The following is a 72,089-nucleotide window of genomic DNA, read 5'->3' as shown; positions in this document are numbered from 1 at the left end:
GCCACACCTGGAATCAGCTCCAAACCTTCTACCTGCTTAATTGATGATGGATTAATGAGGGGATAGCCCATTAAAGAGCTTTGAGATAATTGTCCAACTACTTTTTGTTTTTTGAAAAAGAGGTAGCTGCATATTAACCCCTTCATCCTCCAAGCCTGTTTTCACCTTCATGACCAGGCCAAATTTTGCAATTCTGGCCAGTGTCAGGCCGGGTTCACATTAGCGTATGTGTGCATAGAGTACTGATCCGCATGTGTCTTGCATACATATATTTAACACTGCGTATGCAGGGACATGCATTTGCATGCAGATGCGTACGCGGTGTGTGGCGAACGCTACATGTTGCATTTTTTGAGGCGTCAATTTAGCGCAGACATACGCATGCAGATGTGTGCGTCAAAACAACGCATTACTGTCTATGGGAACGCATTGGTAAGCAAGGACATGCAAACGCATGCGTTCTTCACACTAATCATGTCCAGGAAATGATTTCACAACCTGCAAAATTCGACCGCATGCGCTGAAAAACACAAACGCATGCAAAAACGTATACAAAAGCATGCACACGCAGTGGTTTTTTTTTTGCGTCATGCGTAAGCTGATGCGGATAAAAAAACTCAGCATAACCATGCGTTTAAATGCGTTTTGGCATGCGTTTGCGCATGCAGATGATATACTGGGCACAGACGCTAATGTGAATGTAGCCTCACTATATGTAGTAATAACAGATCCACTGATTCTGAGATTTGTTTTTTCATGACACATTGTACTTCATGTAAGGCTGGTTTCACATTAGCGCTTTTTAAGCGCACGCACGGCCGGGGGTAGCTCCGCCCCCGAGCCGGCTCTCTGCCCGGCGTGCCCGCCCCTTGCTTGTAGCGCCGCCTCCTAGCGCACAGCGGCGCCTGCGATCGGCGCACCCTATCTTTAGCATAGGGTGCGCAGATCGTGTGCAGGCCGTGCGCTAGTTGCGCTTTGACCTGCGCTGCGCGCTTTTGACGGTGCGCCGTGCGCACCAAAATCCGTCAGAAGTGCGCCGCTGTGTGCTAGGAGGCGGCGCTACAAGCAAGGGGCGGGCACGCCGGGCAGAGAGCCGGCTCGGGGGCGGAGCTACCCCCGGCCGTGCGTGCGCTTAAAAAGCGCTAATGTGAAACCAGCCTTAGTGGCAAAATTTCTTCGATTTGACTTGCGTTTATGAAAAAAATGCAAATTTCACAAATTTAGAAAATTTTGCAATTTTCAAACTTTTAATTTTCATCCCCTTAAATTAGTCATGTCACACAAAACAGTTCATAAATAACATTTCCCACATGTTTACTTTACATCAGCACAATTTTTGAAATATATTTTTTTTGCTGTTGTTAGGAAGTTAGAAGGGTTAAAAGATGACCAGCGATTTTCTAATTTTTCCAACAAAATTTAGAAAACCATTTTTTTTTTATGGAACACATCATATTTGAAGTGACTTTAGGGGCCTATATGACAGAATACCCAAAAGTGACACTATTCTAAAAACTACACCCCTCAAAGTCCTTAAAACCACATTCAAGTTTATTTACTCTTCAGTTGCTTCACAGGAATGGAAAAAAATGAACATTTTAACTTTTTTTAACAAGAAATTTATTTTAGACCAAATTTTTTTTATTTTACAAGGGTAAAAGAATAAAATGGACCCCAAAATTTGTTGTGCAATTTCTCCTGAGTGAGCAGATACCCCACATGTGGTTGAAAACCACTGTTTGGGCCTACGGCAGAGCCCTGAAAGGAAGCACAGGTTGGCCTTTTTAACTCACAACCCCACCACTACCACCACCACCAACAGTGACCCCATTTTGGAAACTAGACCCCGCAAGGAATTTATCTAGCTGTGTGGTGAGCACTATGAACCCCCAAGTTGTCACAGAAAATTATAACCTTGAGTCGTGAAAATAAAAAAATAAGTTTTTCCATAAAAATGATCTTTTAGCCCCCAATTTTTTTAATTTTCACAAGGGTAATAGTAGAAAATGGACGGCCAAATGTTTTGTGCAATTTCTCATGAGTATGCTGATATCTCATTTGTTGGAAAAATACACTATTTGGGGGCACATCAGGGCTTGGAAGGGATTAAGTGATGTTTTAGAATGGTCTGTGGGCGTCAAGTCGTGTTTGGAGAGCCCCCGATGTGCCTAAATAGTAGCAACCCACCACAAGTGACCCTATATTGGAATTGATCTATTGTTTTCCTGGTATGTGAAAATTTTAATGTGGTGGCATATACTTAAATTGTGTATAGTGCATCTGGTTGGCATAAGTGAGTTGTGTAGTGTTTGTCAGGTTGGCATACATGAGTTATGTAAGTCAGAAAGGAACTTAGTAGTCCATGAGTGTGTGGTACAGTTTGAAGAATTCTTTTATACACAGGCCAGGTTTGTCAGGGCAGGGGTCGCATTGATAAATGGTGCCTTTGCGTATTCCCTTTTGTAACACACTCTGCACCGCTTTTGCGATCTTCCTTTTTTTGTGCCTAGAGGGACCTCCCCAAGGGAACTGTTGGCCTGGTACGATACAAGCACCTTCAGTTCCAGAAGTACTGGGGTCTGCTCCTTCCTGATCTCCAAACATTAGGGCCTTGATTACTACCTCCTGGAACTGAAGATATGTACTGGTCTGGTCAGTACATTGTGATAGCATGAAAGAGTTGTACATTGCCATCTGTGCATGTCCAGCTTCTTGTACCACACCTTGGTTTTACTAATGGCACTGTACGGCTGGAGGACTTGATCAGAGAGATCAACTCCCCCCATGTTATTGTTATAGCCCAGTACACCGTCTGATTGCCCACACCTGTCCATGAAATAGCCTTGGAGTCAATTGTCCAATTACTTTTGGTCCCTTTAAAAACAGGGTGGCACATGTTAAGGAGCTGAAACTCCTAAACCCTTCATCCAATTTTAATGTGGATACCCTCAAATGAAAGCTGAAAGTCTGAACTTCAACTGCATCTGAATTGTTTTGTTCAAAATTCATTGTGGTAATGTCTAGAACCAAAATTAGAAAAATGTTGTCTCTGTCCAAATATATATGGACCTAACTGTACCTCGTATAGCGGTAGGGGTGTTGCCATCATTAAATATAGTGGTCAAGAAAAGGACATCCCTCTTGACCTTGTACTTGACCATCATTATGTTGTTGCCACTTTTGTCTAATTAGCGTCTTACAGAGGCCTCTCTGATTTTTGCGGACATTACTGCAGGCTGTGGTAGCTCGCGCAGAGAGCGACTTGAAGAGTGGGATGTTGGTGTGGTAGGGGCCGGGATTGGGGGGTTGTCCACTGCTTACCACGACCGGACGCGGCAAAGATGAGACGGAGGCAGAAGTCAGTTGTAACAGATACGGGTTTATTGGCCGCCCTCCTGACGACCTTAGCCATGCACCGCAGTTCCTTTACAGCTCTCCGTTTCCAGGCCCGGGTTCCTTTCACCTTTCCTTTAGACGGGATGTCGTCCCTCGCGGATCTTTCACTGGGGCTGTCCTAGACCAATCTACCGCCAGCGCTTCACCTGCCCGAGGTCTTCGTCCAACCGGTACCCCCGGGGCCTCGTCTGTCCTGCGGTACGTCATGTCAGGGCCACCCCCCTGACTGTCTTCTCCTGTCAGTCCCCTGGTCGAGCTCTTCACCGTTCTCAGTCTTCTGTCCTGAGTCTTCCTCTGCTGAGCTCCTCCCAGGATTAGCCTCTCTGGAACCCCAACCAGTCCTATTTATCCCCTCTCTCACTGTGAATTCCTGTCCTGGGTTCCTATCTCCCCGCCCCCATGACTGAGCAGTTTCTATAGCCGTAAGCTGATGTTAAGTCCTGAACTACACTCCCCCCTGCTATCTTGTGGTCAAATTTCGGTACTGCACTCCCTTTTCTGTCTTTCCCTGCTGTTACCTTTCTGTTGTTGCCAATCTCTGTCTGTAGTGCACAAATCATCCCCTCCTACTTCCAGTCAAGTCTGTCCGTCAAGTCACCTTCCCCACACTCCCCCTTCCTTTGTCCATTGTCATCCCGACAATCATACTCCCTACCTACGTCGTCCTAAAGCTTGTCCACAGTCTGTTGTCGGACCGGTCGTTGGGCCAACCCGCTGCCCACGGGGGCCAAACCAAACCGGGAGCACCATGCTCCGAGCAGCCTACTGCTACCCGCCGGCACGCACGCCACGTGACAACTTCTTTCAGGTTGGCGAGGGCCTCCCGGACTACTCTATGGCGTGTACCTCCCACTGCTCTCCCCTTCTACTACCTTCAGCTGTCCGGAACACCATGACCGAGGCCTTTTGCCTACCGGGTTATCATTGGCGCCCGCCCGTCCTTTGGGGTGTCCGTGGTGTCGGGGACCTGACTGATGGACCACTGTCTGGTTCGATATCTCTCCTCTTTTCGTCCTTCACTTAAGAGTCATGGTCGGCGTCTTTGTTACATCTACCTCGTACCCGGGACCTGTTACACACACGATTTTTTTTTGGTTACACACACTACTCATTAAATCAACTTTTAACATACCGTATATATAATTACCATTACTTTAATAACAATAGGAGTTACTCAACCGGAGTAACCCACCTTTTTTGTTTGCTTGTTTTTTTCCGTTTTTTTCTTCTCTTTCAACATAACATTTTCCCACAGCATCTTTAAAACAGAATATAACTACTCCCCCTTCCTTTAGCATTAGTACTTCCTCCTTCGCACCCCCACTATATCAGGAGAAAACAATAACCAATAAAACATTTTCCTTAACTTGGACGCATAACTGTCCTTTTAGGCCTGCACAACGGTGCAGCGATATCCCGGTAGTCCGGGCCATCTCCTGACGGCCGATGTTACACCAATTCAGCAGGGAACTCCACAGCCGTGGAGCTCCCAGGATGCAGGGAATGTCTCTAGGGGTCCTTTTTACGGGGGCTCGTGACCTTCGGGTTCAGCGATTTAGGCTACCGCGTAGTAGCTGCGGGGACAGTACTCCTTGTTGTACGACACCAAGTCCCCCTCCCGCAAATCCCGGCCGTGACGGATGGAAGTCAAGTTGATGTATACCTTCTGGCCGGTTGCGAGGTCCCGAATGAACCCGTATCCCTTCTCCAGGATGGTGTACACGAGCCGCCCCGTGGATTGGGAAGCCGCCATGCCAGCCTCCCCTCTCTCGTGGAGCAGGTTCCAGACCTCCCGCTCCCTGGCCTTTTTCTTCTGTATGACCTCCGTGACCCAGACGGAGGGTCCGGTGTAGGCCTCGGAGTCCGGTGGGCGGGACACGGCCGGGGTTGAGAGAGGGGCAGAGGCGGCCGCAGATTCCGGCGGCCCAGCAGATGCTGGGGCCGGGCGGTGAGCAGGGGCGGCCACGGGTCCTGGCGGGTAGGCCGCAGAGCCCGACAAGCAGGCCGCAACCGACTCCGGGGATGACATAGATGCGGCCGCGGAGCAGGCCACAACCGGAGTTGCAGATGGGACCGGAGCGGCGGCAGGTTGCGGTGGATAGGCCGCCGCCGCAAGATGGAATGCAGCAGGAACGGTCACCGGTGGGTTCCGCACTGGCAACACCGGACGTGGTGCCGCCGGGCAGGGTGGTTCGGGGACGTGAACAGAGGCGCCGCTCAGCCCGGTGGAGGCCGCAGAGCCCTCTGTAGCCGGGCCCACAGGAACGCAGGAGGCCGCGCGGGGAGGCCGGGTGGAGGGGGCCGGTCGCAGAGCCGCCGGCTGAGCCAGGGGACCTCTCACCTTCCCCGGCGCCGCGGCCTCCGACAGGCCACCCCACGACTCCTCCCGCAACCTCCGGTCTTCACCCCGCCATCCGGCAGGGCTAGCCTCCAGGCTCGTGGGTCCCGCAGAGAGGCTCCCAGATGATGTCTTCAGCAACTGCTCCCATAGGGCCCGTCATCACTCCTCCTCTCCGCTCGATGTCCAGGGGGCTGTCAATGGCTCCAGAAAGCAGGTCTCCCAGCGAGACTCGACCTCTTGACGCCACTGCCATTCCAGGCGTCCGAGGCCACGGCAGCTGCAGCGTCGCATCCCGTCCGGTGTACAGCAGTCGAATGGCGCCAAGCAGCCGGCCTTCCCACCTGTGCCACTCCTGCTCCTGGGTGGGGCGATGGTCGGCTTTTCCACCCATCTTCCCGTGTCCAGTATGAGGGGGTGGCGGTCTCCAGACATACACCGCTCCCCCAGGGGTAAATTGGAGACGGTCCCAGTCCGTCCAGAGCAGCTACAAACACCCGGGCCTGTTCCCGGCGATGAAGTACCATGGCCATGTTGTCCGGCTTCTGGTACCACCCCGGATCTCCCAATGATAGCCCAGGATCCGGAACCGAGTCTCAAATTTGTAATCCACAGGCGGGTAAATTTGTAGTCCACAGGAGGGCAGCTCAAGTCCTTTTAAGTTCTCCTGGCGCAGGCCTGCCGCGGAAGGTGTGGTATTAGCGGCGGCGTATCCTGCCGACTATGCCAAATGTGGTAGGGGCCGGGATTGGGGGTTGTCCACTGCTTACTACGACCGGACGCGGCAAAGACGAGATGGAGGCAGAAGTCAGTTGTAACAGATCCGGGTTTATTGGCCGTCCTCCTGACGACCTTAGCCATGCACCGCAGTTCCTTTACAGCTCTCCGTTTCCAGGCCCGGGTACCTTTCACCTTTCCTTTAGTCGTGATGACGTTTCTCACGGATCTTTCACTGGGGCTGTCCTAGACCAATCTACCACCAGTGCTTCACCTGCCCGAGGTCGTCGTCCAACCGGTACCCCCGGGGCCTCGTCTGACCTGCGGTACGTCGTGTCAGGGCCACCCCCGACTGTCTTCTCCTGTCAGTCCCCTGGTCGAGCTCTTCACCGTTCTCCGTCTTCTGTCCTGAGTCTTCCTCTGCTGAGCTCCTCCCGGGATTAGCCTCTCTGGAACCCCAACCAGTCCTATTTATCCCCTCTCTCACTGGGAATTCCCCTCCTGGGTTCCTATCTCCCCGCCCCCCCATGACTAAGCAGTTTCTATAGCCGTAAGCTGATGTTAAGTCCTGAACTACACTCCCCATTGCCATATTGTGGTTGAATTTCGGTACTGCACTCCCTTTTCTGTCTTACCCTGCTGTTACTTTTCTGTCATTGCCAATCTCCGTGTGTAGTGCACAAATCGTCCCCTCCTACTTCCAGTCAAGTTTGTCCGTCAAGTCACCTTCTCCACACTGGTATAAAAGTTATCAATATAGAGGTGATAACCTTGATCCAGCAGTGCACCAAAACCCACACAATTTTCCCACTCACTCCCAGGACAGGGGTGCACCCCAAGGTACTCTCACTCAGTTTGTACAGCGCAATTGAGCCTTTCTTTGAAATGGATTAGGGATTCATCCACGCAAATGTCCCTGTGGGGCATGTACACCTCACCAAACTTTTTGCTGAAGTGTTCAATGACCAGCCAAACTTTGAAAAGTCGGTCAAAATTGGGGTGATCTCTGGGAAGACATTGTGCATTATCATTATAATGCAAGAATTTGTGGATTGCCTCAATTCATTTATGGGTCATAGCCATGCGGAACACTGGAGTGTTATACAAAACATCAACACTCCAATATTGACAAAGCACTGGCTTCTTCACTATCCCCATGTGAAGGACCAGGCCCCAAAGTGTCATAATTTCTAATGCATCTACAGGGGTTGTTTTGTTCCAGAAATTGCTGGGCGTGTAAATTTGTTTGAGCCATCATGAGGTTTACAAAATTCTCAGAGAAAAGACTTTGAAAAAGTCCATTACTGTGAGGCCAATAGTAGTGTCAAATTGGATTCCTGATTGCACCAAAAAATCAGGAATCAGTGGCTCATAATCTTCGGGGGCGGGGGGTCCATACAGGGTCAGTAACGGTGGTCACTGGTTTAGTTTCTGCCCTTAGGTGCCTGTGTGGTGATTCAGCATCACTTGAGGAAGAGTAAGATGAAAAATAAAGAAAGGTGGCATCTTCTCCCTCACAGTCAGTGTCTGAGGCAAGGAATGTGTATGCCACCTCCACTGAAAACCGTGTTTGGGACGAGCAGGATGACTTAGTTGTGTATGTTTTTGGTGTAAAACTTTTTTTTTTTTTTTTTTTTAGTTTTTTAGAACAGACGTAGGAAGTATGCACAGATGTGTTTCTTTTTTCCCACTCTGACACTGACTCAATTCAGTATAAAAATACTATAGTAAACGACAATTACTACTGTATATTTTTACTGTCCCTAATCTAATCCTATCAACTAATCTACCGTAAATGATTTTTTTACTTAATTTTTAATTTACAAAAAAACAAAAACAAACTGAGGCCTGTCTGTGATCTTCGTCACTGACCAGCACTCGACGACTGTATGTCGCACACACGGATGTGTTGCAAAAATGGGAATAAAAAAAGCCCTTTGGAAAACAGCGAGCATGAATGAAAATCAGTGATTTTCATCACTGATCAATGTTCAGCGGCTGCAGGACACATGCATGGAGGGACAGGCACAAAAAAAAAGTCTTGGATAACAGCAAGTATGGACGTTGATCAGTGATTTGCATCACTGATCAACACTCTGCGGCTGCAGGACACACAAACAAAAATAAACTGCCAAAAATGGAGCAATCAAGTACTGATCAGTGCTTGGAGTCAGAAGGGGAGTGGGGATGGGGGGGAGGAGGGAAAGGTGCAAGGATTGGGGTGGGCTAGGAAAGATCAGGAAAGCAGCAGGGAGGAATTAGGGACTCTTCTTTCTTCAGCAGAATCAACAGGCGCACAGGCAGGCAGCAGCAAGAACTGCAATGTCACAGGCTTCTGGGGCATCACAAGGCCCAGCATGGTGCACAGAGGGACAGAGTGACCACCCTGTTCAAATACGCACCTAGAATGAGGAAGTAAAGGGTGGTCAATGCCGGGTCACACCACGTCTGTGGCTTCTAATTGCCTGAAACGCTGTTTGAAACTGAACAGTCAATTACAGCCCTTGTAGTTGCGGGAGATGGTGGGAAATGCCTCCCCCGGGGAGAAGACAAATCCATGTGCCCAGCTCCAAGATAGCAACAGAATTTTAATTCTAGCACTGCAACTACTGTGCCGCATTAAAGATATGACCTGGCCATACTTCAAAAGTCGGTAAGTACCATCCGACCATGACGTTTGGATACGTCCAATGTCGGGAAGGGGTTAAAGAGCTTTAACTCATAAAATCTTCAATTAGAATGTGAATAATCTCAAATTATCGTTGAGACTGCACATTAAGCCCATATTGATTATATGACTTTATCCGGAAAATTATTTGGTAAACATCTAGTGTGCAAAAAGTTGTCACTGCCCAAATATTTCTAAACCTAACTAATTTGTTCTGTTTTGAAAAATGTCAGAGCCCATTTTTTTGTATAAACAAAAGCAAAAGTTACCACAAAGGTAACCGTGTTTCTGAAAATTGTCGGATTTTGGTCCATGCTATTATCCGTAGCTACCTGGAATGACCTACCTGAACCATTGGGAGAGGCATTATTTGCAATACTTATCTATGTGTGTCTGTGCCGTAGCTTAATAGGTAATTGCTTCGGATAACATTTTATATTCACTTATTTGCAAGTAGTTTTCTGTGTGTATATTTACCAGCGATCGCAAGAACAAACAAATCAATTTTAGAACAAATCAAGCCAGATATGTCACTCGGAACAAGGATCACCAAGCTACGACTTGTCTATTTTGGACACATCATAAAAATAGAGCAATCACCAGAGAAGGCCATCATGGTCGGACGAATAGCAGGAACAAGGTGAAGAGGAAGACCAGCAACTAGTAATGAGCAAGTATGCTCGTTACTCGAGATTTCCGAGCATGCTCGGGTGTTATCCGAGTATTTTGGCGTGCTTGGAGATTTAGTTTGTGTAGCCGCAGCTGCATAATCTGCGGCTGCTAGACAGCCTGAATACATGTGGCAATTTTCTAACAAACAGGCAATCCCCACATGTATAGCAGCCGCAAATCATGCAGATGCTGCGACACAAACTAAATCTCCGAGCACGCTCAGCAATCTCGAGTAATGAGCATACTCGCTCATCACTACCAGCAACCAGATGGCTTGATCTTATCAAGATAACGGCAGAGAAGACCCTGGGGGACCTATCTAGGCTTACACAAGATCGATCTTCCTATAGAGTGTTCATCCATCAAGTCACCATGGCTCGAATGCAGCTTTATAATATTAATAAACCAAAAAGTGACACTTTGGAATGTTAGCCCCATACGAGTCTATGGATACTGAGTATTACACCACAGGATGCTTATACAGAAGAAATAAACTCCAAATAAAAATGTGTTAATTATTAATTAATCATTCCATGTAGCTCTTGTAGTAGATTCTGGAGCCAAATTACTGTATATGAAGTTGAATATGTAATGAGTTAAATGGCATTGTAAATCCCAGTGCGATGTACTGTAATCAGTAAGTCTGCCAACATTACCCAGGTCTTTGCTTACCTTAGAAGATGTGCTACTCAATAATGCCTGTGGTCTAACACTTTTGTTTATTTCTGCAATAAAACATATTTATAGATTTTACAGCCAATTTAATGTCAGGTACCGCTACTGCCCCCTGGGGGCTGAACATCAGACAAAGAACTGATCGAACACAAGATGGAAAGTCTGCTTCCACCTATTTCCTTTTCCACTGTGATCAAGTTTTGGATTAGTTCCATATAAATTGTTACAAACTATACAGTTGGAAGCAGTGATTTATGTATGGTGAATTGCTCACCTCACAGATACCAAGAATTTAGCACTGTGAGACCTTTTTATGCTGACAGACACCATAAGTAGTATACAATCATCTTGAATTCAGACACAAAGGCAAAAAAAAGTTTGCTAGAGAACAATCATATAAAAAAGGTAAGCGCTTCTTTGAGAATGTGCTGTACTTTGCTAATATTAGAATTCCCAGTTCTCTGCATATAATATTTCTGCTCACATGTTTGGCCATTGCTGAAAAACTTCACGCCTCGGAAGAAAAACAATGTCATTTTAATTAAAGGATATGGACTTTTTTTCTTAAAATGCAATTGTTTTGAGCTACAAAGCGTCCTTGTGATAGGGTTTGATTAAATTATTTGCTTCTACTGGCTCTGGGTATCGCTGTACATAGCTGGTTTCAGAATGAATTAACAGTAAATCAGTCAGTGATCTAATTCCGACAGTGTCTGCAGGGTCGGACTGAGCCACCAGAGGATTCTCCGGTGGGCCTCGCCCCAAGCCCCTACCTCCTTCAATAGTTCCTGCCCTGCCTGCATGTCAATAGTGCCTAAAATTGACCGGCCATGTTGTGTGCAGATGTCAGGCGCATCGGCGACTGGGCACAACTCCTAGACTATGCGCAAACTCCCCTCATCCAGCTGAGAGTACTGTGCCAGCCATTTCCACATCATCCTATAAATCCCAGCAATGACGTCGCTGGGCTGCTCTGTGTGCACAAAACCTGTGATGAGGTCATAGGAGGGGAGGAGTCTTTAGTCACATGATCAGGGGCCTCTGTGTATGCAGGAGAGGAGGGGTTTACAGGGTGAATGTAGCAGAGCTGTATGTGTACAAGGTGTACGGAGCGGACCAGTGTGTGTGTGTGTGTGTGTGTGTGTGTGTGTGTGTGTGTGTGTGTGTGTGTGTGTGTGTGTACGAGGTGTACAGAGCAGAGCCACATGAGTATGGGGTGTACGAAGTGGAGCCACGTGTGTATGGGGTGTGCGGAGCGGAGTCATGTGTGTAGGAGTACAGAGCGGAGCCATGTGTGTAAGAGGTGTACGGGGTGTACAAAACAGCCCTGTGTGTACGAAGTGTGCGGAGCTGAGCCGTGTGTGTACGGATTGGAGCAGAGCCATGTGTATATGAGGTTTACGGAGTGGAGCCATGTGTGTGCGAGGCAAAGCGGAACCGTGTTTGTAAGAGGTGTGCGGAGCCGTGCGTGTACAAGGTGTATGGTGGGGAGCATTCATACCTCCCAACTGTCCCAGATCTAGTGGGACTGTCCCGATCTTGAGAGTCTGCCCCACTGTCCCAGCCGGGAGCTTACTTTTCCTGCAGACACAGGAGTACAAGGCGGAGCCCTGGGGAGCATTTTAAGGCTATGTGCACACGTAGCGGAACTCTCGCGGAAGTTACCGTGAGAATTCCGGAATTCCATTCCGCTGGAAATTCGCATTTTAAATTCCTGCGATTTTTCCCGTGGAAAAACTAGCGATTTGCAAGCATAATTAGCTTGCAGAATGCTAGCGTTTTCCAAGCGATCTGTAGCATCGCTTGGAGAACTGATTGACAGGTTGGTCAAACTCGTCAAACGTAGTGTTTGACGAGTGTGACCAACTTTTTACTATTGAGGCTGCCTATGCGGCATCAATAGTAAAAGATATAATGTTAAAAAAAAAATTTTTTTTAAAAATGGTGTTATATTCATCTTCCGGCGTCCTGCGCAGCCTTCTCGGGCCTCAGCGACGCTTCCGTTCCCAGTAATGCCTTGAGAGACCTTTGATGACGTTGCGGTCTCGCGATAATATAGCGGTTTCGCGAGGAATAGGGACCGCTACATTATCGCGAGACCGCGAATTCATCAAAAGTCTCGCAAGGCATTACTGGGAACGGAAGCGTAGCTGAGGCCCGGGAAGGCTGCGTGGGATGCCGGAAGGTGAATATAACACCATTTTTTATTCTATTTTTTACAGGCAAATGTTCTGCTTACTTTTCGTACGGTGGGCACAGCCACATGCTGGAAGTAAGCGGAACAATGCAATTCTATGGGTGCGGGATCACCGCAATTCCGCAAAATGAGCATGCTGGGTATTTTTCCATGATGCGATTCCGCCGCGGGAAAATCCGCAGCATTAGCACAGCATTGCAGAATCCCATAGGATTGCATGGGATGCTGTCGCAGCAAAATCGCACGTTAAACGCTGCAAAAACGCAAAAAACCCGCACGTGACGTTCCACCGGATGTGACGTGCTGGAAGCTGGAAATGAGGTAATTTCGGGAGGAGATTGTGACGGAACCATGGAGGCACTTCAGGGAATGCTTCAGATCCATCACACTGTCCTCCTCCGACAGCGCGGACAGCGGGATCGCCTTGGAATCGGGGATGTCGGCCATGTGAGCGGATCATGATATGTCCTGCACTGGGAGGCTCAGGTGGGCATTACAATGGGAGCCGGGCTGCTATAGTATCTTTCTCTCTCTATTCTTTCCTTCCCTCTCTAATCTTTCTCTTTCTCTCTCTGTTCGTTTTTTCCTCTCTAATCTTTCTCTCTGTTTCTTTCTTTCCCTCTCTAATCTTTCTTTCTTTCTGTTTCTTTCTGTCTCTGTTTCTTCCTTCACCTCTCTAATCTTTCTCTCTCTGTTCTTTCCCTCTCTAATCTTTCTTTCGCTCTCTGTTCTTTCTTTCCCTCTCTCTTTCTTTCTCTCTGTTTCTTTCTTTCCCTCTCTAATCTTTCTTTCTGTTTCTTTTTTCCCTCTCTAATCTTTCTTTCGCTCTCTGTTCTCTTTCCCTCTCTAATCTTTCTTTTCCTCTCTAATCTTTCCGTTCTTTCTTTCTTGCTCTCTGTTCTCTTTCTTTCTTTTTTCTCTATGTTCTTTCTTTCCCCTCTTTCTTTCTCTCTGTGTTCTTTCCCCTCTTTCTTTCTTTCTATCTGTGTTCTTCCTTTTTCTCTCTCTGTTCTTTCTCTCTCTAATCTTTCTCTCTCTCTGTTCTCTTTCTCTCTGTTCTTTCTCTGTTCTTTTTCTTCCCCTCTTTCTCTCTCTGTTCTTTCTTTCCCTCTCTACTCTTTGTTTCTTTTTTCTCTTTTCTTTCTTTCCCTCTCATCTTTCTTTCTCTGTTCTTTCTTCCCATCTTTTTTCTTTCTCCTCTTTATTTCTCTCTATTTGTTCATCCTCTCTCTCTGTTCTTTCTTTCCCCTCTTTTTTTCTTTCTCTCTCTCTCTCCTTTCTTTTTTCTCTTTCTGTTCTTTTCCTCAGTACCAGTCAGAGTGCCCACAGTACTAGCCACTGACTGTGCCCATAATGCCAGCCACTGTGCCCTCAGTGCCAGTCAGTGTGATCAGCAGTGCTAAATAGGTGTGGTTGGGGCGTGGCCATGGGTGTGACTAGCTGTGAAATGGGTGTGGTCGGGGTGTGACCTAAAACTTGCCGCAGCACCCCAAAACCTTTGTCCCCCTTTCCCTTCTTCAAAAGTTGGGAGGTATGATGGTGGGCTCCAAGAATGATTTTTCTCTGGTGGGCCCAAGGTACTCCAGTCCGATGCTGAGTGTCTGTAACACTTAGCAATTTGTTTCTGAATGATTTTCTAAACTAATTTATTACCAGTTGAAAAATTAACTTTGATTTGTTTTTAAAGGGAACTTACTGACAAATGCACTCATTCTGCAGCCAGCAATTGTACAGTGATACAGAGCGGCTGTAGAAACCAAACAGTGCACAATTTTAAACCATCCAATTCTGAAAATAGGTGCATTTACTACTACATAGGAAACTGAATTGGGCCTTTAATTAGTTTTATTTTAATTGCAGATGAATATGGATGTCAAACACTGACATGAACATTTATATGGGTTAAAAAGCTTCCACTGCACCGAGCCTGTATGGTTGTGTATAGCATCTGTCCTCTATTGGACTCTGTGCGTGGAGTTATTCTCTCATGGATGCATTGCTCTTAGGCAGTTTTTTATGGACTGAATTTTCTACATATATATGGCTTAGACTACCTATATGTCTGAGCTATCTGACTTTAGGCTGAGTTCAGACTAGCGGTTGAAAAATCATCCTATTTTCATCCATATTGTCATTAAAGTCCATATTATTCAACCTTGTGACAACTGTGTCTTCATATTTTACGTCCGTGTGACATCCATTAGTGATACATCAACATATCGAAATGTACATGATCAAATACAGCTTCCTGTGTTAATAATGGTACTTTATCGGTAAAAATTGAATGTAATACTGATGTTCCTTATTTGCTCCAATTTTGCATACCCATAGACTTAAAGCAAAACCAAAAGAAATGAACTGGAGGATAAGTTGGTAAGTTGGTATACATGCAATGTGTAGGAGGAGCATGTTCACACTGGCCATTAAATAGACAAAACCTAAGACAGTAACAAAATGAAAATATATGTACCCTGCTGCAAGTAAAAATCAATAGTGCATATAAATAACATAGGGTACTTAGTAAACACTGTTTTGATAAAAAAAAAAAAAGTAAAAGTCATCCCACCAAAGCCAAGGTGTATCCAGTCATTTTGTTTCTATCTTAGGTTTTGTTTGTACCCATAGACCTACAGTGTATTTGATACAATAGTACAATAGTAAAACAGAGCTTAATATTTGGCAAATAAACCTTTGTTTGCAATTACAGTACAGAGGTCAGATGTTTCCTGTCGTTTTTGACAAAGTTTGCTCACACTGCTGCAGGGATTGTTGCTCACTTCTCCAGATCTTTCAGATTTCGGGACTGTCACTGGGCAACATTGAGTTTCAGCTCCCTTCAATGATTTTCTATGGGGTTTAGGTTCGGAGACTTGCTAGGCCACTCCAAGACCTTGAAATGCTTCATACGGTGCCACTCCATAGTTGCCCTGGCTATGTGTTCCGGCTCATTGTCATGCTGCAAGACCCATCTTCAATGCTCTTACTCTGAGGGAAGGAGTTTGTTGGCTAAAATCTCATGATACATGACCTATCCTCCCTTTAATATGGTGCAGTCATCCTGTTCCCTTTGCAGAAAAGCACCCTCAAAGTATGACATTTTACCCACCATGCTTCACTGTTGGGACGGTGTTCTTGGGGTTGTACTCATCCTTCTTCTTCCTCCCAAATACGAACTTCAAACGGGCCTGGACATGTGCTGGCATGAGCAGGGGGACCTTACGTGCCCTGCAGGATTTTAATCCATGACAGCGTAGTGTGCTACTAACGGTAATGTTTGAGACGGTGATCCCAGCTCTCTTCAGGTCATTGACCAGGTCCTCTTGTAGTTCTGGGCTGATTCCTGGCCTTTCTTAGATTCTTTACCCCATGAGGTGAGATACTGCATGGAAACCCAGACTGAGGAAGATTGACAGTCATCTTGTTTCTTCGATTTTCTAATAATTGCGCCAATAGTTGTTGCCTTCTCACCAAGCTGCTTGCCTATTGTCTTGTAGCCCATCCCAGCCTTGTGCATGTCTACAATTTTGTCCCAGGTGTCCTTATACAACTCTTTGGTTTTGGCCATGGGGGAGAGGTTGGAGCGTGATTGAGTACAAGTGCAATTAATACAGATAATGAGGGCAGAGCAGGAGGGCTTCTTAAAGAAAAACTAACAGGTCTGTGAGAGCCAGAATTCTTGCTGGTTGGTAGGTGAGCAAATACTTATGTCATACTTTAAAATTCAAACTAATTATTTCAAAATCATACAATGTGATTTTCTTGGATTTTTGTTTAACCTACAATAAAAATTACAGACCTCTCCATTCTTTGTCATGTCCTGAGCTGACCTCTGATTAATTAAAAAAAAAGCACTCTGCCTCTAAACTGTGTAAACTTGATTTAAACCTTCCCCAGCAGCATGCAGATTTCACAGGCGTATATTTTCAGTGGCTCTGCTAGTGACATCCCTATTATGAATTGAAAGCTATGAAAATAACCGAGAGCGAGTGAGCTCTGGAATTTCTTCACAATGTTCATATCATAACAATTTATACAAAGGAGTTTGTTTAAAGAGGATCAGTCAGCAGGAACTTGCTGCCCTGTCTGAGAGCAGCCCCAAAAACCCTGAAACTATCGGTGGGTCACTTACTGGCGTTCTTGCTGTAGTTTTGATATAACATGTTAAAAAAACAAACAAAAACCTCGCCAACCACAGTGATGCATCTAAAATAATAGATGGGCCATAGACCGCTGCGATCGCCTTCTTATACCCAGTACAGGCAGGACCCAAAGTGAGAGACACCTGCTATGTGCAGCCTGCGCTGGATCCACAAGGGTGACAGTGGGCAAGTATCTATGGATCGCCTTATTTAAAAAATCCCTGCAGTTGGCTAGTTTTTTTCAGATATTGTGCAACCTGTTACGCGTATTTTGGAGTAAAAATAAAGTATGTATACTAATTTTTTATGCATGAGATAATAAAACCAGCTGTATGTAATACACAACCAATTGGTCACTTTAATAAATCATTTAGGCACTGGGTATAGAAACATTTGATGTTAACATGTTTTACTAAGATATACTCTTATTTTATTACAAAACTAGTAATCTTGGAAAAAACCAGCCCATGGTATAGCACAGGTACATAAAGAAGGCACTTCCGTATGTATTGGTAGAAGAGAAGAGATGAAGTGCCGCAACTGAACACTAGAGGGTGGTAGTAATCTGTGACTACAACAGAGATGGCGCCGAGTCTCCACTTGTCAGTGTGTTGGATCATAAATTATAAAACATGTGCTGTTCTCTAAATACATTGTGTTTGCAATACGAGGACGCAAAACATTAAGATGTTTTTGTAAATTATAAAGACTATTCCACAATAATATTGCATTGAACTGTTATTGATACCACATACTTTTTTTTACATTGTATCAACAGGGTATTTGTTTATTTTACTCGCTTATATAGCGCCATTAATTCTAAATTCCCTATCAGTAGGTTTTTGGAATGTGGGAGGAAACCGGAGTACCCAGAGGAAACCCACGCAGACACGGGGAGAACATAAAAACTCCTTGCAGATGTTGTCCTTGGTGGGATTTGAACCCAGGACTCCAGCGCTGTTAACAGTGGCGTAACTACAAAGTTATGGGCCCCGGTGCGAACTTTCAAATGGGGCCCCCCCCATGCCAAAATACACACACATCTCCGCTCCGTACACCTCGTACCCACGCGGCTCCGCTCCGTACACCTCGTACCCACACGGCTCTGCTCCATACACCTCGTACCCACACGGCTCCGCTCCGTACACACACGGCTCTGCTCCGCACACCCCGTACACACACAGCTCCGTTCCACACACTCCGTACACACACAGCTTCACTACGTACACCCCGTACACACACGGCTCCGCTCCGTACACCTTGTACACACACGGCTCCACACACCTCGTACACACACGGCTCTGCTCCGTACACCTCGTACACACATGGCTCCGCTCCGCACACCCCGAACACACACAGCTTCACTACGTACACCCCGTACACACACGGCTCCACTCCGTACACCCCGTACACACACGGCTCCGCTCCGCACACCTTGTACACACACGGCTCTGCTCCGTACACCTCGTACACACATGGCTCCGCTCCGCACACCCCGTACACACACAGCTCCGCTCCACACACTCCGTACACACACAGCTTCACTACGTACACCCCGTACACACAGGGCTCCGCTCCGTACATCTCGTACACACACGGCTCTGCTCCGTACACCTCGTACACACACGGCTCCGCTCCATACACACACGGCTCCGCTCCGCACACCCCGTACACACACAGCTCCGCTCCACACACTCCGTACACACACAGCTTCACTACGTACACCCCGTACACACACGGCTCCACACACCTCGTACACACACGGCTCCGCTCCGTACACCTCGTACACACACGGCTCCGCTCCGCACACCCCGTACACACACAGCTCCGCTCCATACACCTCGTACACACACAGCTCTGCTACATCCACCCTGTAACCCCCCCCCACTGACCCCACACAGAAACTTTACCTCATTCAGCATCATGACAACCTGCACAGCAGAGTCCTGCAGACAGCAAGGCTCCTGATCATGTGAGCCCTGACTCCTCCCCTCCTGTGACCTCATCACAGGTCCTGTGCGCACAGAAAAGGACTTCATTGCAGGCTGTAGGGGGCTGGCTGCAGTGTGTCTATATGGGAGGGTTGAGGATGGGGTGCATGGGGGGGTGGCAAAAACGGGACTATCCCGCGAAAATCGGCACGGTTGGGAGATATCACGGTCTGACCTGCTGAGCCCCTGACTCCCCCCGGGCGCTGCGACCGTGGTAGTTACGCCCCTGGCTGTAAGGTAACAGTGCTAACCACTGAGTCACTTTGTATCCAAATGATTCAGAATAATCCCTAAACTGATTGGATTACAGAACTAGTGTAGCATTATTAGTGGGTGTCATGAAAAATAGAAATAAAAAACCCTGGGACCGCTGTCATGTGTGGTAGGCAGCTAGTGGGCTTGGTGAGAGGCTTTCATTGAAGGCAATCTAAGATTTCTTTTAAGGAGAACATTTACTATATCACCAGTTTTTTGCTATCTGATCTGAGAGCAGTATAATGTAGGTGCAGAGACCCTGATTCCAGCGATGTATCACTTACTAGGCTGCTTGCTGTTCGTTCTGACAAACAAATATTAGACAGATACATGTGAAAAACAAACATTTTCATGGCATCAATAGCAGGCAGCTCCTTCACCCTACGACTATGCAGACAAGAACATGTAGTCAGTCAAGTCTGCAGTTTACGGATGTAACTGGCCCAAATTTTACTGTGAACCAGGCGAATAACTGATTTAAAAAAATACAAGTGTGATTTAAGTGTAAGACCATGTTTCCATGTGAAAAAATGCTGGTTTGTATCCTACAATTTTGTTCTGCATCATAATATGCAATAGCAATCTTCTCTGCTTTTCAAGTTTTTTTTATGTGTTTTTGATGCATTTTTGTTTAGGACAGAAACATTGGGATTCTGCACTTAAAAAAAGAACTCATTTTCTCTGGCTCAATACAGAATACAGGGGGGAAAATGTACCAACATAAGCAAAGTTTAATAAAAAACAAAAATACAAGTCTGGTATCACCATAACCATGCTGACCTGAAAAATCATATTGCTAGGTCAATACTACACTGAACATCGTAATAACAAAACCCAAAAAACAATAGTGAAATAACTTTTTTTTTTCTTTTCCTAGTTCAGTGCAATTGGAATTATTTTCCATTATGTTTTGTGGTAAAATGAATATTGCAATTCAAAATTACAACTTATCCCAGAAAAAAAACCTCTCATGTGGCTGTATAGAAATAAAAATAAAAAAGCTATGACTCTTGGAAGAAAAGTGAGCAAAGAAAAAAAACGAAAGTGCAAACTTTTAAACTGACAGTGGCAGTAAGGGGTTAATTACTTTATCTAGGTCAGAACTGGGCAAAGTGTGGCCCCTGGACAACATCCAGCCCTCTCACTGTTCCAGTTTAGTCCACAAACTGAGCAAGCTGAAGGGCTGAAAACTCTGTCCCACAGGCCATCTTGTGGACTGATGAGACCAAGATAGAGCTTTTTGGTAAAGCACCTGATTCTATTGTTTACCAAAAATGGAATAACGCCTACAAAGAACACAGCACCTACAGTAAAATATGGTGTAGGTTCACAGATATTTTGGGGTTGTTCTGCTTCCTTTGGCACTGGGTGCCTTGAATGTGTGCAAGGTATCGTGAAAGCTGTATATTACTAAAGGATTTTTGGCCGCAATGTAGTGCACAGTGTCAGAAAGCCAAGTTTGCTTTCTAGGTCATGGGTCTTCCAGCAGAACAATGACCCCAAACTTGAAGAAGTACCTAGAAATGAATGGCAACATTCACTGGAGAGTTCTGAAGTGACCAGCAATGAGTCTGGAGCTAAATCCCATTTGTGGAGAAATGGGTCAGAGGTTGCTCTAGTCGCCATGGACCAGGGATCAGCCTACTGAACGCCCGCTCTCCTTTTACCATAGGCATAATACTACTCAGACAACACAGGGTGAGGATAAAACGGTGTGGCAATAATTTATTTAATCACCAACAAACAATAACATATAGAGCAGTCCCAGCAAATACCCAAGATGGCGCAAATAACAGTGTCGGTCCTTCCACTGACTCGCCAGGATTAGAGCTGCTTCCAGGGCTGACTACCCCCACAAGTGGCACCCTGCTTTTGGCAGGCAACCACAGAGAGTGGCCAGGTGACCTTATTGTCCCAACCTGGATTCTTCAAGCTGTCTCTGATGAGGATTTATATGGTCAATGGGACAGATCTGTGTTCTTCCAGCTGGGGCCATGGTCCCCACAGCTGACATCCTGTAGATTCTTAATGGCTGTGGTTTTGTAAAGTGTCTGGTTCTTTCTATCTCTGGATGTCCTGTTATTGAGGCATATCCCCTTTTTAAAGTTCACAACTATTGTCCTTCAAGCCGTCACCCACAGGTCAAGGTGAATGGATGATGAAGTTAACCTGCATTTTAATTCATAGTTTATCCTTCAATATTTGCAAGTCATCAAACTACATGGCCTGGTATAATTTATAATCAACATATCAGCAAACATCATTGTTCAGTGACCCTGCATCCCTGTTTTGCAAAGAGAACAGTACAATAAACTGTAAGAGCTGATATAAGAGGTAAATAACAACCATTCATCAATTTACAAATATCAATTCAATCTACAAGAAGAGTCAACAAAAAGATAAGTCTATGCCTCCTGGCTTACTGAAAACAGATGTCTGGATAATTAAGATTAAATGCTGTGTTGTCACACGTTTGATCACCTGTGGAGAGATCTTAAAATTGCGGATGAGAGAAGGCACCCTTCAAATATGAGAGACCTGGAGCAGTTTGCAAAAGAGAGGTCCAAAATTCCAGTTGAGAGGTGTAAGAAGCTTGCTGATGGTTATAGGCAGCAAATTATTGCAGTTATTTATTTCAAAGGGTGTGCAACTAAATATTAATTTGAGGGTGTCAACAATTTTGTCCTGACCATTTTGGAGGTTTTGTGTGAAATTATGTCCAATTTGCCTTTTTCTCCTGTTTTTTTTTTGTTTTTTCCAATACACGCAAAGGAAATAAATGTGTGCATAACAAAGCATATGTAATTGCAGTAATTTTCTGGAAGAAATACTTCATTTTCTGGGACAATTTCAAGGGTGCCAATAATTTTGGCCATGATTGTGCCTCTGGGCAAGGTAAAGGATGCAATGAGCTTCATTTATCAAAATGGTTTCTGTTGATCATGGCAACCAAGTAGTACTAGTACTGCACATGTCGCTTATCTCCCTTTGATGTGGGCTCCGGCGGTGGGCATATGCCAGGAACGGCTGGGGGTGGAATCGCAATGCACCCGCGGCTATTAATCCGTTAAATGCCGCTGTCAAACTCTGACAGCGGCATTTACCGTGCGTTTCCGGCCATCGGACCAGAAATCCGCCCATCAGTGACCCCCGTCATGTGATCATGGGTCACCGGTGGGTTGGCATGACAACCAGAGGTCTCTCGGAGACCTCAATGGTTGTCACTACCGGCTTGCTGTGAGAACCGCCCAGTGTTCAGCGCACATAGCAAGTGAGTAATTCTGCTACATACAGGTGATCTGATCATCGCCTGTATGTAGCAGAGCCGATCGGATTATAGCAGCTTCTACTCTCCCATGGAGACTATTGAAGCTTGCAAAAGTAAAAAAAAAAATTTTTTTTAAAAAAGTTCAAATCACCCCCCTTCGCCCCATTCAAAATAAAACAATAAAAAAAAGGTTAAACATACACATATTTGGTACCGCCGTGTTCAGAATCGCCGGATCTATCAACAAAAAAGAACCCAATCGCTAAACGACGTAGCGAGAAAAAAAGTAAAAACACCAGAATTATGTTTTTTTTGGTTGCCACGACATTGCAAAAGAAAGCATCTGCACTAAAATGGTAAAATGTCAGCTCGGTGTGCAAAAAATAAGCCCTCACCCAATCCGAGATCACGAAAAATGGAGACGCTATGGGTCTCGGAAAATGCCGCAATTATTTTATTTTTAACAAACTTTGGAATTTTTTTTTCCCACCACTTAAATAAAAAAAGAACCTAGACATGTTTGGTGTCTATGAACTCGTGATGACCTGGAGAATCATAAAGGCAGGTCAGTTTTAGCATTTGGTGAACATGGTAATAAAAAAAATTATGGAATCGCACTTTTTTTTGCAATTTCACCGCACTTGGAATTTTTTCCCATTTTTGAGTGCAAGATATGGTAAAACCAATGGTGTTGTTCAAAAGTACAACTCGTCCCATAAAAAAACAAGCCCTCACATGGCCATATTGAAGGAAAATAAAAAAGTTATGGCTCTGGGAAGAAGGGGAGCGAAAAACAGACGCAAAAACGAAAAAGGGCTTCGTCTCAAAGGGGTTAATAAATCAGGCTTAGGCCAGGGTCACACTGCATTTTAGGCAGTCCATTGATGGACTGCGCTACACTGCGGTGTAACGCAGTCCGTTAACGCCGCCATTGAGCCCCATTGTCGGGCGCATCGCGACGCATGCCGTAAAGCGGCACGCATTCGCGATGTGCCGTCATTCGCTGACGGAGCCTCGGATGCGGACTGCAGCGTCTGAGGCTCCGTCACCGCTAGCGCAGATGATTCATCTGCGCTAGCTGGTATAGCATAACGCGATCGCGTTATGCTATACCGTTAGCAGCCCGTCAACGCTATGCGTTGAATGGGCTGCTAAAACGTTATGTGAACCCAGCCTTAGTGTATTTACAAAGGTATGTCTTTACAGTGCCCTATACTTGTATGTGGCTTCTACAAGGAGAAGCTACAACTCTGCTCAATCCACCACACGAAGGACATCAGAGGCACTAGATCTATCCCATTGATCTATGAAGGGAAACATCAGGTTCCGTCAAGGTTTAGCTAAATTTCACACAAATTTTTTTACAGAGATAACACAAAGCTACTGAAATTGGAATAATAAGGGTCCATGAAGCCTCTCATGGTACTATCACAGGGCCTCCATCAGGGCATTACTGCCCTTACTGGTGCACGGGGCCCAGTGAACATAAGTTAGTTCAGGGCCCCCCTCTTTTGCTTCTGCTCACCAGGCCCCAGAGTATAATAATACAATGTGCGCCACCCGGTGCACAGCCGCGGTGAAGCACATCTCTGTGCTGGGAGCTTTCCTGGAGCTCCACGGCAGTCAAAACAGAATGGCCACGCAGTTCCAGTTCCCTCCTCCTCTTCTGTGACATGCTGGTGATGACGGCTACATGATGATGTACTCATGCCAGCATACCAGTCCAGAAGTGGAGCTGCAGGGGATCTTATAAGAGGTAAGTATGAAAAACTTTTTTAAATTAAATGGGTATGGGGAGAGCAGATAATGATGAATTGATGGTGGGGGACAGCGAATGATGATGTATTGAGGTGAGTGAGCGCAAATAATGATGAATTGGGGGTGGGCGAGAGCAATTGATGAATTGAAGGTGAGGGACAACAAATGATGAATTGAGGGTGGAGGATGGGGGACAACAAATAATGAATTGAAGGTGGGGGGCGAGGGACAGCAAATGATATATTGAAGGTGGGGGAGAGCAAATGATTTACTGAAGGTGGAGGTCGGAGGATAGCAAATGATGAATTGAGGGAGGGGGAAGAGTCAGGGGAAGAGTCTTGAGGAGATCATTTGCATATTCCCAGTGCCTTCTGGGATAAGTGAAGAGTCTCCACGAGCTCAACGATCACTGGGTTTTGGCCGTTGCAGCTGAAAAGAGGAAATCGGAATTGGCTCATCTTTCATCGTTTCTAAGAAATCTCAAGATGGAAGAGGCCAGGAGCCATTTGGTGAGCTGCATTTCTTGCTACATGTTCACAGATTTACCAGTGGAAAAGCCAAACTTCACATGCCACAAATGCAAGCTTGTGTCCCTGTTGGAGGAAAAGTTGCAAAATCTCGAAGAGAGGTTAGCTACATTGAAGATCATTAAGGAAGGTGAAGAGTTCTTAGACAGAGCAGAATTATCTCTTCATGTTACAGAAAGAGAAGAAATTCAAAGTGCACCTGAAGAAACAGAGGAATGGAGACATGTGACCCAGAGAAGCAGGAGGATCAGGAGGCAGTCAGCACCCATACTGCTCAGAAACCAGTACCAGGCTCTCACGCAGGAAAACGATGAAGAAATACATCAGGATAAGACTTTGCCAACAAACAGCAACCTTGTACGCCTTCAGAGTCCTCCCGGATGGAGAAAGAAAAATGTTGTGAAGAAGAAACGGAGAGTGGTGGTCATGGGGGATTTCCTGTTGAGAGGAACAGAGGCCGTTATCTGCAGACCGGATATAACTTCAAGAGAAATGTGCTGTCTTCCAGGTGCAAAAATTAAAGATGTGTCTGACAGGATATCAGGACTCTTCAGACCTACAGATGACTACCCATTCCTGCTACTACACGTGGGGACAAATGACACCGCAAGAAACGACCTGGAAACCATCTGCAGAGACTTTGAAGACTTAGGCAAGAAAGTGAAAGAACTGGGAGCGCAGGTGGTCTTCTCTTCCATCCTCCCAGTGGATGGCCATGGAACAAGGAGGTGGAATAAGATTCTGCAGGTGAACAACTGGCTACGTCGATGGTGCCGTCAGCAACGATTTGGATTTCTGGATCACGGACTGAACTACCTTTACGATGGACTACTTGCTAGAGATGGGGTGCACCTTACGAAGACCGGAAAGCATGTATTTGGAAGTCGCCTTGCTACACTTGTAAGGAGAGCTTTAAACTAGAACAACATGGGAAGGGAAGCAAAAGACCAGAAAAAGCCATACACCTGACAAATGCTATTGAGAACTCTGCTATTAGAAGTGGAAAGGAAGAACAAAGACGAAAGAATCTAATTAATAAAAATATTGGAGAAAGAGAAACCAATCACAAACTAAAATGTTTCTATACTAATGCACAAAGCATGGGCAACAAACAAGGAGAATTGGAACTACTAACACAGGAAAAGAAATATGATGTCATTGGAATCACTGAAACTTGGTGGGACAATACACATGATTGGAATACAAGACTAGAAGGATACAACTTATTTCCAAGAAACAGACTTGAAAAACGAGGAGGGGGTGTCGCATTGTATGTTAGAAATGCGTATAACTGCACAGAGATTGAATCTTCAGAGACTGGGAGTTCTGTGGAAACTGTTTGGGTAAGAATACAAGGACAGAACAATGGAAAGGACACCATTGTAGGCATTTACTACAGGCCGCCTGTGCAAGCTGAAGATATGGATGAACTCTTTATGCATCAAATGGCCAAGTTCTCCAAAAAATATGACATAGTTGTCATGGGAGATTTCAACTATCCAGACATTTGTTGGGAAACTTTCTCAGGCAAAACTAACAGGTCAAGGAAATTCTTATCCTCTCTTGCTGACAACTTTATCTTCCAAAAGGTAAGGGAGAAAACAAGGGGAACTGCTACCTTGGATCTAATCCTTATAAACAGGGAGGAAATGGTTGAGGAGGTAAAAGTGGCTGGGACCTTAGGAGGTAGCGACCATGCTATTTTAGAATTTTGGATAACTAGAGGCGGAAGACCTGTGAAGACTCAGACGTCAAGGTTAGATTTCAGAAAGGCAGATTTTAAGGGATTCAGAAAGAGAATTGGAGGGATCCAATGGCTGGATATCCTAAAAGACAAAAATGTCCAGGAGGGATGGGAAATCTTGAAAAATGAAATTCTCAAAGCACAGTTGTTAACAATTCCGAAAAGAGGGAAGAATAGGAAGCATTTAAGGAAACCAGGATGGATGAACACAGAACTTAAGCACATGCTAAAAAGGAAGAAAAAAATGTTTATAAAATGGAAAGAGGGAGGCATATCTAAAGAAGAATATAATGCTGTCTGCAGAACCTGCAGGGCACAAATCAGATTATCTAAAGCTGAAAATGAATTGAGGCTTGCAAGAGATGTCAAAAGCAATAATAAAGGATTTTGGGGATATGTCAAAAGTAAAAGAAAAGTCAAAGATGCTATAGGATTTTTACAGGATGAAAATGATGAAATGGTAAGACAGGATGTTGAGAAGGCTGAACTTTTAAATTCCTATTTTGCATGTTTTCTCTCAGAAAGGAAATGTAACATCAACTGTTATTCACTGTCCTATTAAGGGAATAGAAGAATCCAGGATATCTATAAACAGAAAGATTGTGAGGAAACACTTAGCTAACCTAAATGAATTCAAGTCTCCAGGTCCAGATGAATTACACCCCAGAGTACTGAAGGAGATAGCAGAAGAAATTTTTGAACCCCTCTCCATAATCTTTGAAAATTCTTGGAGAACAGGAGAAGTGCCAGAAGACTGGAGAAGAGCAAATGTTGTTCCTATCTTCAAAAAGGGGAAGAAGGTGGACCCAGGCAAGTATAGGCCGGTGAGTCTGACTTCTATACCAGGAAAGATCTTTGAACAAATTATTAAACAACATGTATGTCAATACCTGGATAAGAATGAAGTGATTAAACAGAGTCAGCATGAGTTTGTAACTAATAAGTCATGTCAGACTAACTTAATTTCCTTCTATGACGGTATCACTGATTGGGTGGATCAAGGAAATGCTGTAGATATAGTATATCTTGACTTCAGCAAAGCATTTGACAAAGTCTCTCATACAATCCTTATTGAAAAAATGACTAAGTATGGAATGGACAAGGCAATTGTTAGGTGGATTCATAACTGGCTTAGTGATCGGACTCAAAGAGTGGTCGCAAATGGCTGCACATCCAGTTGGAAGAATGTCTCAAGTGGGGTACCACAGGGCTCTGTCCTGGGCCCTGCATTGTTCAACATCTTTATCAACGATTTAGATGAAGGAATTGAGGGTAAACTGATTAAATTTGCTGATGACACAAAGCTAGGAGGGATAGCTAATACTAGAGAAGAGAGAGAGAGGATTCAAAAAGATATAAATAAACTGGAGAAGTGGGCAGCAACAAACAGAATGGTTTTTAACAGGAAAAATGCAAAGTACTACATCTGGGCAATAAAAATGAAAAAAGCATATATAGAATGGGAGGAATAGGGCTAAGTGACAGCACATGTGAAAAAGACTTGGGTATACTAATAGATCACAGACTGAATATGAGTCAACAGTGTGATGCAGCAGCAAAAAAGGCAAATGCAATTCTAGGATGTATTAACAGAAGCATACAGTCTAGATCACGTGAAGTAATTATTTCCCTCTACTCCTCTTTGGTCAGACCTCATCTGGAATATTGTGTCCAGTTTTGGGCACCACATTTTAAAAAAGACATCAACAAACTGGAGCAAGTTCAGAAAAGAGCGACCAGAATGGTGACCGGTCTGCAAACCCTGTCTTATGAGGAAAGGTTGCAGGATTTGGGAATGTTTAGTTTGCAAAAGAGAAGACTGAGAGGAGACTTAATAGCTGTCTACAAATATCTAAAGGGCTGTCACATTGTAGAAGGATCAACTTTATTCTCATTTGCACAAGGAAAGACTAGAAGCAATGGGATGAAACTGAATGGGAGGAGACACAGATTAGATATTAGAAAAAACTTTTTGACAGTTAGAGTGATCAATGAGTGGAACAGGCTGCCACGAGAAGTGGTGAGTTCTCCTTCAATGGAAGTCTTCAAACAGAGGCTGGACAGACATCTGACTGGGATGATTTAGCGAATCCTGCTTTGAGCAGGGGGTTGGACCAGATGGCCCAGGAGGTCCCTTCCAACTCTACGATTCTATGATTCTATGATTCTATGAAGAGGGACAACAAATTAAGTATTGAAGATGGGTGGCAGCAAATGATGAATTCAAGGTGAGGAGAGAAAATTATGATTTGAAGGTGGGGAACAGCAAATGAATTGGTGGGGGCAATAAATGATGTATTGAGACTGGGGGATGGAGACAGTAAATGATGATGGATTGAGGGTGGGAGGGCCTTGCTTTGTGAGAGCAGTCTCACACGTCCAGATAATTCCGGTATCGGAAAAACCGGTACCGGAGCTATCCGTGTCGATACGTGGTATATCCATGTGGCACCGTGTGGCAACCGTGTGCCACATCAGGACCACATGGATGGCCGCCGGGGAAGAATCGCTACAGTAAGCACTGTTCCCCGGCGGTAGGTGTTGAACGCCGCTGTCATTCTTCTCTCCTGCTCTGCTGGCAACAGCGAGCAGGAGAGAATGAATGAAAACCCAACGTGGGGTGCCCCTCTGTTTGTGAACCAACCTGGCAAAACTCACAGCTGGGAGCTGCTATTCTCAGGCTGGTAAGGGGCCATTGATCTTGGCACCCCTATCCTAAAAACAGCAGCCCGCAGCTGCCCAAAAAAGGCGCATCTATTAGATTACATCACCGCTAGTTGCTGAGCATGCACCAGCTGCTTCTCATTCATTCCCCAGTAGTTTACAGTCAGAGCAGTCGCATTAGCAGCGCTCCACCTGTAAACTTATTAAGCCCTGAGATGGATTACGCCGTGGGACTTGACTGAGCACCGGACAGTTATGGATATATGGATATTGTTGGTTTATTATTTTATAATTTTTTACAGGAGAACAATGGTGTCGATATGGAATTAGGAGTATAATAAAGCTTTAAACACTGTGTGTAGTGTATTCTTTCATTAAAAGACTTAGTTCTTATTGTGTGTATACCCTTGAATAACTCTAGGATTAGTAATGGATAGGTGTCTTTTTGACACCTCTCCATTACTAAGCCGAGCTTAATGTCACCTTACAATAGAAAGGTGACATTAACCCCTTATGATCCCACTTACCACAGCTACAGGGCAAGTGGGAAGAACCCAACAAAGCTCCTGAATAGGCGCATCTAATGCGCCTTTTCTGGGCAGCTGTGGGCTGCTGTTTTTATGCTTGGGGGGGCCAAGATCAATGGCCCCTTACCAGCCTGAGAATAGCAGCCCCCAGCTGTGAGTTTTGCCAGGTTGGTTCACAAACAGAGGGGGGGGCCCAAGTCGGGTTTTCATTCATTCATTCTCTCCTGCACACTGTTGCCGGCACAGCAGGAGAGAATGACAGCCGTGTTCAGCACCAGCCGCCGGGGAACAGCGGCTTACAGCAGCGGCTTCTTCCCCGGCGGCCATCCGTGAACACGGACAGTGTGAACTGTTCTTCATGTGCCGTATTCAGCATGTTTTGCAGACCGTGCGCTCCCACAAACACTGACATGTCTCCGTGTTTTGCATATGTTCTGTGTGTCCGTGAAAACACGTTGATATGTGCAGAGAACCATTCATGTTAAAGGGAATCTGTCACCTTTTTTTGGTATATAAGATGCGGCCACCGCCATCAGGGGCTTATCTACAGCATTACAGAATGCTGTAGATAAGCCCCCAATGTAACCTGAAAGAGAAGAAAAACGAGTTATATTATACTCACCCAGGGGCGGTCCGGGGGGTGTCGCGGTCCGGTCCAGCGCCTCCCATCTTTCTTCTAGCGATGACGTCCTCTTCTTTGATTCCCATTGCGGAATGCTGTAGATAAGCCCCTGATGGCGGTGGCCGCATCTTATATACCAAAAAATAGGTGACAGGTTCCCTTTAATGTGTCTATGTGTGTCAGTGTCTCTAGTACATGACAAAACTGTCACTACACGTACCGGAGCCACTGACGTGTGAAACCGGCCTGATTGCTACCAGGTATACCTTACTCTGAAATGTTCTGACTTTTCGGAGAAAACACAGATTGACGGGTCGGCTTTTCCCTGCAATCTATCCAGGTGAATTACAGGGCTCTCCAGTGTATGAACATAGGTAAACACCTGTCACTCAACTGGAGCAGTGACAGATTTCCCTAAGCGCAGGTGCAGACGAGTGTGTATTCTCTCATCTGAAAGTATGAGGCAGATATTGCTATAGTGTGGTCATAGCGCGATCCAATTTTCTCAGATGAGGTGAAAATGGAGAAAAAAAATGGCACCATCTTGTCCATTCTGTGAAAATCAGACTGCACTTAGATGTAATCTGAGTGCAGTCCGATAGTTTCCTCGGATTCATTGACTTGTATTGCCAAGAGCGATCTGTACATCTGATGTAAATTGTTCATAGTATGATTTTTTTTTTCCTGGACCAATCTTGTTCAAGAAAAAAAAAAATCAGACTTGCACAGTCCTGGTGCGATCTGATGTTTTGTCGGATCGTATGTGGACCAATAATACGGTCGTCTGCACAAACCCTAAAAATGAAAGCAGCAACATAATTGCCAAGTATAAGCAATTCCTTAGTCTATTCCTTTTTATACTTTTTTTTAACCCTTTGGCACATATGGAGATAGCTATATAGCTACGCCAAGACTAGGAGTACATGCACAGGCTAGGAAGCTCATGGTGTCTGTTCCATTCAGAGCCGGTTCCTGATGTGTTAAATAGCCAGAATCTACCTGTAATCAGTAGCTCTCTCTCTGCTGCTTAAAGAATAACTGTTTTTTTTTGTCATAAATCAGTAGAACTCTTGAAAATAAGAAGCGTTTTAATACAGTGGATTGCAAGAGTATTCACCCCCTTGTTGTTTTACCTATTTTGTTACATTACAACCTGTGTTTAAATATTTTTGTAATCCGATTTGTGTGTGATGCATCAGCACTAAATAATCCAAGATGGGGAAATGTGATATATATAGACAAAAATTATTTTATGACATAAATAGCTAAAAATAGGCATGTGCATATGTATTCACCCCTTTTGCTATGAAGCCCTTAAAAATTTCTGGTGAAAGCAATTACCTTCATATGTCACATGTTTAGCAAATGGAAGTCCACCTGTGTGCAAGCTAAGTGTCACATAGTCTGTCAGCATATACACACCAAAAATTGTAAGGCTCGTCTTGTGCTTGCCAAGATACAGGTGGGAGACTAATCAAATATTTGGAGGAAGGTGCTGTCCTTAGATGACACCAAAATTTAACATTTTGGCCAACAAGATAAATGCTGTGTCTAGCGCCAAACCAACACAGCTCATCACCCGAAGAACACCATCCACACAGTGAAACATGGAGGTGGCAGTATCATGTCAGTGTATGTTTTGGCAGCAGGGAAAGGGAAAATGGTCCAAGTCAAGAGGGAAGATGGATGGTGCAAAATACAGAGACATTCTTAAGCAAAACCTGTTTCAGTGATTTCAGACTGGGACGGAGGTTCACCTTCCAACAACACAATCCAAAGCATACTGCTAAAGCAACACTTGAGTGTTTTAAGGGGAAACTTGTAAATGTTTTGGAGTGGCCTAGTCAAAGCCCAGACCTTAATCCAATTGACAATCTGATATCAGACTTGAAGATTGCTGTTCACCATGGGAAACCATCTTAACTTTAAGGCGCTGGAGCAGTTTTTCCTTTAGGAATTGGGCAAAAATCCCAGTGGCCACATATGGAAAGTTCATAGAGACTTATCCAAAGTGACTTGTAGCTGTAATTGCCACAAAATGGGGCTCTACATAGTACTGACTTTAGAGGTGGGGGAGTGAATAGTTATGCACACTGAAGTTTTCCGTTATTTTATCCTTTTTGTTGTTTGTTTCACAATGAAAAGAAACCAAATGTTCACAGTTATTATTATAGCGCCATTTATTCCATGGTGCTTTACATGTGAGGAGGGGTATACAGAATACATACAGTACAAGTACAGTAATGTTAAATAATACAAGTCACGACTGGTACAGGATGATAGCGGACCCTGCCCGCGAGGGCTCACAATCTACAAGGAATGGGTGAGGATACAGTAGGCGAGGGTAGAGCTGGTCGTGCAGCGGTTTGGTGGATCGGTGGTTACTGCAGGTTGTAGGCTTGTTGGAAGAGGTAGGTCTTCAGGTTCTTTTTGAAGGTTTCCATGGTAGGCGAGAGTCTGATATGTTGTGGTAGAGAGTTCCAGAGTAGGGGGGATGAGCGGGAGAAGTCTTGTATGCGATTGTGGGAAGAGGAGATAAGAGGGGAGTACAGGAGATCTTGTGTGGATCGGAGGTTTCGTGCAGGTAAGTACCGGGAGACGAGGTCACAGATGTTTGGAGGACTCAGGTTGTGGACGGCTTTGTATGTCATGGTTAGGGTTTTGAACTGGAGTCTTTGGGTAATGGAGAGCCAGTGCAGGGATAGACAGAGGGGAGAGGCCAGGGAATAGCGGGGGGACAGGTGGATTAGTCGGGCAGCAGAGTTTAGAATAGATTGGAGGGGTGCGACAGTGGTAGAGGGGAGGCCACAGAGCAGGAGGTTGCAGTGTTACGCTCGCCATGTCTGTCATGTCCGCCATGTCTGTTTTGCCTCAAGAACCCCCGGAGCGGTGTGCACGCGCATCTCGTGTCTGCTATCCTGCATGTTCCCTAGAGCAGTGTGCACACTTACCTCATGTCTGTTGAGCTGCAGGATGCCTGCGTTTCTGCTCTGCCATCTGTGATCACCTCGTCATGTCTAGAATCCCTGATCATGTGACCTTTCCTAGGATCCTGCACTGTCTGGTTCTGCAATCGTCTCTGCATGTCTAGAAACCCTGATCATGTACCTTTCCTAGGATCCTGCACTGTCCGGTTCTGCAATCGTCTCTGCATGTCTAGAAACCCTGTGTCACGCTCGCACCTTGGCTGAATGGCACGAGCCGGGGGGTTGTGGCCCCACTGTGCCACAAACCAGACTACCCTGGAAGGGGCATAACTACGGCAGCTACCTTGGTCTTCACTGGAGCCTCTGATGGTGAGGTCAGGCTTGTGCGGCAGGTAGCTGCCGGGTGCCACTCCAGGGTGGTGTCTGGCTGTGGCTGCTGATCCCACTCGGGAACAGGACACCTGGACAGGTGCGAGTGACAAGCAGGCTAGACAGGCAGGCAGGTAGACACGACAGGCACGGCTGAGACACAGGACAGGCGGGCACGGCTTGGAGATGCAGGACAGGCGGGCACGGCTTGGAGACGCAGGACAGGCGGGCACGGCTTGGAGACGCAGGACAGGCGGGCACGGCTTGGAGACGCAGGACAGGCGGGCACGGCTTGGAGACACAGGACAGGCGGGCACGGCTTGGAGAAGGAGCAGGTAGGGACCTGTTCACACAGCAGGTGTAGGCCGGAGGGAGTGGTGTATGCTGGAACAGGATCTGGACCTGTTCACACAGGAGGTGCAGGTATGGATATAGGCAGGAAGGAGTGGAATATGATGAAACAGGTTTGGACCTGTTCACACAGGAGGTACAGGTAGGCAGAGCCGCAGGAGTGCGGAGCAAGCAGAGCCGCAGGAGTGCGGAGCAGGCAGAGCCGCAGGAGTGCGGAGCAGGCAGAGTCGCAGGAGTGCAGAGCAGGCAGAGCGGCAAGGGAGCCGTGCAGAGTGGCTAGAGTGCAGATGCACAGATAAAGCGGCTAGAGTGCAGATGCACAGATAAAGCTGCGAGAGTGCAGATGCACAGATAAAGCTGCGAGGGTGCAGATGCACAGATAAAGCTGCGAGGGTGCAGATGCACAGATAAAGCTGCGAGGGTGCAGATGCACAGATAAAGCTGCGAGGACACAAGGAAAGACACGACAGAGAAGGAACCACAAACAAGGAGACTGACAGACAGACAGACAGAGGTAAGACTGAGTTCAGACAGAGACACCGGGACAAAGACACAGGGACCAGGATATTCTGCATCCTGGCAGGCGGACAGAGAACAGACAAGGCACTGGGAACAAGACTCAAGGACCAGGATATTCTGCCTCCTGGCAGGCGGACAAGATACAAAGCGAGACAAAGAGTATTCCTACAGAGGAGATACACAGAACAGGGCCTGGCTTCCTCAGCAGCAAGATACTAACTGAGTATAGACATTGCACAGGCAAAGGTCAGTGGGTGTGGCGAAACTAAATAGTCAAGGGCTCTAGGTGATTGGTAAGGGACAGATTACACAGGTGCACCCTGACTGCATAAGAACCAGAGAGTTCAGGCGCCGCCCCCCTATACACACAGTCTGGAAACATGGAGAGCAGAGGCACAGAGCTGGCAACAGACAGAATTCACAGCATGGCTTGGAGCAGAAAGTAAGTTGGTGTGCGGGGGATGGGAGGCCATGCAGTGATGCCAGCAGGGTTGTTACACCCTGATCATGTGACCTTTCCTAGGATCCTACACTGTCTGGTTCTGCAATCGTCTCTGCAGGTCTGAAATCCTGATCATGTGACTGCGCTCTGTGATCCTAGAGGATCTGAACTGGAAACTCTTCCCTGGTTCTGACCCGGAAGTGGTGGTGCTACGCCCTATATCAGACCGCCCCTTCCTATGCTCAGGGCCTGAGTATTGTGTTGCTTCTCTGCATGGCTGCTTGGTCTGTGGGGTTTCTCCCTCTATTCTGTGCCCTTGCACACTGCTCTGTTGTGCGTCTTTGCACACGCTCCGTGCTTGTATTCCATCTCTTGTCTTGTGCTTTGTCTAGTGTTTGTCCTTCGTGCCATGTTTGTCCGTGCCTTGCTTTGTCATGTAGTACTTCCTATGTTCCCTGCCTTGCCTGTTTTTGCTATGCCTTGTTCCGTACCTAGCCTTGCTCTGCCTTGTCCCTCCCTGATGTGTCTGTCTACACGTGCAGGCCTCTGCTCTGTACCCTGTCTAGTCCCAAGGTTCTCCCTTGGCCCGGCTCTGGGCTTCGTCCTATGCTCCGCTGCTAGACTCTGTCCCTGTCGTGTCTCCTACACGTGCAGGCCTCCGCTCTGTACCCTTTCTAGTCCCAAGGTTCTCCCTTGGCCCGGCACTGGCCTACGCTCCGCTGCTAGACTCTGTCCCTGACGTGTCTGTCTATACGTGCAAGTCTCCGTTCTGTGCCCTGTCCCTGGCGTGCCCCTCGCCTTGTACTTTGCCCCTGGCATGTCCTTTGCATGCGCAGGGTCCTGTCTACTCCTCTATGCCTTGCCTCTGATGTTTCGTGCGCTCTTGCATTTTTCGTACTAGGCTTTGCCGGGCGGTATCGCACGCGTCTCTGTCCTGTACCTTTGCCTAGCCCTGCCTTGTGGCTCCGTGCCTCCGTGCACGTGCCTGGTCGCCTGTGCCTGCCTGGTGTGCCTCAGCCGTGCCGCCTCTAGCCGTGCTCGCCTGTGTGCCTCAGCCGTGTCCCCGTCCAGTGCTATAATGTTTCCGGCTGTGTGGCCGCAGCGGTGCCGCCTCTAGTCGTGCCGGCCTGCTTATGCCATCGTCGGTACCACCTGCCGGTGCCCCCAGCTGTGGTGTCCGTGCTCCCTTGCATGCACGCTGGTTCTCGCACTGTGCCTTTTCGTGCTACTCTTGCACAAAGTCTTTTGCTCTCTTTGCTCTGCTCTGAACCCTAGTTTGCCTGCTGGATTCCGTAACTTGCCGACCGCTGCCAGAGGTCCGGACCTAGATGACTGCGGCCTGATGTCCGGAGCTGATGTCCGTAGCCTGCTTCCTGGACCCTGTCGGTCGATGCCAGCACCCCGGATTCCGATGCCATTGAACCCGTCCCTGGCGTGCCCTCGCACGCGCAGGTCTCCGTCCTTGTACCCGTCCCTGGCATGCCCCTTGGCATGCGCAGGCCTCCGTCCTGTGAAACCGAACCTGGCGTGTCCGTTGACACGCATCATGTCGTTAACCCTGTCTTGTTTCCTTGCATGGAACCCTGGCTGACTTTCGGATGTCCGGATCCTGATGATTGCCTACAGAGCTTCAGAACCTGATGTCCCGGTTGATATTCGCTTGCTGTCCGGAGTCTGATGTCATCGTGCCTCCACCTACCATCTGCACGTACCATGCTTGGACTTTGGCGTGTCCTTGCACGCACTTTGCTATGTTGTCCCTGTTCTGGTTATGTTTGTACCTGATGTTATCCCTGAAGCCTTCCTTAAATGAAGTTTCTTTGAACTAACGTCTCGCCTTCTCTTGTTTCCCTGAGCCGGCCATCTGGTCCAGCAGCCGTGGTGGCTCACCCCCATGGTCTTGGCCCTGACACTCCCTGTATAGGGGGTGGTTTCTCACTAGGTCAGCTTGCCCTAGGTGGATGGGTGCCACGGCCCAGAGGGTCCACTCATGCAAAGAAGAAACGACTCAGCATAAGCTGAAGCTCGTCACATGCAGTAGTCAAGGCGGGAGATGATGAGGGCATGGACTAGGGTTTTTGCAGATTCTTGGTTGAGGAATGTATGGATCCGTGAAATATTTTTGAGTTGAAGTAGGCAGGAAGTGGAAAGGGCTTGGATATGTGGTTTGAAAGAGAGATCAGTGTCAAGGATAACCCCGAGTTAGTGAGCTTGTGGGACTGGAGAGAGCAGATAGCTGTTTACTTTAATGGATAGGTCCATTGGGCGGGTCACGTGAGATGGGGAAAGATGATTAATTCTGTTTTGTCCATATTAAGTTTTAGAAATCTAGCGGAGGATGAAATAGCAGACAGACATTGAGGGATTCTGTTTAGTAGGGAGGTGATATCTGGTCCAGAGATGTAGATCTGTGTGTCATCAGCATAGAGGTGATACTGAAAGCCATGAGATTCTATGAGCTGTCCGAGGCCGAAGGTGTAAATGGAGAAGAGCAGGGGCCCTAGGACTGAACCTTGCGGGACTTTGACGGACAGGGGGCGCGGTGAGGAGGTGATGTGCGAGTGGGAGATGCTGAATGTCCGGTCTGTTAGGTATTACACCATCCAAGAAAGGGACAAGTCTGTGATACCAAGAGATGAGAGGGTCTGTAATAATAGGGAATGGTCCACTGTGTCAAAGGCAGAGGACAGGTCCAGGAGGAGGAGGACAGAGCAGTGTCGCTTGGCCTTGGCAGCTAGTAGGTCATGGGTGACCTTAGTTAGGGCAGTTTCAGTGGAGTGGTGTGGCCGGAAGCCAGATTGTAATCGATCAAGGAGGGAGCAAGAAGAGAGGTGGGAGGACAGTTCAAGATGGACATGTTGTTCCAGTAGTTTTGAGGCATAGGGGAGAAGTGATATAGGGCGATAGCTAGATACAGAGGATGGGTCAAGAGAGGGCTTTTTGAGGATAGGTGTGATTGAGGCATGTTTAAAGCTTGAGGGGAAAACATCAGTTGTTAGTGACAGGTTGGAGGTGGGTTAGGGTTGGGATGAAGACTGTGGTGAGGTTTGGGATGAAGTGGGATGGGATCGGGTCAAGTGCACAGGTAGTGAGATGTGATCTTGAGAGTAGAGTGGAGAGTCAATCTTCTGTAATAGAGGAGGAGGGCAGGGCAGTTAGGAGGAAGGGCACTGGGGGTTGTTGACCAAGTCTGTCTATGATGTTATCAATCTTCTCCTTGAAAAATGAGACAAAGTCTTCAGCTGAGATGAGTGGGGAGGGAGGAGAGTCGAAGGTGTTGAATGAGGGTATGTGCACATGGTGCGGATTCTGCTGCGGATCCGCAGCGGTTTTGGCCCTGCGGGTCCGCAGCAGATTTAGGTGTGTTGTACAGTACCATTGTTTTCAATGGTAAACTGGAAAACGCTGTGCACATGCTGCAGATTTTTCCGCGGTTTACAATCCTCAGCATGTCAATTCTTTTGTGCAGAACCGCTGCGGTTTCACACCTCATCCATTATGAGGTGTGAAACCGCAGGGCAAAACCGCAGGCAAATCGGCAGATAAACCGCAGGACTTTTGTCCTGCGGATTTAACTACAAAATCCGCACCACCAAAAAACTATGTGTGCACTTACCCTGTTTAAGGTTGTGAGACAGGGAGGATATAAGAGATGAGAAGTAGGTTTGTTTTGCTGCAGCGAGTGTGTCCTTGAAAGTAGTGAGGGACTGTTTGAATGCGATAAAGTCCTCATTGGAGTGGGATCTTTTCCATCTCCGCTCAGCAGCCCTGGAAGCCCGCCTCAGTTCTTTAGTCAGACTGGTGTGCCAGGGCTGTCTGTTGATTTTGCAAGCTTTGGCATGTGTGAGAGGGGCAACTAATTCCAAAGCTACAGCTATTGTGGTGCTATATAGAGCGGCAGCGGCATCCCCATTGTGTAGGGAACTTATGTCTGTAAGAGGGAGGAGGGATTCAGACAATGAGTGTAGATCGAGGTGCTGAAGATTTCTGCGAGGGTGTGCAAGTTTTTGAGGTGGGGATTGTGGACCTGAGGAGGAGAGGGAAGAGAACGTAAGTAGTTTGTGGTCAGAGAGAGGAAGAGGTGAGTTAGAGAAGCTAGATAGGGAGCAGAGGCAGGTGAAGATGAGGTCTAGTGTGTGGCCATCTTTGTGAGTGGCTGCAGAAGACCATTGAGTGAGGCCGAAGGAGGAAATGAGAGATAGAAGTTTAGTGGCAGCTGAGAGGGAAGTGCCAATGGGGATGTTGAAGTCACCCAAGATGATAGTGGGGATATCAGTGGAAAGGAAATGAAGTAGCCAAGTGGTGAAGTGGTCAAAGAAGGTGGTGGCTGGCCCTGGAGGGCGGTATATGACAGCTAGCTGGAGGTTGGAGGGGGAGTAGATGCGCACAGAGTGCACCTCAAAGGAAGGTAAGGTAACAGAGGGTGGCAGTGGGATTGGGGTGAAGGAGCAGTTATCTGACAGGAGAAAACTCCTCCACCATGCTTGCTGCTGGGGTGGGGAAAAGGTGGAATCCACCATACGAGAGTGCAGCAGGAGAGGCTGTGTCAGAGGGGGTGAGCCAGGTTTCGGTGATGGCGAGGAAGGAAAGTTTGTTAGTAATAAAAAGATTATGGATGAAGGAAAGTTTGTTGCAGACAGAGCAAGCGTTCCACAGAGCTCCTGTTAGTGGGACTGGGGAAGCTGGGGCCGGGCAAATGTGTATAAGGTTGGAGTGGTTACGGAAAGTTGTGATTGGGCATGGATGGGAGGTAGAAATGACTGTGGGAATGTGGTGAGGAGGACCAGGATTTGGAGAGATAGTGCAGGCAGTGAGGAGCAGAGAGAGTGTTAGCTGGTGGGAGCATGAGAGGGCATGAGGGGGCTGTCTGTGTTTGGAGACAGAGGGTTGTATGTTGAGAAACAGATCTGAGCAAGTGGTGAGATGGATTGGAAGGATTGAAGAAGAGATGAACAGTTGTAGGCATGTTCTTTACATGCACTGAAGGAAACCCTGGAGAAAAAAATTGTGAAATTCCAGGTTGTAAAGTAGCAAAATGCCAGGGGAGGGGCGGTGAATACTTTCATAAGCCACTGTATCTGTTATCAGAGAAATCTGCTGCTTTCTCCTCCTGGACTAATTTTTCATTTCCAATTCATGGAAAAAAAACCTGTCTTCCAGTGAACACAGACTTTCCCATTGCTGAGATAGGAGATGGCAGTTGTAAAGTTCTATGGAGCACTGAAGGGGTATGTGCACACATTCAGGCCTTGAGAAAAATATTATGCGTTAGCAGGAAAAACACTGCATGAAATATGGACGGTTTCTGTGTCCTCTCTCACTAATTGGAAAATCTGTCTTCAGTGAATACGGACTTTATCCTTGAATTGAGAATGAAGGATCAGTCCGGAAGAAGCACGTTTCTCTGATAGGTCACGTTCACATGTTCAGTATTTGGTGAGTTTTTTTACCTCAGTATTTATAAGCCAAAGTCAGGAGAGGAACAATCAGAGGAAGAGTATAATAGAAACACGTCACCACTTCTGGATTTATCACCCACTCCTGGTTTTGGCTTACAGATACCAAGGTAAAAGACTGACCGAATACTGAGGTAAAAGACTGACCGAATACTGAGGTAAAAGACTGACCGAATACCGAGGTAAAAGACTGACCGAATACCGAGGTAAAATACTGACCAAATACTGACTGTGTGAACGTGGCCGTAAGATATGACAAGGTTGCATCTGTTGATTTGTGTCAAAAATGCTGGTTACTCTTTAATGATGTAGATGGCACCCCAAATGGTTGGGTTGCCCAATAAAGCCCCTCAATCAGTGGGTTGCCATAGCAACTGGGGGCTACAGAACAAAATGTCATACTTAACCCAATAATGGTACCAATGAAAACTCCAGCTCGCCAAGAAAAAAAACAAGCCCTTCCCCTATAAACACGAGAACAAACTATCGCTGCAAGATCCTCACACCAAGGAGATTCCTCATTACTATACAAAGGGCCATCGTGGTGTTTTTACCCTTTATCAGTTTATTAGAGTGTGAAATGAATGGCGACATCCAAGGCTAGAACTCGTCAACAAGGAAATAAAAGGGAGGAAAAAAAAAAAGCTCCAGCGGGAAGAGGTTAATCACCCGCGCGGTGTCCGGACAGGCTCCGCATCCCCGGCCACGCCACGAGCCCGCTCCCTACACAGGTAAACAATAGTCGCATTGCGACCATGATTCTCATGCAGTTCGCATGCGACTTTCACTTCCCGTGCACAGTGGCCGCGGCCCGGCCAGCCACGGGTTAACGCTACCGCAGCGGCCGTGCTTCCGTCACCCTCCTGTTGTTTATCCCTACTTGGCGCGACCCCGAAGCTCCGCCCCATCGCCGCGTGCTGTCCGGGCCCGCGCCTGTTGTTAAGAACCCAAACAACAGTCCCAGACTTCCTCCCCCAGCGCGTGATTGGATAAAAGACAAATTTGTCAGAATTTATAACCAATCCTAGACGTACCTCTAAGAGGCAGCCGCTGTCATTGGAGGTTACGCCCACTGAGCTAGGCTCCTCCCCAACCGCAACCAAAACATCCTTTGTCTCGAAGCCATCTTCCCTCTCCATTGGTCAATGCTCACGAGACATGCGATCTTATTGGCTGTGACGCACAAGGATTCCTGCTATTATTGGTTAGTTCTGTTTCACAGCTCTGGCCTTCTGAATGGTTGGTGCTTGAGTTGGTGACGGTAAAATGTATCCATCCTCTGATTGGCTCCTAACGGCTGTGTTTTTACGTAGGCTCCCCCCCTTCTCTCTAAACCGCCGTTCATCGGTTTCCAGTCAGTACCCAAACAAAAGCGGCGGGAGGAGGTGGCGGTGGCGGCGGGGTGAGAAGGCCGCCCGGAGAATGAGCGACGTACGACCCGGTGAAGCTGCAAGAGAAGAGGGAGCAAGAAGCAACGAGTAAGGGGGAGGCAGAGGGGAAATGTGGGGCCATTGTGTCTGAGGGGAGCACAGGCTGCTGGCGAGTGACATGACCACCTCTGGCAGGGGCACCATGGTGGTGACTGGGGGGACGAAGTCTGAGAACTGGGGCTTCTGCTGCTGCACATGTGTCACTGGGACGTGTCCGGCAGGAGCAGGGACCGCACAAGATGGTCTGTGCTCCGGGGCACTGGACACTGAGAGCTTGTGTCAGCGCCCCCTCTAGACAGGGCCAAGATCTGCATGCCTTGGGTAAACAGGAGCAGTCACTTCACATCCTGACTGTAGGTGATCGCCTCTAATGTGGCCTCATAACGCGTATGTAGGTGAGGTCCTCTGTAGTATGGTCATGTAACACGTGTGTAGGTGATCTCCTCTGTGATGAGTTCAGGTAACGCGTGTGTAGGTGATCTGTGTGGTGCGGTCATGTAACGTGTGTGTAGGTGATCTCTGTGGTGCGGTCATGTAACGTGTGTGTAGGTGATCTCTGTAGTGCGGTCATGTAACGTGTGTGTAGGTGATCTCCTCTGTGACGCGGTCACACGTAACGTGTGTGTAGGTGATCTCCTCTGTGACGCGGTCACACGTAACGTGTGTGTAGGTGATCTCTGTGGTGCGGTCATGTAACGCGTGTGTAGGTGATCTCTGTGGTGCGGTCATGTAACGTGTGTGTAGGTGATCTCCTCTGTGACGCGGTCACACGTAACGTGTGTGTAGGTGATCTCCTCTGTGACGCGGTCACACGTAACGTGTGTGTAGGTGATCTCCTCTGTGACACGGTCACACGTAACGTGTGTGTGTGTAGGTGATCTCCTCTGTGATGAGTTCAGGTAACGCGTGTGTAGGTGATCTCTGTGGTGCGGTCATGTAACGTGTGTGTAGGTGATCTCTGTGGTGCGGTCATGTAACGTGTGTGTAGGTGATCTCCTCTGTGACGCGGTCACACGTAACGCGTGTGTAGGTGATCTCCTCTGTGACGCGGTCACACGTAACGCGTGTGTAGGTGATCTCCTCTGTGACGCGGTCACACGTAACGCGTGTGTAGGTGATCTCCTCTGTGACGCGGTCACACGTAACGTGTGTGTGTGTAGGTGATCTCCTCTGACGCGGTCACGCGGTAACGCGTGTGTGTAGGTGATCTCCTCTGTGACGCGGTCACACGTAACGCGTGTGTGTAGGTGATCTCCTCTGTGACGCGGTCACACGTAACGCGTGTGTGTAGGTGATCTCCTCTGTGACGTGTGTAGGTGATCTCTTCTGTGATGCGTTCACGTAACGCAGGGGTGGGGAACCTCAGGCCCCAGGGCCATTTACGGCCCTCGATGACCTTTTATCCGGCCCCTGGGCAGATTCTCAGGGACTGCAGTGCTTTGGCAGGGAGTTGTATTTTGATTGCCACCAGCTCATTAATTTCTTCTTGCTCTGTGAGCACACACACACAGTGTTCAATACAGAACACTGAAGGGCATGCAATGAAAGATTACGTCTGGACACCAGAGCCAGAGTCAGGATGTAATTTGTGGGCGGAGTTTGTACGCCCCTGAAGGATGGTATAAATATCCAAATGGCCCTTGGCAGAGAAAAGATTCCCCACCCCTGACGTAACGCATGTGTAGGTGATCTCCTCTGTGATGCGGTCACATGTAACGCATGTGTAGGTGATCTCCTCTGTGATGCGGTCACATGTAACGCGTGTGTAGGTGATCTCTGTGATGCGGTCACATGTAACGCGTGTGTAGGTGATCTCCTCTGTGATGCGGTCACATGTAACGCGTGTGTAGGTGATCTCTGTGATGCGGTCATGTAACACGTGTGTGGGTGATCTCCTCTGTGATGCGGTCACATGTAATGTGTGTGTAGTTGATCTTCTGTGTGATGCGGTCACATACTCTGTGCTGGGCCTGGTGATATGATCATGTTTCCCAGCTGCCATAATATTTAGGCTTCATTGTGTCCAGATAATAAATATTAGCTGTTTCTTCTTTGTGTTGTGGTAACTTGGAGTAGACAACAAACAGCTGATAATACAGGATCTGTGTCCTGTAGTTGCACAAGGCTGGGGATAATTATCACCCCTAGTGATACCGGAGTGTCGCTAATTATGTTATTTACCTACCTGTTAACAATATAACAAACTGCTCACTCATTTGACGTTATGGCGGCAATATTTAGTGTTTGTTGCGCTGTATTTTGTATGCTTAGACTTTTTCTCTAGAATGTTGTGGTTTTCTTTGTTGTTACATTTTTTTTGTTTTCTCTTGGTTTTGGGCAAACGGGTGCATTGTCTTTCCCTGCACAAAGAAACATTCCCTTCCCAGTGTGTGTGAAAAAAAAGCAAAGTGGTTGTGTTATCTCCTACACCTTGCCAACTGGCGTTCGGGTAGATCCAAAGTGTATGTACAGTATAACAAAGGCTGCTCCCTGGCGTAGTAGGCGCTCCGTATGTCTGCCATTCTCTGCGTCCTCTCCCTGCTCCCAGAAGTTGTTCTTTGTGTGTTTTTCTATATTGGGGCTGTATGGATGACGACCGTATGTGTCTTATCCAGTGATTGCCCCTGAGCTATCATAAAGACTTGCCTCGCTGGCTGAACGCTTTCTATTTATAGACGGAAGCCATCAGAGATTTTCTGACTCCAGTCTCGCTTGTAGACCTCATGCCTGGGTTATTGAGCTCAGGAAAACAATGATCTCGACGGACTTCGTTCCAGAAAGCCATGCAAATGCTCTTCCTGTGTGACTGTTCTCAGTAAGCCCCTTTGTGTCGGAGCACCTTGCATTTGTGTGTCGCCCCTGTCCACAGCAGGCGTAATCCTGCCGCGCTTTGTGCCTGTGGAAATCATGTAAATAGACCAGATCCACTTTAAGCCTCTGTCACATCCAATGGACTTTGTACAATCTCCACAATCGTTTCTATGACTCCAGTCTTTGCGTTATTTGTCTATAAAGATGGCAAAACAGATTATAGTAAATAGTAGTAATGTTTATTTCTGTAGCGCCAACATATTCCGCAGAACTTTCTATGTTGTACAGATATTAAAGACATTACAGAAACACACACACAATCAGAATGATTTCGGGCCCTGCTCACAATCTTACAATCCATGAAATGACATTTATTCGTACATGTAAGGTCCAGATTTCTGAGAAACCAAGAATCCTTTGTTCGTGTGGTTTCCTCCAGTTTCTGCTCCTTGCTGAGTACTCGGCCATGTGCCTCTCTTCTTTGTTTCAAGGGAAGGCTATAACCAAATCTTCACGTCATCATCAAATGACGTCCCGGTCAGATACATTACCAGACTGGCGTCGCTGATCTGTGTATATAGTTTGTGTATACACTGGTGTCATCTGTAAATAGGGACAGAAGCCTGGGACCTACACTAGGAGTGATTGATGAGGCTTTCACATAGACATTAGCTGAATTTTGGGGATAGATTGTTGAGACAATATTATGTTGTGTGTTGTCAGCAGTTATAACGTCGCCACTTGTAGATTCGCAGCTCCAGTAAACAGTGATCCCTACGGAGTGTCGCTTGTAAGGCGGGACTAGCCTGTACGCACGTCATATTAGGGATGTAGTTGGGTGTTTCTGATGCCCCATCTCCTTGTGCTATGCTTTGTTTATATGGGCAGGTGTTTGGGCTGAAGCATTGTGTGGTTTATTTGCATTGCCGCTTTATTTTCTGAATGCCTAGGCTACCTGTGATCAGTCTACAACCCAATAGTTTACTGGGCATATTGTAATGCAAAATCTGAGTGCACAAAAGACACTTCTAGCAGAAGCTTTCTTTTGTAAATGCTGTTTTTTGCATAGCCATCACAGCTGGTTTGGGGCTCCCGTGAAGCGGTGGAGGGGAATTATCCATCAAAGCTTAATCTCCATTCCCTGTGGCCTGTGTGAACCTGCATATCCCCCCCTAGTCTCCTCCCCATGTCTCCACTGTAAAATTGGCACATCAGAGGGGAATGGCCATGGGAAGACGTAATCTAGGCTCCTGTATTTCAAATTATAGATCCCCTCCGATAACTAGGGCTGCTGTGTAACCCCAGTTGTAGGGGAAATAGCCCTGTAATAGTAGTGCACAAAAGAGTTCTGAATTTAATATGACTTGTGAACCGCTTCTGACATATCTGTTCTATTTTGAGGCATTTTTTTGCTCCTGGCTTTTGTAAAGTTGGTTGATGAGGGGGTTAAATTGCATGTTCACCTCTAAACATTTACCATTAACATAAAAGTCAAGTATGTTTCTTTGCAAATTTTGCACTACAGATCATAGATTACACCACATGTAAAAGCTCAGCATTGCAGTCTCAATTCTTCCATCTTGACTGAAAAAAAAAAAAAAACAAATGTAGAAATTTTTGCAAATTTATTAAAAAAGAAAAACTGAAATATCACATGGCCATATGTATTCAGACCCTTTGCTCAAACACTCATGTTTAAGTCAATTGCTGTCCATTTCCTTGTGATCCTCCTTGAGATGGATCTACTCCTTCTTTGTAGTCCAGCTGTGTTTAATTAAACTGATAGGACTTGATTTGGAAAGGCACACACCTGTCTATATAAAGCCCCTTTCTCACCTAGCAAGATCGCTGAAGCGTCACCGATTTTGTGACGCAACAGCAATCTCGCCAGCGATCTCGCTACATGTGACATGCAGCGGCGACCGCGGCCCCCCCTGCTGGATATCGCTGATCGTGCTCGAATGTCCTGGGCCATTTTTTCGTCGTCGGCATCCCGCTGGCCAGCGCGCATCGCTGTGTTTGACATTGGCGACGCTGAACTCAGGGATGCAGGCGGGAATCGTCTGAAAAGCTGCTGTGTGACAAGGTACCAACGACCTGTGAGGTCATTACAGGGATCGCCGGATCGTTGCTGCGTCGCTGAAGAGATCTGCCTGTTTGGCACCTTACTAGTGACCATTTAGCGACGCACCAGCGATCCTTACCAGGTCGTATCGTTTTCGGGATCGCTGGTGCGTCACTTAGTGAAACGGGACCCAAAGACCTCACAGCTCACAGTGCATGTCAGACCAAATGAGAATCATGAGGTCAAAGGAACTGGCCAAGGAGCTCAGACAGAATTGTGGCAAGGCACAGATCTGGCCAAGGTTACAAAAGAATTTCTGCAGAATTCAAGGTTCCTAAGGCTATGTGCACATGCTGCGGATTGATCTGCGGATTTGGTGAAATCCGCAGGACAAAAGGCCTGCGGTTTCACACCTCATAAGGATAAGGTGTGAAACCGCTGTGGATTCCGCACAAACAATTGACATGCTGTGGATTGTAATCCGTGGAAAAATCCGCAGCATCTGCACAGCGGTTTTTGTTTTGCGTAGGCTAACATGGTACTGTACACCGCTGCGGGCCCGCAGCAGAATCCACAACGTGTGCACATAGCTTAAGAGCACAGTGGCCTCCATAATCCTTAAATGGAAGATGGTTGGGACCACCAGAAATCTTCCTAGACCTGGCCATCCAGCCAAACTGAGCAATCATGGGAGAAGAGCCTTGGTGAGGGAGGTAAAGAAGAACCCCAAGATCACTGTGGCTGGGCTCCAGAGATGCAGTAGGGAGATGGGAGAAAGTTCCACAAAGTCAACTATCACTACAGCCCTCCACCAGTCGGGCCTTTATGGCAGAGTGGCCTGACGGAAGCCTCTCCTCAGTGTAAGACCTTTGAAAGCCTGCATAGAATTTGCTAAAAAACACCTGAAGGACTCCCAGACTATGAGAAATAAGATTCTCTGGTCTGATGAGATGAAGATAGAACTTTTTGGTGATAATTCTAAGCGGTATGTGTGGAGAAAACCAGGCACTGCTCATCACCTACCCAATATAATCCCAACAGTGAAACATGGTGGTGGCAGCATCATGCTATGGGGGTGTTTTTCAGCTGCAGGGACAGGACAGCTGGTTGCAATTGAAGGAAACATGAATGCGGCCAAGTACAGAGAGATCCTGGATGAAAGCCTCTTCCAGAGTGCTCTGGACCTCTGACTTGGCGGAAGGTTCACCTTCCAACAAGACAATGACCCTAAGCACACAGCTAAAATAACAAAGAGAACAACTCTGTGACCATTCTTGACTGGCCCAGCCAGATCCCTGACCTAAACCCAATTGAGCATCTCTGGAGAGACCTGAAAATGGCTGTCCACCAACGTTCCCCATCCAACCTGACAGAGCAGGAGAGGATCTGCAAGGAAGAATGGCAGAGGATCTCCAAATCCAGGTGTGAAAAACTTGTTGCATCATTCCCAAGATGACTCGGGAAGTGAAAACCTTGTTTGAAAAAATTGAAAATTTGCGTGAGCGCAGGTGCGTCCCGGCGATTACATCGCCGTCTTGGTCATTGGAAATCTCACTTGCGCATGTGCAATCGCTTCCCTCGTTCACCACGGACATATACACACGTCTTTTCTATTGAAAGCACAATTTTATGTAAGGGGCAATAGTCACACATTCTCCTCCTAAAAACTAAGCCTGACAACTCAGCAATACAGCCATAGAGGACCTCCTATACATGGCCATCTACTGAAAAGACTCATAAAAAGGGCAATGGATTATTCCTAATGGAATAGGAACATTTCCCCCCCCCCCATGAGCTGGGACTGGCAGCCTATTAACCTGGAGGTCAGTGTGAGTTCTGTGTTCTGTTACCCTAACGGGGCGCAAAACTCAACCTCCCCTCTTAACGGAAATTCCATATAATGCCCAATTGTCTGCAAAATACGAGTCTTATAATCACAGTATGGTCATTTTTATTATAGATTTTTGTGACAATATAGGGTGCTTACATAGCTCAGAAAAAAACAAATCAAAATGTAGATAAATAACAAAAGAAAATTTAGACATGCTATCAATTATATTCTTGATATTAATCCATAATGGGGTGAGTCATGTGTCCAAAAAAATCCCCAGCAGCATCACAGTCTGTGAAAGAAGAAATCCATGGTTAATTAAACCAATTGGTGACAAAGAAATACATCAAGGGAATTGGAGGCAAACAACATCCCTAAAGAGTAACACCTAATTTATAATCTGAGTTGAGACCGCACGGTTTTAATATATTCAGTTTTTTTTTAATCCATTGTAGCACCCTGATTTTCAGCATTTTTACTCTACCACCACCTCTTCTAACAGGGGACATGTGGTCAATAATCCTAAATTTCAAATCTTTTTCAAAGTGTCTCATTCCTGTAAAGTGTTTAGATACTGGTAGATTAGATCAAACCTCTTTTAATGTCTTGTGTATCTGTGATGACTCATCCTGGTTTTGAAGTCCCAGGTAGTCTCCCCTGTTAAAGGGAGTCTGTCACCCCATTTTTGGCCTGTAAGCTGCGGCCTATAAGCTGTAGTTAAGCCCTCGATGTAACCTGAAAAATAAGAAAAAAGAGTTGGATTATACTCACCCTGGCGTTCGGTCCGATGGGTGTCGCCGTCCCGTCTGGTGCCTCCCATCTTCATACGATGACATCCTCCTCCTTACTTCTCCCTCGGCTCCTGCGCAGGTGTACTTTATCTGCCCTGTTGAGGGCAGAGTAAAGTACCGCAGTGCGCAGGACCTCTTTGACCTTTCACAGCGCCTGCGCACTGCGGTACTTTACTCTGCCCTCAACAGTGCAGATAAAGTACACCTGCGCAGGAGCCGAGGGAGAAGCAAGGAGGAGGACATCATCATATGAAGATGGGAGGCGCCGAACCGCGACACACACCGCACCAGACCCCGTCCCCGGTGAGTATAATGTGACGTGTTTTTCATATCTTTCAGGTTGCATCTGGGACTTATCTTCAGCATTACAGAATGCTGTAGATAAGCCCCTGATGGTGGTGATCGCAGCTTATAGGGCTAAAAAGGGGGAAACAGATTCCCTTTAAAATAGCTTTATTTGCACTAAGGTGATGGTCGGTCTCTCGCTCGCTTGCTCGTTGTTTTCATCAGATTGTGATCTGGCTGCTGGTAAATCGTGTATGATCAGGTGGAATATGATGGCACCTTCTTATAGATAAGAGTATTACGGGGGCTTTATGTAGTGCAGTAGAAGTTTTCTTCAGCCTATAGCCCCCCTAAGAATCCGTTTCGCTGCACATTTAAGTCCCATGTGCTGCTTTGTGTTTCCACTTTTAATGCGATTACTAAGAGCTTTACAGAATTATACACCAATCGTACCCTGTTAGGAAAGTATAATGTGAGCATTCAGATTGGGAGTAGGAGAAAATTAATGACTTTTTTTTTTTTTTTTTTTTGCCAATCCTAGATTACCCAGGCTTATTACATTATACTTTTTTGAGTTTATTACATAATGTTGAGACTTGTTGTACATGTAAGCTGTCTTCTAGTAGAGCAGACTGTACCCGGCCGCCCCTCCTGGGAAGGTGGCCGGCTGTAGCCCCGCTCTCTGCATCGGCAGGAATATGGAGGCTATATTTGCCTTTCTATTCTTAGACACCACACACGGATTTGGTTTGCTGCGCTTGCAAGTTGTTTGTTTATGTTTCTGCTTGCTGAATACGTTATGGAAGACAGAAGTAAAGCCTATTTACATGCAGTGTATCTGCTGCACAGAATGACATTGACCACTGTGGACTCTCAATTAAAGGGATATTCTCAAGTTTGGAAGTTCTGCTTTATTCTTTTATTTATTTATTCTTGTTTATATAGCGTCATATTCCACAGCGCTTTACAGACAACATCATCACTGTCCCCATTTGGGTTCACAATCTAAATTTTCTATCACTATGGAGTGTGGGAGGAAACTGGAGAACCCGGAGGAAACCCACGCAAACACAGGGAGAACATGTAAACTCCTTCAGATGTTATTCTTGGTGGGATTTGAACCCAGGACCCCAGCGCTGCAAAGCAACAGTGCTAACCACTGAGCCACCGTGCTACCATAAATCCATGACATAGGGGATCACATTCTGATCTCTGGGGGTCTGACCGTTTGGACCCCCACTGATCCCAAGAAGAGGGGATTTGAACCTATGAGAATGAAACAGTGGTCTATGGCCACATTCAGTATTTGTAAGCCAAAATCAGGAGTGAAGCAATCAGAGGAAAGGTATACTAGTAACACGTCATCACTACGGTATTTATCACCCACTCCTGGTTTTGGCTTACAAATACTGATGTTGAGTATTGAACGTGGCCTGTAATGTGGAATCAGTTCATTCTTTATGTGACCATCAGAGATAGCAGATGATATCATTTGGCTGGTCTCTGTCACTCCCATAAGAATGAATGGGGTGGCTGCTCGTTCATTCCCAAGCTCAGGTTTTGGGATTAGTGGAGGTCACAGTGATCGGGAAGGGGATAACATAACTTCCAAACTTGCGGATGCACGCTTAACATCTGCTGGATTCTATGTGTTACTAGTTTATATGGGGAGATCATGTAGCCATAGCTTGAAAAAGAAAGACTAATCTGTTCTCACTGATATTGGTGCTGTCTTCTTACACGTCTTTTTTTTGTCTTCCTTTTTCTCCACAGCTTGACTTTCTCCTTTGGCATCGGTGTGGGAAGTGCCACACACTCCCCAAACCAACAACGGCTTTTGCTTGCATTTTCCAGTGTTTCTTTTGTCAGAAAGTGCAGCAAAGTTGTAATTCTTCCAGTGCCAGCCCCGAGCTGAGTGAGGAACCCCAGACAGACATGGTGAAAATGACTAAGTCCAAAACTTTCCAGGCTTATTTGCCAAACTGTCACAGAACCTACAGCTGTATTCACTGTAGAGCACATTTAGCCAATCATGATGAGTTGATATCCAAGGTAAGTGATCATTATCTTCTCATCACCGTACTGTTTTACTGTATATGCCGCAAAGCACATCAGAAGAAATCTTAATCGGGGTTAGGAGGCCGCGGTGACACGCGGCAGTGATGAGTGATGTGCTTACTTACTCTTGTCATGCGTCATCTGCCGGCAGGATGCTACAGACAAGCAGCTTATCGTCGCCTGCCGCATGTAGTAGCTTTCTTCATTGGTCTCTGACAGTAGATACACACAACACAAATCATCACCACTACCTGGCCATTTAGTCCAGGTTAATATTTCTTCTGGGATTTAAAAAAAGAAAAAAAAATGGGACGACGCCTAAATTGTGTTTTAATATGGGCCTTACATATCTATTCAGTCCCCTTGTGGTCCAACACCACTGCTGCATTAGTCCTGCAAAGATGTGTCCATTATTCACATGACCGCTGCATGGAATCGCTGGCCTCCTAGCAAAAGAAATGCAATTTCAGCTCCTGTTTGTAAGGCAAAATCAGAGTTTGAGCCAGCTTGTGCACGGATGAAGTAGCTGGTCGTCCTAAAGAGTGTGGGAAAGATGTGTCCAGCACTCCTCCCAAGGTTCAGTAAAAAAAAATTGCCATTTATTAGATTAATTAAAAACCCATGGACTAGGGTTTGAAATGCATCACAGTCTACACACGTATTTTTTTTTAAATTTTTGTTCCTTTGATTAAAAATCAATCTAATAAATGGCAATTTTTTATTGAACCTCAGGAAGAGTGCTGGAAACATCTTTTCTACCATTGCTGGCCTCAGAAGTCGTTTAGTACCATAGTTATATTTTTATTTTAATGTCCTTGACATCCCTCATTTGCTGCTGTTCAGGTCTTCGTTGACCAGCTGCAGTGGTGATATCACGCCAACAGTGCTGCAGCCGATCACTGACCCCGGGAGGGTACTTAAAGCTCTTTTTGTTATTTTATATGTTGCTAAGCCTGTAGGTTAAAATGAGCTCAAAGCAGATAAGCCCTTTAAGAAAAGTCATCTCTGTCCATTAGTGGGCTTTTCCATAAATGTCTGATCGTTGGGTGGTGGGGGACTGACTGCTACAATGGGGGTCAGTGCCCCCTATTGTTCCTTATTGTGGAGTTGGAGGGTGTGTGCACCCTGCTGCCCCATTCAGTGTCTGTGGACCTTATTAAGCCCTTTCTATTCCTGCTAAGGGTCTTGTTTGCTGTCACTTTTCTAGTTGAATCCCGTGTTGTTCTTGTTGGACATCTTTGCTTCCATGTTCCAGGGGCGACATCTGCAAGGAGTTTGTATGTTTGCGTGGGTTTCCTCCGGGTACTCCGGTTTCCTCCCACATTCTAAAAACATACTAATAGGGAATTTAGAATGTGAGCCCCATCGGGGACAGTGATGATGATGTGTGCAAACTGTAAAGCGCTGCGGAATATGTTAGCGCTATCTAAAAAATAAAGATTATTATGTTACATTACTATATAGCCGATGATATGGTAATAAATAGGCATAAGGAAATGTCTGCCCTACAATGCCGGTTTTCTTGATGGTGTAATTTTTAGTAAAGGTGTGTTTTGTACAAATCGTTGGTAGAAAGGCATATTACTAGATATATTTGTGTCTATTCTGAGTTATAACCCTCTTGTGTATATTTTTCTTTCCCCTGCAGTCATTTCAGGGAAGTCAAGGGCGAGCCTACCTCTTCAACTCTGTGTGAGTATTACCTTACTCTAGCTTTGCTTTCTAAAAACTTTCCCCCTACTCTTTACTGGTCAGATACGTTGCAGGAAAAACAAGTTTAGTCCTGCCTGTATTTCAGGTATTTAACTTGAAGCTTGTGAATATCTCCCTTGTTTTGCTAATGTTTTTTATATTTTCATAGACCAAAAAAAAATCTGACATGCCTGCCTTTTTATTCTATTTTTCTGTACTTTTTTTTTTTTTTTTTTTTTGTGAGCAACTTTCCTATTTCATGTTCACAAGCATAAATTACCCGCATCAATTATTAATGGGGTTGTCCACTACTGAAAACCCCATATGTTAACCCCTTTAAAGCAACCTGTCACCAGATTTTCCCAATGTAAAGTATGGCCAGCACCTGTAAGACCACTTTTACAGCATTCTAGTATGCTGTATGTATGTTTACAATCCGCTATGAAAGGCACAAAAAAGAGCTTTTATTACATTCTGACAACGGAGTCCTGTCCGATGGGCATCTCTGGTCTTGATCCGGTGCCTCCTTCTATGGCATCCACACAGTGTCCTCCATTATGATCCTGCGCAGGCATACTTCTCCCTGGCCTCGGCAGGGCAGAGAGAAGTATGGTTGCGCAGGAGCACAATGGAGGACACTGGATAACTCAAGAAGTGTCATCCACATGAAGGACAACGACCGGAGACGCCCATCGGACCAGACTGCGTGAGTCTGTGAGTATAATAAAAGGTCTTTTTTTGTGCTTTTCAGAGCAGATTGCAGACATGTATATAGCATACTAGTATTCCGTAAAATAGGGCTTAACGATGCTGGCCATACTTTATATGGGGAAAACCTGGTGACATGGTCCCTTTAAGGACGCAACCAATTTTCGTTTTTGCTTTTTCATTTTTTTCCTCTCCTTTTTCTAATAGCCTTAACTTTTTTTTTTTCCCACTGACAGACGTATGAGGGCTTGTTTATTGAGGGAGGATTTGCAGTTTTGAATGACACCATTCATTTTACCATATATAGCAAGGGAAAATGTAAAAAAAAAAAATCCTATTGCAGTAAAATGGCAATACTGCAATTCTGGCTAGTTTTTTAGTTTTTATATTTTTACACCGTTAATTGTGCTGTAAAATATGGCCTATCAACACAGTTACCTAGGTCACCATGATTACTATTCTGCCAAATTTAAGGTCATCTTTTACTATTTTGATGGCTTAGGAAAATTTTTAATTAAAAAAAAAAAATGGTGGTACCTTTTTTTTTTTTTTTTTTTTTTTTTTTATTATTATTATTTTTCCCATCAATTGAGCTTTGAAATGGTTTGTTATTTTTATTTATACCATTTTGGGATAAGACAATGTTTTCATCGATTCTCACTGCTTTCTTTTGTGCTTTAGCTGTGACTGAAAAACTGTAGTTTTGGTGTTTTTTTTTTTAATTTATTTTCTTTCCATTTTAAAAGCGATTACCAGTCGGGGTAGATAATTTTATATTTTGATTCTGACTTTTACAAATGTTGCATTACTAAATAGGTATTTTTTTACGTTTGTTTTTTGAATTTTTATGCGGTGGTGTTTTGGGTTTTTTTCCTCCACTTTTATATTTTAGTTCTCTAAATCAAATCCATGTCTGGTAAGACCACCCTTATCCTTCAAAACAGCATTAAAGCACCAATTCTATGTACATTTGCACACAGCTTTTGAAGGAACGTGGCAGGGAGGTTGTTCCAGGGATCTTGGAAAGGTATTGACAGATCTTTTTTGGATTTAGGATGCGTAAATCCTTCTTCTCTTCATGTCATACCAGACCGACTTGATGATGTTGACATCAGGGCTCTATGGAGGCCATATCATCACTTCTAGGCCCCATTGTGCTTCTTTACCCTAAAGATTGTTCTTAATAACATTGGCTGTATGATTGGGGTCATTGGCTCCAAGTTTTTGCCTTTTTGTCAGTTAGTACAATCTGACACCTCCCTGATGATTTTGCATGATGGATAAGTATTTCCTTTGAGGACCCCACTAATCCTGACAAAATCCCCTACTCCATTTGCTGAAATGAAACCCCAAACTTGGAAGGAACCTCCACCATGCTTCACTGTTCAGACGTTCTCCAGATCTTTCGGTGAACAAGCTCCCGTTGCAGGAATTGCAGAAATCTACACCGACAGAAGATCTGTGGTTCTCCAAGATGCTTGGAACAACCTTCCTGTCGAGTTTCTGCAAAAACTATGACCATGTGCACCTAGAAGTGATGTGTTGATGCTCCGAGGGTAAAGAGTGGGGGCAACAATCTCAAATGTAATACTATAAGGGTTCTCAAGTAAACTCATATATCCCCTAAAATGATACTTTATTGTTTAAAAACCACGACTGTGGTATACACCAGAAAAAACGTGACAAAAAGATGAGAAAAAAGTAAAAAGAAAAAGTGTTCAAGCAAAGCCCATACTAAGGTGACACCTTGGAATCCCTCGTCCGTAACTGAGCTGTATCCTGCCTGGCCGCGGAGGTTGGCACCCTAGGGGGGAACGTTGTGGCGCCCCCGCTCAACGATGGCTGTCCCTAGGGGCCCTGATAAACCCTACAGCCACTAGTGGTCCCTTCTACCCAATATATAAATAAGGGAACCCCTGCTTCTAGACAGAGACCAAACTGCTCTATAGAGGACCCTGTGTCCCAAAGAGAGAGGTTAAAAATAGAACACACATGGCATTAGGTGGTCATATTAGATAATGTCCCACAAAGACCAACAACCGTGAGACATCATAATGGGATAAAACAATTGGGATAGTGCCTCAGTCTCATGTACAAAAGATCTATTGATATAGAAAAAAGAGGCACATTATTCTATTGAATTACTGACTCTGATAAGCCATAACCCAGAAATCGGCCATCAACAATATCCCATTGTTGTAAATATACAATAAACGCAGAACTGCCACAGCGATACTCATCTGCGTTTGTCGGGTAAACTATTTGCACCTTCATGGGACACAAGATATCGCAGCATCAGGCCTCCTGATGAGCCTAATAAAGCGAAACGCGTTGAGGCGTTAACTATTTGATGGCAGGTGGCGACAAACGCAGATGAGTATCGCTGTGGCAGTTCTGCGTTTATTGTATATTTACAACAATGGGATATTGTTGATGGCCGATTTCTGGGTTATGGCTTATCAGAGTCAGTAATTCAATAGAATAATGTGCCTCTTTTTTCTATATCAATAGATCTTTTGTACATGAGACTGAGGCACTATCCCAATTGTTTTATCCCATTATGATGTCTCACGGTTGTTGGTCTTTGTGGGACATTATCTAATATGACCACCTAAAGCCATGTGTGTTCTAACTCTATTTTTAACCTCTCTCTTTGGGACACAGGGTCCTCTATAGAGCAGTTTGGTCTCTGTCTAGAAGCAGGGGTTCCCTTATTTATGTATTGGGTAGAAGGGACCACTAGTGGCTGTAGGGTTTATCAGGGCCCCTAGGGACAGCCATCGTTGAGCGGGGGCGCCACAACGTTCCCCCCCTAGGGTGCCAAGCTCTGCGGCCAGGCAGGATACAGCTCAGTTACGGACGAGGGATTCCAAGGTGTCACCTTAGTATGGGCTTTGCTTGAACACTTTTTCTTTTTACTTTTTTCTCATCTTTTTGTCACGTTTTTTCTGGTGTATACCACAGTCGTGGTTTTTAAACAATAAAGTATCATTTTAGGGGATATAAAGAGTGGGGGCACCAAATAATGATGTGATTTAGAATTCCCTTTTGCTCGTTATAGTTACATTTTGATAAAAGTAAACAATTAACACTTCTATATCTGGAAGAATTTGTACTTTGTAACTTATGTTCCCTAAAACTGCTTAAAACGTTTGCGCATTACTATAAATAACGTGTTTTAGACACTTTGTACATTGTACGGCAGAGAAAAGATGTGGGCAGAATCTATCAGACAGATCTCACCACTGGGATACATATGGTGCATTTCCTTCTGGTACACATCTTTTTCGGAGACTATGAGACTTGTTTAATGGTTTACCTGTGTTCTCTCTTCATCAGTATCCTCTTATTTACCAATATGCACTTGGTAAATATAGCTGCCTCCCACAATGCTTCACCAACTGAATTCGGATCACACCTAGCCCCGGCTATTTTGGTCGGGAGTGCAATGCTTTTCTCAGTCAGGTCATTTCCTTATTTATAATCTTGCGAGTAGCTGTCCAAACTGCTTGCTATAAATAGAGGGCGTGAGAAAGAAAGGTCGGCATCGGCGTCTCGTCTGTCCTGCCATGGAGCACCTGGCGGGGACCGCATCTGCTCGGAGTGTTTGTAGGTTCTACAAGCAGGAAATTTATTTTTAATCAGATATTTTTTATTGAAATTTTCAAACATAACATCATTTATTTCAAAGTATCCCACATTCCTTACCCCGTTCCCTACCACCCCCACCCCCATCCCGTTCCCTGGTCCAATGCTAAGTTATACCAAAATAGATACAAAGCATACATGGATAAGGCACACATCCTAAGGCACATAGTATAATAATGTACACATAAGTCATATTCAGAGTGTCATGAACATGTTGTTACGATAACAAAGTTAGACGATAAACCTGGAATGTTCAACCATCCTGCCCAGATTTTTTCAAACATCGCCGGCCTTCCTCGTTTAAGATAAATGTGCAGAGAGAAGGCCAATGTAAGGTTAAGCTTATTTACATATTCTTTCCGCGTGGGGACTTTATCCGAGATCCAGTGATACGCTATTAGTTTCCTAGCAATAAAGAGCATTCTAGCAACTGATATTTGTAGATGATCGTCACCCCTCACCTCCTCCACACATCCCAGTACACAGACAGTGGGATCTCTGGGAATGTCCTGCTCAGTGGCTCCATATATTAAGTTAAGAACCATAATCCAAAATATCTGTATGCACGGACGCGTCCAGAGCATATGTAGAATATCTGCATTGTCAAGCACACATTTGTAACTTTTTAAATCCGGTCTCAAACCCAAATCAAACAACCACTTTGGAGTTATATAAACCCTGTAGAGGATGTATAGTTGGGACAGACGACTGGGCTCACTAAGGGACAACTTAGGGATCATTTGCATTATTGATTCCCATTGGTCTGCTGAAATCCCACCTACTTGTTGTTCCCACCTCACTAGAGCCGTTATCGGGTGACCTAATAGCACCTTTGAAAGGAGTTCCCCATACACAAAAGAAATGAATCCTCTCGTGGATGTCAGCAGACCGAGCCTATTAATGACAGCATCATGATGTATAATAATAGGGTGCATGCGAGTCTGCATTGTATAAGCATGCCTCACCTGTAAATACTGGTAGAATGTAGAGTGTTGAAGTGGGAAATCTCTTCGCAGGTCATCGAATGATTTGAAGACCCCCCCCCCCCATCTATCAGCTGTGAAAGCCACCAGATACCCACACGTCACCACTGCGCGTACCCTTTCAATGTCCTCAATTGTGGCAGATGCGGATTATCCCATATGGGAGCATACCTCGTGAACCCAGCAATTCCTCTTAAACTTTTGATTTTTCCCCACACCTTAACCATAAGCATTACCGTCGGAAGTTTAGCTATCCAAGGTCTGAATTTATTCGCCTCCAACTTAGACAATAGAGGTTCCTGACCCCCAAAAAACTGGAGAATCCCTCGACCTCCCCCCATCTCCACAGACGTGTCTTCCGATCCCCCTGCCAGATGCTGAAACTGAGAAGATAGAAAATATAACCAAGGGTTAGGCAATGCCAGCCCTCCGTCCTCCCCTTTGTAAGTGTTTTAACTTGATCCTCGCACCCTTTTTTAACCAAATAAGTTCCCTGAATAGTGCATTAATTTTAAAGAACCTATTTTAAGGAAGCCAAATCGGGGAGTTATGAAGAACATACAAAAGTTGTGGCATAATCACCATTTTCAACAGATTCACGCTCCCCACCATTGACAGATGTAACTTAGCCCATGCCTTAATCGTTTGTTTAATCTTAGCTACAAGCGGTGAGAGATTTAAACGCTCATGGTCTGGTATGTTATTAGATACATTAATACCCAGGTATTTAAGGCATGACACTACCGGCACTTGTGTAACTCTGACCACAGTTGGGTCTAATGGGAGAATAGCAGACTTTTCCCAGTTTATAACTAGTCCCGAGACAGCTCCAAATGAGGTAAGAAGTGACACTGCACCATTCAGTGGTCTGTCAGGGTCCGCTAAGAACTAAAGAATATCATCTGCGTAAAGAGCCACTTTCTCCTCCAATGTCCCATACCTAAATCCTTCAATTTCCGGGTTTAGTCTTATCCTCGAAGCCAAGGGCTCCTACAAGCAGGAAATTCTAGAAGATTTGTCACCCGCTTGTTCGGTGTGTCTTACACAGTCAGATTAGGAAAGCATCTGAAATACTTGCCAAGATTTGCTGCTTTGGAATCTGACTAAGCTCTACCCCCGTGTCCTTATGTAGACAGAAGTGGCCGGCAAGTATTAACCCCTTTATGGTTCAATCCCTCGCCCACTATGGTCCAGTTTACATACATGCTTGGTGCTTGTATCTCTATACAACACGTGAATGAACGAGCAATGCTTCCTGGAGGCAGCCATAGCAATGCATTGCTTACTCATCACAGCATCCGAAACTTTCCCCTATCAGTGCATGTCACCCATCATTGGAAATCAAGATAACCCAGAAAAATAAGACTTCAAGTAGAAATTCATCTTACACTCTTATTTCTATGCCTTCAGGGTTTCGGGTCAGGTTGGAAGTAGCAGCCTGGTGTTAGTCCTAACAGTTTTCGGGCACAGTTTTCCGTGTAAATTTGCATCCCATACATGTGAATGGGGTTTCTACTACCCCCAATGTCATGCAGCTAAACTTCTGACCTACTTTCCAGCTGCACTGCAGAAAAAAATGTGCCGTGGAGAAATGCGACATGCCACTTATTTTGGTCGGAGGCGATGATTATTAATTATATATATGTTTGTGGTTTGTTTTTTGTTTTTTTGATCTTGTGGCTGATAATTGCCTGCTTTTGTCTTTTCCAGGGTAAATGTCGGCTGTGGCCCAGCAGAAGAGCGGGTCCTTCTAACCGGGTTGCATGCAGTGGCTGATATATACTGTGAGAACTGTAAAACCACACTCGGCTGGAAATATGTAAGTTATTAAAACAGAGCTCAGGGCATAAGACAGTTTCTGATTATTTAGGGAACGTCTTTCATAGCGACTTGTATAACTGTAAAGTAAGTTGTAGAAATAAACAAATCTCAAGGACTTTACAAGGAAGAATTCCTTTGTTGCTGACACAGCTTTTCGTGTGCTATGTTTTTCTAGCTGTAACCTGTAGTTTTCTAGGGCTTTCCCAGAAAAGTCCAGCTGAACTAGTAAATTGCTGACTTTGTCAGGCAGGCAAACTTTTAGTCAGGGTTATACAGCTATTCTTGCATACATTTTCATAGTGGACACACCAGTTTCATCAGGTCTAAGATCTATTTATTAATGAGTTGGGAAATCTATTGTCCGATCAACTTTAATTCCTTCCTCTAGTAAAGTAAGCACAAAAGGAGTCAGTCATATTGCTAAATGAGAGACTGGTGCAACCATAGAAAGACCTATGCCACTCCTAATCATTTCTGTTAAAGGGAACATGTCACCCTGTTTTTGCTATGTAATCTGAAAGCATCATTGTAACGTATGGACAGAGACCCTGATCCAACGATGTGTCACTCACTGAGCTGATTGTTGCAGTTGTGATACAATTCCTGTTTTCTCTGTTGCAGATCTAGTAGTGCTCTGAATGCTGAGCTCTGTGTAACCCCACCCACACCCCTGATTGGTAGCTTTCTGTCAATGTAAACAGAAGTTGCCAATCTGTGCTGGGGGCGGGGTTACACAGAGGAGGAGGACTACATGCCACGAGACACCTAGTCCTATAATGATATTGTCTTGCTGATTAAATCACCGATTTTATTGAAACTGCAACAAGCAGACCAGTAAGTGATACATCGCTGGAATCGGTGTCTCTGCTTCTACATCGTACTGCTTTCAGATTAAATAGCCAAAACGTGCAGACAGATTTCCTTTAACATTTCCTGCCTATGTGCCCCTCATCATAAACTAAGGCGTACTAATGTCAGGAATGTAGAGGCGAGGCCGGGTAGTACAATTTGGGTTAACATTGCATTATGGCTTTTCATATAGTAACTACATTTCCTTGTTTCCCACAGGAACATGCCTTTGAAAGCAGTCAGAAATACAAGGAAGGAAAGTTTATCATTGAACTGGCTCACATGATAAAAGACAATGGCTGGGAGTGAGTCCTGTCCTCTGCTCTCTGATCAGGTTGCGTCACATTGAAACCTTTCTTACAGGCAACGTAAGAACTGAACTGTGGATTTTGATGAAGAGCAACCGATTTAAAATATTGAACTTTTCGATGAAAAATCAGTAACCTCATGGATTGGTAGAGTAGTAGCGTATGGACACGTTGTGGCTGGACTTGAATATCCACATGAAGGTTCCTTCTCCCTTTTCCTATCCTCCCCCTGTGTAAACGTGTTCTTGTGTGTGATCAGCTGTTATCTGTTGCTGCTGTAGCACACTGGAATAGATCCTCCCCATCCTCCAACTTGTAAGCATACGTGTCCTTGAGACTTCACTCACCTGTGTTGGCTTGCAGTTATGTTTTTGTGCATGCCTAAATTCTCTGTTTTATCCCCCACTACACATCTTGGCATCCCAGTTCCAAAGCTGAAGAAACGAGTGTGCATCGGACAAGAATACGCAAGGAAAAAGAACCCACACCCTTACAAGACTTGCAGTCCTGGGACAGAAGACGCCATGAAATACAAGATGGTGTTTGCAAAGCCTTCAAGACTTCACTCTGTGCTGCTATTAGGGTGTTTTTTTTTTTTTTCCCAAAGCACAGAGAAGTGTCCGCTTCCAATGATGTTCCTTTTTGGTTTACACATGTTTGGATAAATCCCAAGGATGGGGAAAGGTTCTTGTGGTGAAGGAGAAAACCAACTAATATTGTGAGAATATTTCCTGCCCTAAAAGATTATTTGCTCCATACTAACGTTTCAGAAACCCGTGCAGAGAAAAAAAAAATGACGGAGTGGTCGAACAGCGGCTGCAGACCTCATGTGGGAGCAAGGTGGTCTGCAGCCAGTTATTGTGTAGCTGGTGCTGCAGACATCAGACCTGTGTTATGGCTGGTTCCATAAACCATTAATTTAATGCACTGGATAAAGAGGGCATTTGATGTTAGGCATGCTCCCGCTTTTTTTGCACATTCACAATGTAGGGAATCTTTCTGGCGTAAAGGCCCCTCTTGTTTGTATAGTATATTCCCCATTTTGTGTAGGTAAGGTATTTAAGCCTTGGGGTGTGGGTGGTTTGCTGGTTAAATCTCTCCCAAAATATTTTGCATTTTTATCAAATGATGAACCTGAGCAACATAAGTAAATGTTACCTTCCATGTTACATTGCACAGTGCAGCTGCTGCGGAGGGAAGAAGGAAATTGTGAACAGTCTGAGCCTAACCTTCCGCCACTGCCCTGTATGCGGTATGGGTCCCAAGGGGCTGCTTTTCTTATGATAATTGTAAAGTACTCGTACATTTTACTATTTTTTTTCCTGCCTTTTTACAGGCCTCAAAGAGATGAGACATAGACATCTGCCCTTAATGTATTTGCTCTGCGCTTTTGTGGTTGATGTGGGCTTTGCATTACCATTGCTTATTTTTTGTTGTTTTTTTCCCCTTTTTAATTACATGAAATTTAAGATCCTATCTTCTGCACATAACCTATTGGAAAGGTAGTAATTGGTGATTAGTGAGTATACTCATTGCTCAGGTTTTCCCGAGCATGCTCTGGTGATCTCCCGAGTATTTTGGGCGTGCTCGTTTATTTACTTTCTGTCGCCGTAGCTTCATGATTTGCGGCTGCTGGACAGCCTGAATACAAGTGGGGGTTGACTGTTTGTTAGGAATTCCCCACATGTATTCAGGCTGTCTAGCAGCCGCAAATCATGCAGCTGCGTGGACTAACAAATCTTCGAGCACATCCAAATACTCGAGAGATCACCCGAGCGTGCTCGGGAAAACCTGAGCAACGAGTATACTCGCTCATCACTAGTAATGTATTCATGAGCCTTCTACAAGCTAGGGGTTTACAACAAAAAAAGAAAATTTTACTTTTGCAGGACCATTTTATTTTTCTATATAACACTACCACTACTGTTGGCACTTTGAATCGAATGATACGATGGAAATCCATGCAATAGCAATGCTCCGATCCCCTGTCCTGCAAAGACATATTCTATGTACTGCTAACTCTGTAGTAACTGACGCAATGCTGCTGCTTAATGCATTATGTAGAGCTAGGCTGACCTGCACTTTATGCTTCATGTCACTACCAGCTAGTGCTTTCATGAAAGTTCTAAAAGGTAGAGTACTGCTACAATCTCTAGCTAGAAAACCCCTTAATTACAGTTCATTCTTTCCATACAGATACCCACTCTTGGCTCTGTGTGTATCAGATCTTCGTGTGCTTGGAAAGTTTACCATTTTGGTAATCTCCAACATTTAAAGGGGTTTTCAAAACAGGTGCCTGCGTTAAATGGGTTCTCCACAACTGGGTAATCTCTGCTTTATCACTTCAGGCCTCCTTTTGAAATAAAAACTGTTATACCCGCCGCCAGTCACGTCGGTGACGCTATTCCCGGTAGGTCACGTGACTTTTGCTGCATCAGAGGGATGTCTGCTCTGACGAAATGGGTAATGTGGCCCAAGGGAATAGCGGCGCCAAAATCCCTGGAATGGCACCATTTCAGTTTGTGAATATACGTATACACTGGTTTTATTTTAAATAAGACCCTGAAGTGATTAAACTAGGGTTGTCCAGCAGTGACAACCTTCTAAAGATGAAAAGAACTTGTTATATATGTATCCAACTAAAGTTTTAATTTATAGCTATGACTTATGGTATATTCATATGTATCGGTAAGGGTGCAGCAGAAAGCCAAAAGGAGTCATTATTGCTTATGAAATTACCACACTGTTACCTCGGCATCTGAATATACTCAAAAGCTGTGCTAAAGCGGCATTAACATGTTTGTGTTTCACAGTCTGTGTGGACCCCGATTTCTGGACCATTCTTAGATCTCCTGACCCAAACTCAACAGCCTCATAGGCATATATGAAGATATTAATAGGGTCCGCTGCTCTGGAAATCGCTGTCTGTACATAGATCATGAAACCCTGATCTGTAAATGCAGCCTATTGCCGGGGTTACACTTGCGCGAGAAACTCGGGATCTGAGTGTGCGGCTGCATGTCTTTCTTTGCAGCTGAGCGTGCCGGTCCGAACCGCCGGCGGCAGTGACGGGTGTTGAGGCTAGTTTCTCGCATTGCACTCAAGTGTGACCCCGGCCTAACCTACAATCATGGCCAAAAGTTTTGAGAATGACACAAATATTATATTTTCACATGATCTGCTGCCCTCTGGTTTTTATGTGTGTTTGTCAGATGTTTTTATCACATACAGAAATATAATTGCAATCATATTATGAGTAACAAATGGTTATATTGACAGTTAGAATGAGTTAATGCAGCAAGTCAATATTTGCAGTGTTGATCCTTCTTCTTCAGGACCTCAGCAATTCTCCCTGGCATGCTCTCAATCAACTTCTGGATCAAATCCTGACTGATAGCAGTCCATTCTTGCAAAATCAATGCTTTTATTTTGTCTGAATTTGAAGGTTTTTGTTTGTCCACCCGTCTCTTGATGATTGACCACAAGTTCTCAATGGGATTAAGATCTGGGGAGTTTCCAGGCCATGGTCCCAAAATCTCTGTTTTGTTCCCTGAGCCATTTAGTTATCACCTTTGCTTTATGGCAAGGTGCTCCATCATGTTGAAAAAGGCATTGTTGATCGCCAAACTGCTCTTGGACGGTTGGGAGAAGTTGCTCTTGGAGGACATTCTGGTACCATTCTTTATTCATGGCTGTATTTTTAGGCAAGACTGAGAGAGAGCCCATTCCCTTGGCTGAGAAGCCACCCCCCACATGAATGGTTTCAGGATGCTTGACAGTTGGCATGAGACAAGACTGGTGGTAGCGCTCACATGGTCTTCTCCGAATAAGCCGTTTTCCAGATGTCCCAAACAATCGAAAAGGGGATTCATCAGAGAAAATGACTTTACCCCAGTCCTCAGCAGTCCACTCCCTGTACCTCTTGCAGAATATCAGTCTGTCCATGATGTTTTTCCTGGAGAGAAGTGGCTTCTTTGCTGCCCTCCTTGAGACCAAGCCTTGCTCCAAGAGTCTACGCCTCACAGTGCGTGCAGATGCACTCACACCTGCCTGCTGCCATTCCTGAGCAAGCTCTGCACTGCTGGTAGCCCGATCCGCAGCTGAAACATTTTTAAGAGACGGTCCTGGCGCTTGCTGGTCTTTCTTGGGCGCCCTGGAGCCTTTTTGGCAACAAGGGAACTTCTCTCCTTGAAGTTCTTGATGATGCGATAGATTGTTGACTGAGGTGCAATCTTTCTAGCTGCGATACTCTTCCCTGTTAGGCCATTTTTGTGCAGTGCAATGATGACTGCAGGTGTTTCTTTAGAGATAACCATGGTTAACAGAAGAGAAACAATGATGCCAAGCACCAGCCTCCTTTTAAAGTGTCCAGTGGTGTCATTCTTACTTAATCATGACAGATTGATCTCCAGCCCTGTCCTCATCAACACCCACACCTGTGTTAATGGAGCAATCACTGAAACGATGTTAGCTGGTCCTTTTAAGGCAGGGCTGCAATGATGTTGAAATGTGTTTTGGGGGATAAAGTTCATTTTCTAGGCAAATATTGACTTTGCAAGTAATTGCTGTTAAGCTGATCACTCTTTATAACATTCTGGAGTATATGCAAATTGCCATTAGAAAAAATGAAGCAGTAGACTTTGTAAAAATTAATATTTGTGTCATTCTCAAAACTTTTGGCCATGACTGTATATCATCTAAATCCCTATATATTTTGCTATGCACTTTGCTATGTATCCATTGAGCGCGTGCTCAGATAAGAAGTAATGCACAGTTCAAAGGTGATTTATTGGCCTCCAAATTTATATTAAAGCATAATTTACGAAAGAAGTAAATTTAACAGCCACCATCAGTTGCCTGTTCTTGCCTCGTGAACAAATCACCCACCAATTATTAATGGCTCCCAGGTTGTGGCTATGGAGATATATATGGTAAATGTATAGGACAGTCTGGTTACTGGTCCTGATTTGTCTTTTGTTTTACAGCGGTTTGCATAAACTTGAAAAAATATATGTATAAAACAAAAAAGATGATAAAAAAACATTTTCCATCTAACCAATTTTTTGTATATAATATGGATAATATTTAAGCGTTTTGTGTTTATGGTAAGGTTTCCTTTCTCCAAAAATACTTTTTTTATGATTCCGATAGCTACTTAAAACATTTGTGTGTGTGCATATGTGTTTTTATATGGTTTTTTTTTTTTTTTTTTAACTGTTTGGAAAGTCATTAGGATTCATGAGATTTTTGTGTTCCAGTACTAAAAACTGTCCCTAAACTCTGATGGTAGGCTAGCCACTTTGTCTGCCCTGGGTCCAAGGTGACTATAGGGGGCTTGTACTTGATCAGCTGCTCTGTTCTACAAGTCCCGATGAAGGTGAAGAAGTTTAATAGGACTTGATGTAACTTTTTATTGATCCAGTGCTGTTTCACTTGGTGTCCAACAGTGATGAGACTCTACTCCTGCCTGATGTGACTTTTAGGATCTAATATTGATAGAATCTAGAGACGCTTGCATCGTTGTGCTTTACTTTTCCTGAGCGGATTAGTATCTGAGTCCAAACAGTTGACCTCATTATGACTCCTTTAGGTCCCTTTTGAGCGTTTACAGATAAGATTCCTAGAATGTTTTCACCTGTCATCCTTACAGCATTCTCATGCCAGATACTAGGGGCCACCAGCTAGCCGCCATCTACGAGCCATGTGGGGTACGTGAAGTCTTGCCTGTCCATATGAAGAGATGGTCTACCTCTTGTTTCTAGAAGTTACATGTCCAGTAATAGAATGACCACTTGACGTTTTCACCACCAGGTGCGCATAGTTCATTGTAAAGTGCACTTATTTTACTTCTGTGTATGGCTGATTATGGAGCTAAGTAGTAGAGGGAGGAACGCCTGGAACGTTTTTGTTGAATCTTTCACATTTGTTTCATATTTTGACATTTTCGCAAGTATGTCATGTGACCTAAGTCTTGAGAGTTACATTTCTGTGTTTAACGCTTTCACTGTTAGGATAAGAAGTAATGCTTATGGCAGCTGTGACTTAAAAGGGAAATCTGTCAGTAAAGATCAATCCCTCCCAATCCACCAAACTGCATATATGAGCATGCAAGTCTTAAATCAGTTTACACCTTTTATATCTTCTGTTGCTGCCTTCCTGAGAAATCATCGCCCCATTTGCGTATTAATAAAATAGCTAAGTGCTCTGTGTGTGACAGAGCACTTAAACCGTTGTTTTCCCCACCCATGGTGGCTGACTTGACAAACTGAGGAGTTAAAGCAAGAAAGTCAGGCAGTGAGTCATTGAAAAGGCTGGCGCTAGGAGGGAAACCACATCTGGAGGCAGAGGCATGGGAAGTGCTCTATTACACTTAGAACACAACGCCTAATTTGCATATGGACTAAAACGCTAATTTATCAAGAATGCAGTAATGGACTGAAATGTAAATCCATCTACACTTTTTATATCTTGTATGGGTTACTACATTTCCAAGAGATTAGCATTTTAATTCATATGCTAAGGAGATGTTAAGTGCACTAGGTGTGACAAAGCACTTCCCAGGCCTCTACCTCCTAAGGTTATTTCCCTGCCTAGCCCCAGCCTCTTTAGTTTGATGGGTAACTTTGATTCCTCACTGTCAGTTTGATGTAAGACAATCTAAAGAGGCTGGTAATGAGCAAAGATTATATGGATTAAACCAATTTCTCAGGAATGCAGCAACAGTTAAAAGATGTAAAGGTGTCAATTGATTTTCAGTTCAAAGACCTACATGCCAGTCTGTACAGTTAATGGTAGTTGATCTTTCTGACAAATATTCTTGTAAGTCTATGCTTCTCGCAGTCCTCCAATTATTATTATTTATTTTTTACAATCTAGCTGTCTCATGGCAAGGATTAGAAATTAATTGTCAAACTGTGAAGTTTTCATCCCAGTGACGAGTCACGTTACCCCAGTGTATGATAATGGTTTTAACAGACCTAAGCTTTATTCACTGTGTATATTATTAGCCTGGACCACTTCAGTGTTGGAAGTCTGCTGAGCAGAGCTTCTAGATGATCATCCCTGAAGACCTTCTAGACCGATAGGATTTACAGACAGAGCCACTGTTATGAATGGGACATGCTGCTGCCACACAATGTGATGCCTAGTGCCGACACCTCACTCACTATTTTACACCATTTACACTGATTTTTATTTTTTTGAGATGTCATAGCTTTGCAGTTTTTGTCCTAGCTATATTGTACAACACTTGTGTGATTTGTTTCACGTTGTTGTATACAATTTGAGGTATCACAATAAAAGGCTTTAATCGGCATTTGAGTCTCAAATCTGTTTTTCATATACATAATTGCCATATATAATCTGTATTAGCAGGGCCCGTGTGTGTATATGTATGTGTGTATATATACACACACACAGTACAGACCAAAAGTTTGGACACACCTCATTCAAAGACTTTTCTTTATTTTCATGCCTTATATTCTAGGTTCTTCAAAGTAGCCACCTTTTGCTTTGATTTCTGCTTTGCACACTCTTGGCGTTCTCTTGATGAGCTTCAAGAGGTAGTCACCGGAAAAGGTTTTCACTTCACAGGTGTGCCCTGTCAGGTTTAATAAGTGGGATTTCTTGCCTTATAAATGGGGTTGGGACCATCATTTGCGTTGTGCAGAAGTCTGGTGGATACACAGCTGATAATCCTACTGAACTTTTTTTTTGCCATAATACAAATGCTAACAGTTTGTTCAGTGTGCAAAGCAGTAATGAAAGCAAAAGGTGGCTACTTTGAAGAGCCTAGAATATAAGATATATTTTCAGTTGTTTTCACACTTTTTTGTTAATTATATAATTCCACATGTGTTAATTCATAGTTTTGATGCCTTCAGAGTGAATCTACAATTTTCATAGTCCTGAAAATAAAGAAAACTCTTTGAATGAGAAGGTGTGTCCAAACTCTTTTGGTCTGTACTGTGTGTTTTGTGTGTGTGTGTGTATATATGTATATAGTGGCCCGATTCTAACGCTTTGGGCATTCTAGAATATGTATGCAGTTTACTTACGAAGATTTAAGAATAATGCAATGAATACACAGGATTTTCCAGGTAAAATATGAAGTATAAACTACGTGGCACTATGACTAAGAGAACGTCTTCAGTAAACGTGACTGAACTACGTGGCACTATGAGTGACAGAACTTGTCCAGTAAACGTGGCTGAGCTATGCGGCACGGGACGACGCGGGATTTCCGTTAGACAGAATTAGACGATTATAGAGTGTGTGTGTGTGTATGTGTATATATATATATATATATATATATATATATATATATATATATATATATATATATATATATTGGGGCAAAAAAGTATTTAGTCAGTCAGCAATAGTGCAAGTTCCACCACTTAAAAAGATGAGAGGCGTCTGTAATTTACATCATAGGTAGACCTCAACTATGGGAGACAAACTGAGAAAAAAAAATCCAGAAAATCACATTGTCTGTTTTTTTTTTTTTTTTCATTTTATTTGCATATTATGGTGGAAAATAAGTATTTGGTCAGAAACAAAATTTCATCTCAATACTTTGTGATATATCCTTTGTTGGCAATGACAGAGGTCAAACGTTTTCTGTAAGTCTTCACAAGGTTGCCACACACTGTTGTTGGTATGTTGGCCCATTCCTCCATGCAGATCTCCTCTAGAGAAGTGATGTTTTTGGCTTTTCGCTTGGCAACACGGACTTTCAACTCCCTCCAAAGGTTTTCTATAGGGTTGAGATCTGGAGACTGGCTAGGCCACTCCAGGACCTTGAAATGCTTCTTACGAAGCCACTCCTTCGTTGCCCTGGCGGTGTGCTTTGGATCATTGTCATGTTGAAAGACCCAGCCACGTTTCATCTTCAATGCCCTTGCTGATGGAAGGAGGTTTGCACTCAAAATCTCACGATACATGGCCCCATTCATTCTTTCATGTACCCGGATCAGTCGTCCTGGCCCCTTTGCAGAGAAACAGCCCCAAAGCATGATGTTTCCACCACCATGCTTTACAGTAGGTATGGTGTTTGATGGATGCAACTCAGTATTCTTTTTCCTCCAAACACGACAAGTTGTGTTTCTACCAAACAGTTCCAGTTTGGTTTCATCAGACCATAGGACATTCTCCCAAAACTCCTCTGGATCATCCAAATGCTCTCTAGCAAACTTCAGACGGGCCCGGACATGTACAGGCTTAAGCAGTGGGACACGTCTGGCACTGCAGGATCTGAGTCCATGGTGGCGTAGTGTGTTACTTATGGTAGGCCTTGTTACATTGGTCCCAGCTCTGCAGTTTATTCACTAGGTCCCCCCGCGTGGTTCTGGGATTTTTGCTCACCGTTCTTGTGATCATTCTGACCCCACGGGGTGGGATTTTGCGTGGAGCACCAGATCAAGGGAGATTATCAGTGGTCTTGTATGTCTTCCATTTTCTAATTATTGCTCCCACAGTTGATTTCTTCACTCCAAGCTGGTTGGCTATTGCAGATTCAGTCTTCCCAGCCTGGTGCAGGGCTACAATTTTGTTTCTGGTGTCCTTTGACAGCTCTTTGGTCTTCACCATAGTGGAGTTTGGAGTCAGACTGTTTGAGGGTGTGCACAGGTGTCTTTTTATACTGATAACAAGTTTAAACAGGTGCCATTACTACAGGTAATGAGTGGAGGAAAGAGGAGACTCTTAAAGAAGAAGTTACAGGTTTGTGAGAGCCAGAAATCTTGATTGCTTGTTTCTGACCAAATACTTATTTTCCACCATAATATGCAAATAAAATGAAAAAAAAAACAGACAATGTGATTTTCTGGATTTTTTTTTCTCAGTTTGTCTCCCATAGTTGAGGTCTACCTATGATGTAAATTACAGACGCCTCTCATCTTTTTAAGTGGTGGAACTTGCACTATTGCTGACTGACTAAAAACTTTTTTGCCCCACTGTATATATGTGTGTATGTATCTACTATATAATTGTCTAATTCTGTCTGTAATGGAAATCCGGCCTTGCTGATTGGTCGCGGCAGTTAGGCCGCGACCAATCAGCGACAGTTGCTTAGTCGTCATGGCAGCACGGCTGCATTGCTTATTGTACAGGCACATTACAGTCGTTAAAGGCATCACTGCTGTGTCGCTCATTACACAGGCACAGTCCTGTACATATTCTGGAGTACAATACATTAGGTAAGATCTGAACAGTGACTGCAGCTCTGGCTGTAACGAGTATAATACATTAGGTAAGAGCAGAACGGTGACTGCAGCTCTGGGTGTAACTTGAGTACACTACATTAGGTAAGAGCAGAACAGTGACTGCAGCTCTGGGTGTAACTGGAGTACAATACATTTGGTAAGATCTGAACAGTGATTGCAGCTCTAGCTGTAACAGGAGTATAATACATTAGATAAGAGCAGAACAGTGACTGCAGCTCTGGGTGTAACAGGAGGACATTAGGTAAGAGCAGAACAGTGCAGCTCTGGGTGTAACTTGCGTACAATACATTAGGTAAGTGCAGAACGGTGACTGCAGCTCTGGGTGTAACTGGACTACAATACATTAGGTAAAAGCAGAACA

General features: G+C 45.1%; 1 protein-coding gene across 2 annotated transcripts; it reads left to right on the top strand.

Annotated features, from left to right (window-relative positions):
- The first annotated feature begins 41,300 nt into the window (after positions 1–41,300).
- On the top strand, positions 41,301–68,817 carry YPEL1 (yippee like 1). Of its 2 annotated transcripts, XM_073559111.1 has the most exons (6): positions 41,301–41,426; positions 41,536–41,700; positions 51,209–51,487; positions 53,142–53,185; positions 60,235–60,343; positions 61,414–68,817. In XM_073559111.1, the coding sequence occupies exons 3-6, from the start codon at positions 51,371–51,373 to the stop codon at positions 61,501–61,503; spliced, it is 360 nt and encodes a 119-aa protein (XP_073415212.1). In that variant the 5' UTR covers positions 41,301–41,426; positions 41,536–41,700; positions 51,209–51,370; the 3' UTR covers positions 61,504–68,817. The 2 variants fall into 2 exon arrangements, with proteins under 2 accessions (XP_073415212.1, XP_073415211.1); XM_073559110.1 differs by lacking the exon at positions 41,301–41,426 and having other exon boundaries at positions 41,482–41,700.
- Positions 68,818–72,089: the final 3,272 nt, after the last annotated feature.

This window comes from Dendrobates tinctorius, unplaced genomic scaffold (assembly GCF_039654945.1).
Source record: "Dendrobates tinctorius isolate UK_male_01 unplaced genomic scaffold, ASM3965494v1 ptg000265l, whole genome shotgun sequence".
NCBI lineage: Eukaryota > Metazoa > Chordata > Amphibia > Anura > Dendrobatidae > Dendrobates > Dendrobates tinctorius.
Note: the sequence above shows the minus strand (reverse complement) of the source record. Positions and strands in the feature narration are given on the sequence as shown.

What these genes read in the sequence shown, in the direction of transcription:
- YPEL1 (XM_073559111.1), top strand. Translation starts at nt 51,371, where the DNA reads ATGGTGAAAATGACTAAGTCCAAAACTTTCCAGGCTTATTTGCCAAAC. An exon ending in ATGATGAGTTGATATCCAAG is followed by an intron (nt 51,488 to 53,141) that starts GTAAGTGATCAT and finishes TTTCCCCTGCAG; the next exon opens with TCATTTCAGGGAAGTCAAGG. An exon ending in CCACACTCGGCTGGAAATAT is followed by an intron (nt 60,344 to 61,413) that starts GTAAGTTATTAA and finishes TGTTTCCCACAG; the next exon opens with GAACATGCCTTTGAAAGCAG.